This window comes from Lucilia sericata, unplaced genomic scaffold, assembly GCF_015586225.1.
Source record: "Lucilia sericata isolate MDLA Ls3-8-SP2 unplaced genomic scaffold, ASM1558622v1 Contig000384F_arrow, whole genome shotgun sequence".
Classification (NCBI taxonomy): domain Eukaryota; kingdom Metazoa; phylum Arthropoda; class Insecta; order Diptera; family Calliphoridae; genus Lucilia; species Lucilia sericata.
In genome coordinates this window covers 294959-363834 of record NW_023994403.1, presented here as the reverse complement: position 1 = coordinate 363834, position 68876 = coordinate 294959, and the positions used below count along the sequence as shown (strand labels likewise).

Below are 68876 nucleotides of genomic sequence, written 5' to 3'. Positions count from 1 at the left end.
TCTTTTATGGTACCGTAGATGAAGCCTGTTGAAAATGGTTTACATCGGTCCATTATTTCACCTAGCCCCCATACAACTGAACCCCTCGAATAGGGCTTTTAAAACTTGTAATCAAACTACAGGTCGCAATTTTGGAGATAATTCAATGAAATTTGGCACATGATCTATCATAGACGAAGCCTATTGAAAATGGTTAACATTGGTCCATTATTTCACCTAGCCCCCATACAACTGAACCCCCGAATAGGGCTTTTAAAACTTGTAATCAAACTAAAGCTTGCAATTTTGGAGATAATTCAATGAAATTTGGCACATTCTTTTATGGTACCGTAGACGAATTGAAAATGGTTACCATCGGTCCATTATTTCACCTAGCCCCCATACAACTGAACTCCCGAATAGGGCTTTTAAAACTTGTAATCAAACTACAGGTCGTAATTTTGGAGATAATTCAATGAAATTTGGCACATGATATTTTATGGTACCGTAGATGAAGCCTGTTGAAAATGGTTAACATCGGTCCATTATTTCACCTAGCCCCCATACAACTGAACCCCCGAATAGGGCTTTTAAAACTTGTAATCAAACTACAGGTCGCAATTTTGGAGATAATTCAATGAATTTTGGCACATGATCTTTTATGGTACCGTAGATGAAGCCCGTTGAAAATGGTTTACATCGGTCCATTATTTCACCTAGCCCCCACACAACTGAACCCCCGAATAGGGCTTTTGAAACTTGTAATCAAACTACAGGTCGCAATTTTGGAGATAATTCAATGAAATTTGGCACATAATCTTTTATGGTACCGTAGATGAAGCCTGTTGAAAATGGTTAACATCGGTCCATTATTTCACCTAGCCCCCATACAACTGAACCCCCGAATAGGGCTTTTAAAACTTGTAATCAAACTACAGGTCGCAATTTTGGAGATAATTCAATGAATTTTGGCACATGATCTTTTATGGTACCGTAGATGAAGCCCGTTGAAAATGGTTTACATCGGTCCATTATTTCACCTAGCCCCCATACAACTGAACCCCCGAATAGGGCTTTTGAAACTTGTAATCAAACTACAGGTCGCAATTTTGGAGATAATTCAATGAAATTTGGCACATAATCTTTTATGGTATCGTAGACGAAGCCTATTGAAAATGGTTAACATTGGTCCATTATTTCACCTAGCCCCCATACAACTGAACCCCCGAATAGGGCTTTTAAAAATTGTAATCAAACTAAAGGTCGCAATTTTTGAGATAATTCAATGAAATTTTGCACATGATCTTTTATGGTACCGTAGATGAAGCCTGTTGAAAATGGTTTACATCGGTCCATTATTTCACCTAGCCCCCATACAACTGAACCCGCCGAATAGGGTTTTTAAGTTCATAATTATGTTTAATATACTCATATCTCGACAAAAAGCTGCAATAACCAAGTTGTATACAAGACGAATTCCATAATAATAGGTTCTCATATGACCCTAGCCCCTATGAAAAGCCCCATCAAAATTTCACTTAAATGTCCCCAATTTTATTCAACAATAAACGGCTTAAGTATGTATATCTAAGGCAAGGTACAATTCAACTTAAATGCTTTACTATGGCAACTAAATCACATTATATTTTTGTCAAAGGTGTAGGGTATTATATGGTCGGCCTCGCCCGACTATAATTTCTTACTTGTTTATTATTGAAATTGAATCACATTTAATATTCCTAATTGGTGTAGGGTATCATATGGTCAACCACGCCCGACTATAGTTTCTTACTTGTTTTATTTCCATTTAAATTTTTCATCGTGAAATTGCACTGCTTTCATTAACGACACCTGTACGTATACGTGTGATTGATTTATTGATATTAAAAATATTAAGTATACGCCTAATTTAGGTTGAAATAATTTGAAATATTTATAAAAAAAGTAAACTTTTTTAAGTTTTTTGCGATTTTGATCTTGAGGATTACATTTTTTATACCCTCCACCACCATCAGTGGTGATAGAGGGTATATATAACTTTGTCATTCCGTGTGTAACACCAAGAAATATTCATCTGAGACCCAACAAAGTATATATATTCTGGGTCCTTATCAAATTCTGAGTCGATTTAGCTATGTCCGTCTGTCCGTCTGTCTGTGTAAAACACGCTCACGATAAAACGAAGCAATAGAGCTTAACCAAATTCTCTCAAAATGTTCTTCATTTTCCTAAGTTGTTTGGTATTGCAAATGGGCAAAATCGGTTTACACCGGGAAAAGTTATGAATCAAAATTTAAAACAACCTCGGAAAAAAATAAGCATTTTTTACACATTCTGATGTAATTTTCTCGAAAACTATGCAAGATAATTCCATGGAAATCACCATACATTCGTTTCTGCACAAGATCTTGATCCCTGCTGAAAATTGTCGGAATCGGTCCACAATTTCATATACCTCCCATACAAAAGTACATATTCCCGGAAAATGGGTTTTTTGTTAATAACTTCTGCCACAATGTCGATATCTTCACAAAATTTTACAAATTAAAATCCAATGTCAATAGAATTCTTTCAGAGGAAATATGAAAGAATTCTATTGACATATATTATATATATTATGGATCGGTCCATAATTGGACATAGCTCCCATACAAGGTCCCCTCCCGAAAATCACTTAAACGCGCATAACTCATTACTAAATTAAGATATCCACATAAAATTTTATATAAGTATTGCCCATATGCATAGAAATATTACTGTGAAATTTTTTTCCGATCGGTCCATAATTGGTCATAGCTCCCATACAAGGTCCCCTCCCGAAAATCACTTAAACGCGCATAATTCATTACTAAATTAATATATGCATATACAATTTGGTACGAGTATTGCCCATATGCATAGAAATATTACTGTGATATTTTTTTCCGATCGGTCCATAATTGGTCATAGCTCCCATACAAGGTCCCCTCTCGAAAATCACTTAAACTCGCATAACACATTACTAAATTAAGATATCCATATAAGGTTTGGTACAAGTATTACTCATATGCACAGAAATATTACTGTGAAGTTTTTTTCCGATCGGTCCATAATTGGTCCCCTCCCGAAAATCACTTAAACGCGCATAACTCATTACTAAATTAAGATATCCAAATAAAATTTGGTGTAGGTATTGCCCATATGCATAGAAATATTACTGTGAAATTTTTTTCCGATCGGTCCATAATTGGTCATAGCTCCCATACAAGGTCCCTTCCCGAAAATCACTTAAACTCGCATAACTCATTACTAAATTAAGATATCCATATAAAATTTGGTATAAGCATTGCCCATATGCATTGAAATATTACTGAAAATTTTTTTCCGATCGGTCCATAATTGGTCATAGCTCCCATACAAGGTCCCCTCCCGAAAATCACTTAAACGCGCATAACTCATTACGTAATTAAGATACCCATATAAAATTTGGCACAAGTATTACTCATATGCACAGAAATATTACTGTGAAATTTTTTCGATCGGTCCATAATTGGTCATAGCTCCCATACAAGGTCCCCTCCCGAAAATCACTTAAACGCACATAACTCATTACTAAACAAGTAAGAAATTATAGTCGGGCGAGGCCGACCATATAATACCCTACACCTTTGACAAAAATATAATGTGATTTAGTTGCCATAATAAAGCATTTAAGTTGAATTGTACCTTGCCTTAGATATACATACTTAAGCCGTTTATTGTTGAATAAAATTGTGGACATTTAAGTGAAATTTTGATGGGGGCTTTTCATAGGGGCTAGGGTCATATGAGAACCTATTATTATAGAATTCGTGGGGGTCATCAAGTCTTGTATACAACTTGGTTATTGCAGCTTTTTGTCGAGATATGAGTATATTAAACATAATTATGAACTTAAAAGCGCTATTCGGCTAGTTCAGTTGTAAGGGGGCTAGGTGAAATAATGGACCGATGTGAACCATTTTCAACATGCTTCATCTACGGTACCATAAAAGATCATGTGCCAAATTTCATTGAATTATCTAAAAAATTGCGACCTGTAGTTTGATTACAAGTTTTAAAAGCCCTATTCGGGGGTTCAGTTGTATGGGGGCTAGGTGAAATAATGAACCGATGTAAACCATTTTCAACAGACTTCATCTACGGTACCATAAAAGATCATGTGCCAAATTTCATTGAATTATCTTCAAAATTGCGACCTGTAGTTTGATTACAAGTGTTAAAAGCCCTATTCGGGGGTTCAGTTGTATGGGGGCTAGGTGAAATAATGTACCGATGTTAACCATTTTCTATAGGCTTCGTCTACGGTACCATAAAAGATCATGTGCTAAATTTCATTGAATTATCTCCGAAATTGCGACCTGTAGTTTGATTACAAGTTTTAAAAGCCCTATTCGGGGGTTCAGTTGTATGGTGGCTAGGTGAAATAATGGACCGATGTTAACCATTTTCTATAGGCTTCGTCTACGGTACCATAAAAGATCATGTGCCAAATTTCATTGAATTATCTTTAAAATTGCGACCTGTAGTTTGATTACAAGTGTTGAAAGCCCTATTCGGGGGTTCAGTTGTATGGGGGCTAGGTGAAATAATGGACCGATGTTAACCATATTCAATAGGCTTCGTCCCTGGGACAATAGAAGATCATGTACCAAATTTCATTGAATTATCTTCAAAATTGCGACCTGTAGTTTGATTACAAATTTTAAAAGCCCTATTCGAGGGGTTCAGTTGTATGGGGGCTAGGTGAAATAATGGACCGATGTAAACCATTTTCAACAGGCTTCATCTACGGTACCATAAAAGATCATGTGCCAAATTTCATTGAATTATCTTCAAAATTGCGACCTGTAGTTTGATTACAAGTTTTAAAAGCCCTATTCGAGGGGTTCAGTTGTATGGGGGCTAGGTGAAATAATGGACCGATGTAAACCATTTTCAACAGGCATCATCTACGGTACCATAAAAGATCATGTGACAAATTTCATTGAATTATCTTCAAAATTGCGACCTGTAGTTTGATTACAAGTGTTAAAAGCCCTATTCGGGGGTTCAGTTGTATGGGGGCTAGGTGAAATAATGGACCGATGTTAACCATTTTCTATAGGCTTCGTCTACGGTACCATAAAAGATCATGTGCTAAATTTCATTGAATTATCTCCGAAATTGCGACCTGTAGTTTGATTACAAGTTTTAAAAGCCCTATTCGAGGGGTTCAGTTGTATGGGGGCTAGGTGAAATAATGGACCGATCTTAACCATTTTCAATAGGCTTCGTCCTTGGGACAATAGAAGATCATGTACCAAATTTCATTGAATTATCTTCAAAATTGCGACCTGTAGTTTGATTACAAAGTTTACATGGACGGACGGACGGACAGACGGACGGACAGACGGACGGACAGACGGACGGACAGACGGACGGACATAGCTAAATCGACTCAGAAAATGATTCTGAGCCGATTGGTATACTTTAAGGTGGGTGTAGGACCAATATTATTGTGCGTTACAAACATCAGCACAAACCCAATATACCCTCCCCACTAAAGTGGTGTAGGGTATAATTAAGATATCCATATAAAGTTTGGCAGAAATATTGCTCATATACAGAGAAATATTACTGTGAAATTGTTTTCCTATCGATCCATAATTGATCATAGCTCCCATACAAGGTCCCTTTCAGAAAAACACTTAAAGGCACATAACTCATTACCAAATAATGATATAAATAAATACTATTTTTGTTCATAAATACTATTTTGTAATGCAAAAAGCACTTAATGTTATTTCAAAAATTTTTCACGATCGGTCTATATTTAGTCATATCTCTCATACTAGGTCCTGGCCTAAAAGCGCTTTAACCTTATTTAACTATTTGTATTATCAATTTGTGTAGAACAAAATTATATATATGTATGTATTTTTAAAATCCTTAAATCTTTCACACACATGCATACATGCAAATACGAGATATCGCTAAAGCATATCTTAGGGCGCTATAAAAATTTATATGAAAGTGGCGTTTCTAATGTTCAATAAATCTTGGAATTGTAGTAGATTTAAGCTGTTTAAATCTTGGGATTTTTCTATTTAAGACATGAGAAAACTTATTTCTACAAATATTTTATTAATTAGAAATGTATTAATACAAAAGTTGCTGGTGGAGGGTATTTAAGATTCGGCTCAGCCGAATATAGCACTCTAACTTGTTTGATTTTATATTTTCACAATTTTTGTTCTTTAAGGCAAAAGCTACAACTTTGCATCAGAGAGTATATAATATGAGCCTGAGAAAATGATCACATTTTTTGCAAAAATAACAACTGGACCCCAAAATTTTAGGGTTACATATAAAAAATCCATGACTTTGTTTAAAACTGGGAGACACGGGTCTTTTTGCGGTGTTTTATTATGTAGTGGTGTCAGAGTATAGTAATATTTTTATACTCTACATCACTTTTTTTAGCGAGGCCCTATGTTTCTAATAGGAATAACAGGAATTTATATATATACATCACTTTAGAGAGGAGGGTATATCGGGTTTGTGTTGATGTTTGTAACGAGCAATTGGTCCTATGCTAACCTTAAAGTATACCAATCGGCTTATAATTTCTGAAATCATTTAGCTATGCCCGTCTGTTCGTCCGTCCAGGGTAAGATTTGCTTGGGTATTAGTGAGAATAACACTGAATTGACCAACACTCTGGAAACATTGCAAGATATGGGCCATTCGAATCTTATATATGTTATGAGATGACACTCACAATCGAGCTACTCTATGAAAGTTAACCAAATTGGTGTTTAGGTTATGATATCAGTATACACAAACATTATACGTATTACGTAACCTATCGAATGCCAGAGACTGAAGTTTTCGGAAATTGTGAGAAAAGGCATTAGATGTTAATCTCTAAAATCTAAACCGTTTGAGTCAACGAGAATGGTTTTAAAAGCTTTATTAAGCTTTTCAGGTTACAAAAGAAAACGTGTGCTCTGTTGTCTTTGTACATAACTCATATTCCCATATCCTGTTGCTAACAAACCCATCCCTATCTATCAAAAATAAAAAAAAATAAGAGCCATACCTCGATGATTGACAATTACTGTTTTAAATTTTTCACTTAAAAATATAAATAATCTATAAGAGTTCCATATAAATATTACATATAACAGATAAAAGGTTTTAAATGGTTCTTTCTTACTTTAACAATAGCAAAATTAATGAGCGGTTTTTTTAAACACCCACCTCAATTTTCACAAAATAAAGTAAAGTTGAGCCTTAGTAATGCATTAATCAAATATTCTAAAAAAAACAACATCGCACACAATCAAAGGTATTCATTGGAAAATGAAATATTTAAACAAAAAAATACCAACAACATTCATTAAAAGTCCTTTTTTGGAGTCATACAAAAAAAGTATATATTAAATTCGTTTCAGTTGTCCAGTTTTTTTTCTCTATACACATTAAAGTGATTTTTGTTTTTGTTGTATTAAACATATGCCAATTTTTTTGGATAACTTTTTTTTAAATAAATATAAATGTGAATGTAGATATACATTGACAAATGGATTTACATTTTATATGGACAAAAGCAAATATAACAACAACAAGTAATGTACAGCAGTCCCTCTATTTACAGGATTTATAGTGATTTGAAAACATGGACTTAGAATGAACGGCATAAATTTACACATTAAAAGATTTTCTATATTCACAGATTTACACCATTTTTTACACACACAACTATCGTGTTAATCGAGGTATAGGTATACAAAAAATACAACTGCCACTTTGACAGATGAAATAATACAAACAAACACTATCACACACAAAAAAAAAAGAATAAATGTAAGACTTCTGACATATAAATGCTGTTGATAATTGACAGCTGGCAATTTTTAATCAAACACAAATGAAATGTAAAGAGAGCAGCAGAAAAAACTCTACAAATATACCAAGTGTGCAAAAAAAAAAAAAACACAGAACGCTAAAAGTGGCAAAAGGGAATAAAAAAATAAAATACATTAATTAATGCTCTTAAACTGTCTTAGCTAATTTTTTTTTGTGTTTGGTGGACTAAACAAATTAAAAGTGAAACAAAAACTGAACTAAACTTAATGGTTATTTTATGCTAACAACAATTTGATTTCATTCCCATACTTAATTTCCTTTTCGTTTTCTCTAAATCTTTGCAGTTGCCTCAAGAGATTCTTCAGCGAGTAGTAGTGGCAGTTCAAGTTCTTCATCGAGTGGCAGCAGCAGTAGTAGTAGCAGTTCATCTTCCTCATCATCATCACAAGCAAAATTGCCAGTTATGGTTTTTGTTCATGGTGAATCATACGAATGGAATAGTGGCAATCCCTATGATGGTTCAGTATTAGCCAGTTTTGGTCAAATGTTAGTTGTTACTATTAACTATCGTTTGGGTTTATTAGGTAAGTTTTTGTTTCTAGTTAATAAATACATATGTATATGTATATGTATTTAAGAAAAAATCTCAACAATTTGTTTAAACTCATTTCCTATTGGCAAATAAATTTAATATAACTAATTTCTTTGATTACAAAACATATTGTTGTAAATTTGATATACATGAAAAATGTATACAAAACATAACATATAAAATAAACAAAAATAAATGTAAATTATTAGATACAAATAATTTGAAACAATACGTAAAGTAACATTATAACTACATGTTATTTATTTACTCAATAATATTGTAGTTTTTTTACATACTAGTACAATAGGGTGCAGGTGAATCGCATAGAGAAGATTTTAGAATCATAAAAAGTAGGAAAGTATAGTCGGGCATGGCCTACCATATTTAAGAAATTATTTATTTTTCATAAAGATACTTTTATGTTGAATGTTATCTTAATTCCGATGTATTTAAGTAACTTATAGATAAACAACTAATTTTCTAAAAGAGGTTTATATGGGAGCTGGGGACAAATATGGGCCGATTCTCAAGAAATTGGGAGGAGGGATGTATATTTATACAAATGGTTATAAGTCAATTTTGGAAATTTAAGATATTTTGTTTGGGGCATATAAGGGGCGATCATTATAAAAATTTTCATTTATGCCTAAATAAAACTTAGTTGTGTCATTTTTTCGGAGAGATAGTAGTATATTTGACGTAGTTATGGACAAAAATGCCCAAATTGGAAGGTCCTTTTGTATCGGGGAAATAATGGACCGATTTCAACAATTTTCAATAATTTCGTTCAAATATAGATGGACATGTCTAAATCGAGTCACCAAGTGATTCTGACTCAGAAAGTCATTCTGACTCCGAAAATGATTCTGACTCAGGATGTGGTTCTGACTCAGATTTCCTGTGATTCTAAGTCAATCGGTATACCTTATGGTAGATTACGACTAATATTTTTGCGCCATTATAGTGGTGTATGTATAATACATTGTTAGTTAGTTAGTTAGTATAGTTAGTTTAATCGTTAGTTAGTCGTTAGTTAGTAAGTTAGTTAGTAGTTAGTTATTTAGTAGTAGTTTTATTTAGTTGTTTTAGTTATGTTATTAGTTTAGTTAGTTAGTTAGTTAGTTCGTTAGTTAGTTTTGTTAGTTAGTTTACATTAGTTAGTGTTAGTTGTAGTTAGTAGTATTTAGTTAGAGTAGTTAGTATTAGTTATTGTTAGTTTTATTTAGTTAGTTAGTTAGTTAGTTAGTTAGTTAGTTAGTTAGTTAGTTAGTTAGTTAGTTAGTTAGTTAGTTAGTTAGTTAGTTAGTTAGTTAGTTAGTTAGTTAGTTAGTTAGTTAGTTAGTTAGTTAGTTAGTTAGTTAGTTAGTTAGTTAGTTAGTTAGTTAGTAGTTAGTTAGTTAGTTAGTTAGTTAGTTAGTTAGTAGTTAGTTAGTTAGTTAGTTAGTTAGTTAGTTAGTTAGTTAGTTAGTTAGTTAGTTAGTTAGTTAGTTAGTTAGTTAGTTAGTTAGTTAGTTAGTTAGTTAGTAGTTAGTTAGTTAGTTAGTTAGTTAGTTAGTTAGTTAGTTAGTAGTTAGTTAGTTAGTTAGTTAGTTAGTTAGTTAGTTAGTTAGTTAGTTAGTTAGTTAGTAGTTAGTTAGTTAGTTAGTTAGTTAGTTAGTTAGTTAGTTAGTTAGTTAGTTAGTTAGTTAGTTAGTTAGTTAGTTAGTAGTTAGTTAGTAGTTAGTTAGTTAGTTAGTTAGTTAGTTAGTTAGTTAGTTAGTTAGTTAGTTAGTAGTTAGTTAGTTAGTTAGTTAGTTAGTAGTTAGTTAGTTAGTAGTTAGTTAGTAGTGTTAGTTAGTTAGTTAGTTAGTTAGTTAGTTAGTTAGTTAGTCTAGTTAGTTAGTTCGTTAGCCCTTAGTTAGTATTAGTAGTAGTTAGTTAGTTAGTTAGTTAGTTAGTTAGTTAGTTAGTTAGTTAGTTAGTTAGTTAGTTAGTAGTTAGTTAGTTAGTAGTGTTAGTTATTAGTTAGTAGTTAGTTAGTTAGTTAGTAGTTAGTTAGTTAGTTAGTAGTTAGTTAGTTAGTTAGTTAGTTAGTTAGTTAGTTAGTTAGTTAGTTAGTTAGTTAGTAGTAGTTAGTTAGTTAGTAGTTAGTTAGTTAGTTAGTTAGTTAGTTAGTTAGTTAGTTAGTTAGTTAGTTAGTTAGTTAGTTAGTTAGTTAGTTAGTTAGTTAGTTAGTTAGTTAGTTAGTTAGTTAGTTAGTAGTTAGTTAGTTAGTTAGTTAGTTAGTTAGTTAGTTAGTTAGTTAGTTAGTTAGTTAGTTAGTTAGTTAGTAGTTAGTTAGTTAGTTAGTTAGTTAGTTAGTTAGTTAGTTAGTTAGTAGTTAGTTAGTTAGTTAGTTAGTTAGTTAGTTAGTTAGTTAGTTAGTTAGTTAGTTAGTTAGTTAGTTAGTAGTTAGTTAGTTAGTTAGTTAGTTAGTTAGTTAGTTAGTAGTTAGTTAGTTAGTTAGTTAGTTAGTTAGTTAGTTAGTTAGTTAGTTAGTTAGTTAGTTAGTTAGTTAGTTAGTTATAATCACTTTTCCTTGACACTATATCGTCCTATCTACTGGCTGGTAGACGGACGGACATGTCTATATCTTCTTAGAAAATATTAAGGAATTAATTGACCGTATTAACACGATATTCACAGTTACACTCCTTGAAATTCCTAAGATTACGAGTTAATGTAAATTACCTTGAAGCATTTGCAGCAGTCTATTGCACACACAGCCTTCAATATTATCATATTGGAAGTTTATTTTTACTGCAAACACAATTTAGTTTATCAAAAGGAAGTCATGTGGAAATTCATTGATAAAGAAAGAAACAATTTTCTAATAATACTAGTAGTAGTAGATTTCCCTCGTTTTTAGGTTTTTATTATATTGAAATAAATTCAATATTAAATTACTAAGAAAATGTATTGCATAAAATAGTTTTTGTTAGAAAGTGATTGAGACAAATTTTGAATAATAGATATTTGGGAATTTTTTATACATAGTGTAATTTTGTTTCTTAATAATATAAAAAAAATACTAAATAACTTTTTAATTGAATCAGTATTGTCTAATAATGCAGATTTAAACCTACCAATACTTTGCCTTTTGTTATAATCTTTCATACTTAACTTTTATTCCATTTCATACACATACTTAAAAAGATTAAATCGAAATTGCCACACAATTACAACACAAAAGACTATTATTTCTTTTTTTCCTATTTTCACTCATACACATAATAATATGTTACGAAACATTTAATTTTATTAAAGGTTTCTTAAATGCCAACACCGATCGTTATTCAAAGCTGCCAGCCAACTATGGTTTAATGGACATCATAGCAGCATTACATTGGTTAAAGGAAAATATAGCTGCTTTTGGCGGTGACCCGCAAAGTATAACATTAGCTGGCCATGGCACCGGAGCAGCATGTGTTCATTTTCTAATATCATCAATGGCAGTGCCAGAAGGTAAATTGTAGAAAATGTTACCACAGCCACTAAAAATGGCCACAAAAACCACAATATAAATAAAATTCTATGCAATACATTTAAATTTTAATTTCTTTTTTTCCCCACTTCTTCATCCTTTTAACATTTTATTTGCCGTAAAAAAAAAATGAACTGAAATAAAGGTTTACTATTCAATCGTGCGATTTTAATGTCTGGCTCAGGTTTGACACCTTGGTCTTTGGTTAGTAATCCAGCCAAATATGCTGCCATTGTAGCACATCATGTTAACTGTGCACCCGACCTGCCGCATGCACATTTTATGAAGTGTTTAAGAGAAAAACCTTTAGAACAATTGTTAAGTGTACCGATTAGACAACCTGAATTTGGTTTTGCCTTTGGCCCCAGCATTGATGGTGTTGTTATAGATGGTGGTGACTATGTTCCACCACCAGCTGGCTCTTTAAATGCACAGGCTTCAACGTTGGCCGGTGGTGGTTTGGGCGGTGAGGCAGGCAATGCAGCGCATGGTGGTTGGGGTACACCGGGACAATTGGAGAATATAGGTAGGTTATGGTTATATTCTAACATATTAATTGAATTTTTTTTTTTATAAATTGTCACTTTTTTAATTATATTTATTAATACGATATGATTTTATTTCCTTAAACTTGCTGCTATCTTGTTTATCTTTTGCCACTAATTATAATTAACTTAGTGTTAATGAGGAAAACAGCTATTAATAAATTATCCAGGTATGTATTTAAATTATAAGATTATAAGTATTTTGGGTAATAATTTCAAAATCATTAAGAACGTTATTATTGTATTGGAAAATAAAAATTTAAGGACCTTATTTATATTGAAAAAATTTTCTAATCTCAGAAACTGAGAAAATTTTCTCAAGAAGTGAGACAATTTTATACAGAAAAGAACTTTAAGAACTGAGAAAATTCTCAGAAACTTAGACAATTTTCTATAAAAAAAACTAGTGCAGAAACTGGGACAATTTTCTATAGAAATGTAGCTCAGGAACTCAGAAAAGAAGTCCGGAAACTGAGAAATTTTTCCATATGAAGGTAGTTCAGGAACTTGGAGTTTTTCATAAAGAAGATGCTCACGAATTAAGACAATTTTCAATAGAAAAGAATTTCAAGAACTAAAACAAATTTCTATAGAAAAGTAGCTCAGGATATGAGACAATTTTCCGTAGAAGAATAGCTCAGAAGAGAGAGAGTTTTCTTTCAAAATTAAGCTCATGAACTAAGATAAATTTCTTTAGAAAAGTAGATCTGGAAATGCGACAATGTTCTATAGAAAAATAGTTTAGAAATTGAGAGATAAGCACAGAAACTAAGACAATTTTCTATAGAAAAGTAACTCAGGAATTAAGATAATTTTCTATAGAAGAGCATATTAGAAACTGAGACAATTTTCTATAAAAAAATCTCAAAAACTGAGACAACTTTCTATAGATAATTATTGTGATCCGAAGTAATCCAAATCTGGTAATTGCTTTTAGGAAAATTGCTCTGAGTAATCGTCGAATAACTCAGAAACTAAAATAGTTTTCTATTCAAAAGTAGATGAAGAAATGAGACTATTTTCTTCTGAAAGGAAGCTTAGAAACTGAGACAATTTTCTGTATAGAAGTACTATTAACCAGTAATCCAATTTTGGTAATTGTTTTTAGAAAAATTTGATATTATATCGTAGAATAAGTGTTGAGAATCGGAAAAAATTTTCTAAATTTAAATTGGTTCTGAATCTAAGACATTTTTCTAAAAATGGTTTAGAATCAGGCATGGGGGGTAATGATTACACAAAGTAATTCATTACATGGTTAATTACAATTACTTGTAATGTGTAATTGAGCAAAAACCAATTACAATTAGTTGTAATTGTAATTGAAGTTTTTCCAATTACAATTACTTGTAATGTGTAATTGACCAATAACCAATTACAATTACTTGTAATGTGTAATTGAAGTTTTGCCAATTACAATTACTTGTAATTATCATTAAGGTATTACTAATTATAAATTACATGTAATTATAAGGAACAAAATACACAATTACAAGTAATTGTAATTGGAAATTCTTCAATTACAATTACAAGTAACTGTAATTGTCAAAAAATTGGAAAAACTTCAATTAAATTACAAATAATTGGAAAAACTTCAATTACAATTACAAGTAATTGTAATTGGTAAATCTTCAATTACCATTACTTCAAATGTAATTTTTTACTTTTTTAGAAACTAATTGATTTTTGTGTAGAATAATTGCCGAAAACCTGATAGAATTTTCTATGGAAAATTTGATTAGAATCTGAGACTATTTTCTATAGAAAAGTAGCTAAAAACGGCGCAGAATCGGATTAATTCTGGTAAAATTTTCGATGGCAAATTTGTTTATAATCTTAAACTATTTTCTATAAAAAAGTTGCTCATAATCTGAAACATCAATAGGAAATTTGCATAGGAGTAAGGATTTTTTTCTATAGAAAATTTGCTTGAAATCTGAGATAAATTTCTAAAGAAAATTTTCTCTAATTTGAGATTATTTCCTTTCAAAAAATCCTGGCGGTCTATAAAAATTAAAATTAAGAATAATTACTTTTGGAAGAATTGATTAAAATTAGAAACATTTACGTATTGAACAAAAATTGCTTTGAATCTGCCAAAATTTCGGATAGAGAAAACATTGGCATGGTGCAGAAACTGAGACTTAAGTCAAATATTTTATATACTTTTTATAATTCAAAAAGAGTTTAGATTTAAATGAAAAAAAAAATCACAAAATAATTTAATAAATTAATTTGAGTACTCTCATTTATTTCAATATCAATGTTAATTTATACAACAGCAATTTATCCTTATATTCGCACAGACACACACACACACAAGAAGAGTGCATGAGTACTTTTATAGATTGAAAAAAAATTACATACAAGATTTAAATACAAACGCCTACATACACATAAACAATTAGATATCAGTATATAAATACATTAAAATTGTACATTATTTATACGCATCATTTACAATTTTCAGTTTTCAATTTTATTATAATATTACATTCATTTCGTTTCAATTCAATTTCATCAAATACATTTGAATTCAATTATGTATATAATTCTATACAATTACAAACGCACACATATTATACATAAATGTAATCATAAAGGAACATATTTGTTTCATTTTCTTTTTTTTTACAAGATACAATCACATGTAATTTATTTGAATATGCTACATTTATTTACAACCCTGTGGAGTTTTTCTTAAAGATTTCTAGCGTGTCTAATAAATGAGGTGTCATGTTTTTGTTTCATTTCATTTCTCACTGTTTAATGAAAATATTACTTTGACATACCTTAACTTTTCAGTGATTAAGTTGAGTGACTGTATGTGTCCTTTCGCCTAGAAAATTTACTCCAACTTTGTCTTTAGGCCTTAATTTTCTGCTGGGCAATACTTTTATCATGTCACATCATATGCCTCTATAGATTTCATCATTTTATTGAATTATTTAACACATACAACTGATTTTAAATAATGCACAGAAAAAAAATATTTGCATGAATTATTTTCAATCACGTCTTCTTTTGTTGTAAATTATCATAAAAAAATATTTTTCTCTTGTTCCGCATAGAAAAACTCGCTGAATTTTTCAATGAATGAATGTTAAACGTACGAATGAATGATTTTTTTAGTTAAATGGTTGAACAAATGAATGAATGAATGAATAAGTGATGATTACATGTATGTACATATGTATATATGTTGTAGGCTTATTAGGTTTTAGTTGAATTTAATTTGTTGTCATAATAAATTTATTAGAGATTTTGTTAATTAGCTGCTTGAAATTGCTTAACATGACATAATTATATTTAATAAATTACATTTTGAGTAGCTCAGCATGCTATATACGTATATGAAGACAAGACAAGCATTGAAGAGTCATGTCAGCAGAATTAAGTTGCTCTGCTTATTTGCCATTGAAGGGAAAGGTCTGTGTGTAATTTAGTTCTACATAAAGTAAAACGAGTTAAAGAATGAATTTACTTAAGTATGTGCTATATATAAAACTTATTAAACAATTAAAATATATAACTTTCTGAAAATTGTTAGGCATACTTCACCAGCTAATAAGCAATTAAGCTTTTTACCTATGTACCTATGTTTCTATATACATATATATAAATATATGATAATTATCATGTATATATTGTCTGATATCTACATACTTTATTTACATACCAAATCAAAATGTTGATTTAAATACTAAATTTAAGCTAAAGTTTGAAGCCAATTAAGATTTAACTTTTTGTCCAAAAGCCAAAGAAAACCCTTCAATTTTTATACCCAAACCCAATATACACTTACAAGGGTAAATTGGGTTTGTGGTGATGTTTGTAACACACAATAATATTGTTCCTTGAAAAACCTTAAAGTATACCAAGCGGCAAAGAATAATTTTCTGAATCAATTTAGCTATATCCGCCCGTTCATGTAAACCTTGTAGTCAAACTACAGGTCGCAATTTCAAAAATAATTCAATAAAATTTGGTACATGATCTTCTATTGTCCCAGGGACAAATGGTTAACATCGGTCCATTATTTAAGTTAGCACAAAATTCCTAAGAATTTTCCAATCCGTGTTAGTCAGGAATGTTATTTCCTTAATAACATCACTTCCCAGATACATGGATCTATCTTCGACGAATGCCTGACAGTGGTAAAGAAAATGCGTTGTCCTCTCATCTGAATCCTCACGTTCAATTTTGTATAGATGTGCTTGTAATCCTGTGTGTCCACTCACAATACGTACTATCATACTAACCTCAGACTTGCTCATTTTGAGGAGATTTCTTATCATGCTCTCATCAGGATCACCGCATAATATCTTTGTGGTTCTACCCAACGTTTCGTTATTCCAAGAGAATTTATGGGATTCTCTTACCAATATTTTTAATTCATCATTAGTTGTGTCCAATGGTTTTGCGTTTGTCAGGTTAACTACCTCGAGCTTCCTTCCCTTTAAAGCCCTTTCGTTGCCGACTACTCCCGAGTGGCCTGGTATCCATATGATGTAAACCTTATCTCTAGGAGAGTCTTCACTTAAAGCTTTCATACAATTCAATACGGTTTTAGATTTAACTTTATCACCTGATATTGCCCTAATTGTCTTATACTTACTTATTCCAGACTTCTTTTACCTTTCAGTGTAGAGGTCTTATTGCCTTATGGCTGTCGGTCAATATGTTAAGACCTGTGAGCGCCATATATGTATATTGGAATCCAATTTACACATTACGTTATTGCTCGTACTTCTGCCTGGTAGATTGTGTTGTAATTAGGTTAACGGTGGTATATTTCTGTTTCTGGGTTTTCAATATAGAATCCCAGGCCCACTTTGTCTCCCAATTTAGAGCCATCCATGTAGCAACGGATTCCTACGGGTATTTGCTGTAATGGTCCGCTTGACCAAGATATTCTATCTAGCATCAGTGTTTTAAAGTTTCCGACATATTCTGTATCTGTATCGGACACGTCCGATAATTGTGTATAGACTTCCAATGTGTCCAGTATACTTTGGTGGCTTGTCCTATAACAACGTTTGGACAGCTATGAGCCATTCGGCTGTAAGTGCCGCCACATATTTTATATATGTTTCAATGGGTAGAAAATCTTGCAACGTTTCTAGATCTTTGGTTAAACGTAGTACTCATGACACCCCTTATACCCAAGCAGCATTTACGCTGAACTCCCTGTAGCATTATGCTAGTACACGATAATTGTATATAGCCTTCCAATGTGTCCAATATACATTGGTGGTTTATCCTATAACAACTTTTGGACAGTTATGAGCCATTGTCCAGTATACTTTGGTGTACTTATGGCACCATTTACACCCAAGCTGCATGTACGCTGATTATTGAAGCATAGGCTAAATTGGTCTAATTACACTTTTATAAAGCCAATATGTCATACATTTACCTATCGTCCAGCACCGATATCTTCTTGCCCAGGAAACAGAGTTCAGTATACTTAGAAATGTTTGTATTTCTTGCAAAATTTGTCTTAGTTTCTGAAAAAAAATTTCTTTAAAAATTATTATCAACAAATGTTGAACAATTTGTTATAGAAAATTGTCACTAATTCTTAGTAAGTTTTCTAAAAAAATTGTCTTAGATTCTTTATAACATTTTTTTAGAAAATTGCATCAGATTTTGAGCAATTTTTCTTTAGAAAATTGTCTCCGAGTCGGGACAACTTTTGTGTGTAAATTGCATCAGATTTTGCACAAATTTTCTATAGAGTATTGTGTCAGGATCTAAGTAACTTCTCTAAAGAAAACTTTTCAGATTCTAAGCATTTTTTTATATAGAAAATTTTTCATATTCTGAACAACATTCTATACAAAATTGTCTCAGATTCAAGGCAATTTTCTATAGAAAATTATCTCAGGTTCAAGGCAGCTTTCCTAATGCATATTTGGTGTGGTAAATTATATCAGATATACAATGTATTCAAAGTGATTCGTACTAATTTAAAATTATTTTATAGACAGTAATACAAAATTAAAATTTTCCACACTTTCATCCATATGTCTACTACATTTGTTTACCAAATTACAAATTTCTAATTTACATTTTCTCTTACGTGCCTTAACCATGTTTTTAGATGTGTGTTTTTTTTTTTTTTCGTTCAAATTCTACTATTTCAGTTCCAATGTCGTGAATTGTTTTTATATCAGTATATGTGTCAGTATGTAAGCAAAATTTGCAAACATTACCTAAAAAAAAAAAAAATAATATACTATTGAGGAAAAAACAGTACTAGTTATCAAAATCCTTAAATCAAGTGTTTATAGCAGCCATGTAAATGTATTAGTATTTTAGGTTAAATTCCCAGTTACCACGCAAATTTATTGAATCAATTATAATTGTCGCGCTACAGTTATATTAATTATAGCAGCACTAATTATATACAAGTAGATGTACAATCAAATCAACACACGCACATACAGTAAAATAAACCACAACATTTACATACTTACATCTACATAGTTGAATATCTACATACTTAGGGCGGGTTTTTCAGATAAAGATAATCTACATTCTTTGTTTAAACCTAGTTTAATATATGTTTTGTGTTTTTCAGTAAACAGTAACGTTACTTATTATCTTAGTTTAACTGAGTGTTATTGGCCAATTAAACTTAAGTTATAAGTGAGAAGACACAATTAACAAAAACAATAAAACAATGATTTCGGAAGAACAAAAACTTAATATTTTAAGTAAATTGCAATATTCTAATTTGTTTTGTTTTATTTATTATTGTTTTAAATGTTTATTTAACAATTTTCCAAAATTTTTCATTTTACAAAAGTATTATTTACAAAAAACAGCTGTTCATTGTTTATGTTTTTGAGTGAAAAGTTGGCAATACTAACAAAGTTAACTGAACATAAATCCATAACTGAAAAACACAATCATCGATTAAAGTCCGCCTAAATTTGTTCCGAGTTTAATCTAACAGCAAGTTAAGCCTAGTTTAACTGAGTAGTAAGAAACCCGCCCTTAGTTACATATGTATGTATGTATATAGAAAATTATGTGCTTGTGTTTTAGAGGAAATGCATGTAGACAAATACACACATACATTGCAAATATTTACGAGAACTACATACTAAATACAAACCAGCAAAAGTTACAAATTCTATAATGTAATATTAGTTAAAGGCATTACATAGTTAAAGTTACACTGTGAGAAAACTAGATAATGAAATAAGAATTCTTTCAATTTTAAAAACCAAATATAGCATAACTCTTACAATGGGAATTACTATTGTAATAATAAAATCTCATATTTGAACAATACTCTTTTCGTTTGAGTTATAAGTTCTAGTTTAGGGTTTTATATTCTTGTCTCTATTCCAATAGCAATGTAGTGTTACTGTTTAAGCAAGTTTGTATTTCTGCTTACAACAACGACCAGGTAAACTTGTTATGTCTACATGCATCGGAGTATTTGGTAATGGGCGTAGTTTATGTTTATATGCATGTTAAACATACATGTTGATTTAGATTAATAATGATAAAACATGTAGCTAAAATATAAGTAGAGTAAATTTAACTTGACACAATTAGAAACAAGTGTCTACAGTACCTGATAGAAGAAAATTTCAAGCACTTTTTGGTAGAGGTAAAATTAAGTACTATAATGGTAAATAGAGAGCAATTTTTATAAAAATGACAAAAAAATGTATTCAGAATTTGACCAGATTTTTTAGGAAAAAGTTTTTGAACCTGAACAAAATTTCTTTATGAAATTTGAGTTAAATTTGTTTTGAATCTGAGTAAAATTTCAAATTTCTCAGAATCTGAATAAAATTTTTTTCGAAAATTTTATCAGAATCTTAATAAAATTTCTTTAGAAAATTTATCAGAATCTAAGAAAAATTTCTTTAGAAAGTTGCTCAAAATCTGAGTAAAATTTCTTCAGAAAAGTTGCTAAAAATCTGAGTAAAATTTCTTTAGAAAAGTTGCTCAAAATCTGAGTAAAATTTCTTTAGAAAAGTTGCTAAAAATTTGAGTAAAATTTTTGGAAATTTGCTTAGAATCTGAGTAAAAATTCTTCAGAAAATTTGCTCAGAATATGAGTAAAATTTCTTTAGAAAATTTGCCCAGAATCTGAGCAAAATTTCTCTAGAAAGTTGCTCAGAATCTGTGTAAAATTTCTTTAGAAAGTTTCTCAGAATCTAGGCCAAATTTTTTTTATAAAATTTGTTCAGAATCTGAGTTAAATTTTTTAGAATATTTGCTCAGAATCTGAGTCCAATTTCTAAAGAAAATTTGCTAAGAATCTAAGTCAAAATCCTTTATAAAGTTTTAGTAAAATTTCTTTAGAAATTTGCTCAGAATCCTACTAAAATTTCAACAGATAATTTGCTTAGATTCAGAGTACAATTTCTTTAGAAAGTTGCTCAGAATCTGAGTAAAATTTCTTGAGAAAATTGCTCAGAATCTGAGTAAAATTTCTTTAGAAAATTTGCTCAGAATCTGAGTAAAATTTCTTTAGAAAATTTGCTCAGAATCTGACTAAAAATTCATCAGATAATTTGCTTAGAATCTGAGTAAAATTTCTTCAGAAAATTGCTCAGAATCCAAGTAAAATAAATTTTCAAAAGAAATTTCATCAGATAATTTGCTCAGAATATGAGCAAAATTTCTTTAGAATCTGAGTATTTTTTTTTAGAAAATTGGCTCAGAATCTGAGCAAAATTTCTTTAGAAAGTTGCTCAGAATCTGAGTAAAATTTCTTTAGAAAGTTGCTTAGAATCTAAGCAAAATATCCTTAGGAAATTGATCAGAATCTGACTAGAATTTCTTCAGAAAATTGGTCAGAATCTGAGAAAAATTTCTTTAGAAAGTTGCTCAGAATCTGAGTAAAATTTCTTTAGAAAGTTGCTCAAAAAATTTCTTCAGAATCTAAGAAAATTTTCTTTAGAAAATCTTTAGAAAACTGAATAAAATTTCTTTAGAAAATTTTCTCAGAATCCGTGTAAAATTTCTTTAGAAAACTTGCTCAGAATTTGATAAAATTTCTTTAGAAATTTGTCTTAGAATCTGAGCAAAATTCGCTCAGAATCAGAGTAAAATTTCATTAGACGATTTGCTCAGAATATGAGACAAAAAAACGGAATTTGAGTAAAATTTCTTGAAGTTTCCTTTAGAGAAGTTGTTCGGAATTTGAATGAAGTTTCTTTTTAAAAGTGAGGTAAATTTGAGTCAGAATCTGACTATATTTACCGAAGAATATATAGTACGAATCTTTTATAACTATTTTTTATTCCTAATTGTCTATAGAATTTTTGTTATATTATACTCCCCATTGGCTAACTCCTCATGGAAATATTTCTGCTAAATAAAAACTTTTGACTGTATACATCAACTACCTAAAAAATGTTATGTAATCCAGGAAATTCCCATTATCTAAAAAAGAAAAATTCTGAATATGAATATTCATAGTACAACTATAGTAGAGAAGATAAATCTAGTATTTGATGTTGAGCGAAGGATTTGAATGAATGAATGAATAAACATACCCACACACATACATAATATACTCAACAACAATAAAACTAAACAAAAACTCCTCAATAGTAGTAGTAGTAGTAAAAATAAATTGCCGTTACAAAAACTATTATTTGTGACAAAGGAAAACTAACTATGCATACAATTCAGTAGAATATTTTTCTGTTAAACATTTCTGACTGGCCACAAAAAAGAAAAATTAAATAAATATTGTATGTACTCTGAAAAAGAGCAAATATAAAATTATGACTTATTTTTGGACAATAATATACCAAAAAAGAATAACCCGAACCGAAATAGCTAACCAAAATATACTCAAGTTGACAAGCTATTGTTAAAAACAGAAAAAGAGAGAGTTCACAAAAAAGGCCAACAACCCAATTGTTAATAACACTTCCGTTTTAAAAGGATGGCAGGCCATTTATAGACTCACATACCCATATAATATATATATTTTTTTTAGGACTTCAAGTTTTGGGGTAAACATCATAAATAAGTTTCTAGTAATAAATGATATAAAAGTAATCAAAGATATTTTTTTTCATACAAAAAATTTCTTTATTAGAGATTTTTTTCGCAACCATTTCTACCACTTTTTTTCTCTTGTTGTATTGAACTGCTTTTGTGCGGGAGGAAAAAAATTTAACATGTTACACGAACCGGAAAAAATTTTGATTTCAGCAAAAGAAATGACCTTTTAAAATTTGCTTAAGCAATTTTATTGAAATATTAAACAATAAAGTCTCCTGGGATCCAATTATGATGAAAAGTATTTTTAAACCTCATTATAATATGTGTGCGGGTGTATTAGGACTTTGATTAAATGTGTAATGATTTTTTGAATTTATTTAAAATTTTCATTTGCTAGAGGTTTAAAGAAAAAGGAATCAATGTTTTTAGAAGATTTAGTGAAAGTGGGAATATGTTTCGTACTGAAAGGCTTTTTTAAAAACTATTTTTAAAAAATTTTCCAAGTTCTCTAAAAAGATTCTGAGCAAATTTCTAAAGAAACTATACTCAGATTCTTTAAATAATTTTTTGAGTCGATTGTCTGTCTGTATATCTGTCTGTCTGTCCGTCTGTCTGTCTGTCTGTCTGTCTGTCTGTCTGTCTGTCTGTCTGTCCTTCTGTCCGTATGTCTGTCTGTCTGTCTGTCTCGTATCTCGACAGACACTCGTATCTCGACAAAAAGCTGCAAAACCAAGTTCTGTATTAGCCCTAATGGCCCTGATGAGTTTTACAATAATAGGGCCTCATTTAACCCCATCCCCTATACAAAGCCCGCTTCTAAATATGACTTAAATATCCAAAATTTTATTCAACAATAAATGGCTTAAGTACACTTGAGCCAAGAGGTACAATTCAACTTAAATGCTTTATTATGAAAATTAAACCACATTTTATTATTATAACTGCTGTAGGGTATTATATGGTCGGCCTCGTCCGACTATAATTTCTTACTTGTTTTAATTTGTGCAATTGATCTTCCAAACTAAGATATTAAAGAAATCTCAAAAATCCCTAGAGCAGTATTTGAATAATATTTAAAATTACTAGACCAATTCAGTTGCTTTCAATCATTTATTATTGACTTTGTAAGATTACAGAGAATATTATACACATTTCCCCGAAATTATCCACAATTTTCAAAAGAATTAATTTTTTCTTTTAAAATATTCTTCAGCCAATGTTATTGACTTTATCATTAATTTCTTGTAATTTCTTTCATTTTATTCACAATATACATACAACCATTTATACACCAGAAATATAAGAAAAAGTAATACAAATTAACATATATTTATTATTTCTTCAGCAATTTTCTTTCAATTATTTTGAGTCAGAACGACGACGAGTACTTACGAATTCTTATTACAAGCTCTTCCTTGGCTCTTAGACTATTCGTCTTAACTCATCATTATTTACCAATATCATCAGCACTTTCATTAAACTTTGTATGATGATTGTATTTACTTATTTTATTACATTTCACATTTTTTTGGGGGGAGGAGGGAAGAAATGACAACAAAAACTCCATCATTTTCAGTTATATTTTTTCCCCAATTTTTATACGCAATTCTTTGGCACGAAAATAATGTACATGTTCGTTGTGAATTTATTTACAGATATGATTTAATGGCTGGCGTAACACGTGCTGAGGCGTTTTTCTCCTTCAATTCGGGTGATGTTCAATATGGTATTGAAGCTGATAGACGTTCAAAAATCTTAAAGGCCTACGTGCGCAATACATACACGTATCATTTGAATGAAATATTTGCAACGATTGTTAATGAGTATACGGATTGGGAGAGACCAGTACAGCATCCAATCAATATCAGGTAAATCGACAAATTATTTTTTATTAATAATAAAATTTCAAGAGGGAAAATAATTATGATTTTTTGTGTAAGTCTTATTAACAAGGTTGGTTAGGAGAATTTTGTTAAAAAAAAACTATCAATAAATTGAAATCTCATTACTAGAAAAGAAATTATCATAGCCTGTTCAGATTGCCTTCTTATAAATTTTTCCTTATTTTGGTGGTGATGATGATGTTGTTTAATAGCAGCATCCCCCGCTTTGGTTATTTATGGAAATTATACAATTGTATGTATTAATGCGTGTAACAGGTTATAATTGTTATTTTCAAATATCTTACGATGGAATTTAATTAAGATTTCGCTTTGATGTAGTATGAGTAATATGGATTTGTGTTTTCATTATTGCTCATACGTAACGAAGGGTCAATTAAGATTTCTTTTCTCATTAAAATTTCATTACTATACTGAAATTCTTCAAATACTTAGATGTCAATATAAGATAAGAATTGATAAAGAAATTATTACTGTTATTCAATTATGTAACACATTTTTTTTAAAGATGTTTTTTAACCTACATATAGAGTGGTCTAGAGTCTAGTCTATAATCTAGTATATAGTATAGTCTAGTCTATAGTCTAGTCTATAGTCTAGTCTATAGTCTAGTCTATAGTCTAGTCTATAGTCTAGTCTAGTCTATAGTCTAGTCTATAGTCTAGTCTATAGTCTAGTCTATAGTATAGTCTATAGTCTAGTCTATAGTCTAGTCTATAGTCTAGTCTATAGTCTAGTCTATAGTCTAGTCTATAGTCTAGTCTATAGTCTAGTCTATAGTCTAGTCTATAGTCTAGTCTATAGTCTAGTCTATAGTCTAGTCTATAGTCTAGTCTATAGTCTAGTCTATAGTCTAGTCTATAGTCTAGTCTATAGTCTAGTCTATAGTCTAGTCTATAGTCTAGTCTATAGTCTAGTCTATAGTCTAGTCTATAGTCTAGTCTATAGTCTAGTCTATAGTCTAGTCTATAGTCTAGTCTATAGTCTAGTCTATAGTCTAGTCTATAGTCTAGTCTATAGTCTAGTCTATAGTCTAGTCTATAGTCTAGTCTATAGTCTAGTCTATAGTCTAGTCTATAGTCTAGTCTATAGTCTAGTCTATAGTCTAGTCTATAGTCTAGTCTATAGTCTAGTCTATAGTCTAGTCTATAGTCTAGTCTATAGTCTAGTCTATAGTCTAGTCTATAGTCTAGTCTATACTCTAGTCTATGATCTAGTCTATAGTATAGTCTATAGTCTAGTCTATAGTCTAGTCTATAGTCTAGTCTATAGTCTAGTCTATAGTCTAGTCTATAGTCTAGTCTATAGTCTAGTCTAGTCTATAGTCTAGTCTAGTCTATAGTCTAGTCTAGTCTATAGTCTAGTCTAGTCTATAGTCTAGTCTATAGTCTAGTCTATAGTCTAGTCTATGGTCTAGTCTATGGTCTAGTCTATAGTCTAGTCTATAATCTAGTCTATAGTCTAGTCAATAGTCTAGTTTATAGTCTACTCTATAGTCTAGTCTATAGTCTAGTCTATAGTCTAGTCTATAGTTTAGTCTATAGTCTAGTCTATAGTTTAGTCTATAGTCTAGTCTATAGTCTAGTCTATAGTCTAGTCTAGTTTAGTCTATATTCTAGTCTATATTCTAGTCTATATTCTAGTCTATAGTCTAGTCTATAGTCTAGTCTATAGTCTAGTCTATAGTCTAGTCTATAGTCTAGTCTATAGTCTAGTCTATAGTCTAGTCTATAGTCTAGTCTAGTCTAGTCTATAGTCTAGTCTATAGTCTAGTCTAGTCTAGTCTAGTCTATAGTCTAGTCTATAGTCTAGTCTATAGTCTAGTCTATAGTCTAGTCTATAGTCTAGTCTATAGTCTAGTCTATAGTCTAGTCTATAGTCTAGTCTATAGTCTAGTCTATAGTCTAGTATATAGTCTAGTCTATAGTCTAGTCTATAGTCTAGTCTATAGTCTAGTCTATAGTCTAGTCTAGTCTAGTCTATAGTATAGTCTATAGTCTAGTCTATAGACTAGTCTATAGACTAGTCTATAGTCTAGTCTATAGTCTAGTCTATGGACTAGTTTCTAGTCTAGTCTATAATCTAGTCTCTAGTCTAGTCTATAGTCTAATCTGATATTAGAGGAGAAGTCTAGTCGTTACTATACCTCTTCTATGTATTGCGGGCTGTATGTATTAGTCACTGAAAAGTAAGTTCTTGAGTAAGTAAGTCATTACATTATTTTCCTAAATATCGCGCCATATTCGGAAATTCAGTTTAAAACTCAATAATCTCCACCAAAGAACATACTCGTTAGTATTCTCAAATATAAAAAAGTTCTTATATTGATTGATTTACAAGTTACTGAATTTGTAATACCAACACTTTTTCCAATAAATATACATATACATTGCTTAATACTGCAATATAAAATCGTAGGAAAAAAATAACGTTCATGTAATTTCCTCTTAAAGTACCAACGACAATTTTCAAATAAAAGTGATAAAATCATAAAATCACAAAAAAAGAAAAACGAAACGAAACATGAAAAAAGTGCGAAAGCCAAAAAATTCTATAAAACCAATCAACTTTATATTTTGTACATGCCACATTTACACAAAACATACATAAACCTTAACACCAGCATAAATATATACATACATATGTATGTATGTATTGTATGTACTTACAGCAGCAGCACAAACAGCAGGCGAACAAAAAAACTTTTAACAATTTCCCACAAATTACAAATTTTACACACACTTTTCAAATGCCGCAACAATATATTTTGAACAACAAAAAAAAAGAACATTTATTTTTTCTCCCGTTTTTACCAATATAACCAAAATCAGCATCCTAGCAAACAAAAAATGAAAAACGTAATAAGAGTGACTTTCAACACCTTTTAATGGCAAAAATTTTATAGGGTGTTTACCAAATAACACACCCTAAAATAGACAACTAGTTTTGGTATTATTTAGTGTTTGTAGGAATTTATGTGTGTACTCTGTTAGTTTAGTTTTTTGTTGTTCCGTTATTGTTGTTAATATTTTGTCCTTCCTGCTTTCATCATTTAGGGTCCAAACACCTGTATTCGAACCCTTAGTGCTTTTATTTTATTTTTATTTCTCTAGCGTTTGTTTATTTTTAACCTCCTGTTTTCATTCATATTCGATATATGTATGTCTGATTTATTTATATTTAAACGGAAGTTAGATAAAAAAAATAAATTTTATATATTGGTATTTTTTACTATCTTCCAATAGTCTATAACTGATAATATTTCTGTGGGGGAAGAGAGAGAGAGAACAAAAGTAACTACAACGTTAGGATGTGACAAAATGTGTATTGAAAATATTAAAAATTTTGTACAGAGTGAAGGGTCATGAATGAAACAATAATGTAAATTTTTAAAGAAGTTATTAAAAGTGACAGATGTGAATTAGTTTTTGTTTCAATCCAGTTTATACTCTATCTGCAGGTTCTTCAATAGTTAAATATACACTGTCACAAAGCAGTGCTGTAACTTCTGGCTACGATTGGTTACTGGGAGGATTTCAGCTTTTTTGGTCAAAATGAGATAAAACCAGCTAGAAAGAGAAAACAACAACAACATATAGCTTGTTGTATTTAGTTCGATTGTTTATAAATAGAAACAACAAGAATAAGATGTTATGCAGTTGTTATTGTTTTCTAATTGTCATAATTAACGGTAGTCAGGGATGAATGATTGCGTATGATAAAAAAGCAAAAAATTTCAAAGAGGTTCAGAAACTCCATATTATCGAATACCGATATCTTGGCCTGTTTTTATCTATTTTGTATACTTGTATAATAGTCAGCCTGTTCAAGGCAAGTTTTTGTACCTACTAAAAAATCACTAAATATGTATATTCAATACTTTTTCAACCAAACTTTAATAAAATGCAAAATATAAACGTAAATTTAAACTTATCAATTGGTAAGTGGTTAACAATCGGTGGCAGGTTAAAAAATATATAAAAACCACAATTTATTTTTAAGGTTTGAAAAGGTACAGTGATAACGTCATTGTAATAATGAGGTTTTCGTACTGAAATAGTAAATTTTAGAAATTTGTTAATAACTTTAAAGATTTACTAACTTACTCAAAACGATTTATCAAAGGGTTATAGAAGAAATTTTGTATGAAAATCTGTCTAATAAACCTCTGACAAGTTGTTATGAATAAGGACCTTAAAATCTAGAGAAAATTTTAAAAGTTTCTTCATTATACTACATCACTTTAGTGGCCACCTTAAAGTAAACCAATCGGCTTAGAATCATTTTCTGAGTCGATTTAGCTATGTTCGTCCGTCTGTCCATACATCCGTCTGTCCTTCCGTCCATCCATCTGTCCGTCTGCAATTTTGAAGATAATTCTATGAAATTTGGCACTTGATCTTTTCTTATCCTAGAGAAAATGGATAAGATCGGTCCATTATTTCACCTAGACACCATACTACTAAACCCCCAAATAGGGCTTGTCAACCTTGTTATCAAACTACAGGTCGCTATTTTGATGATAATGCAATGAAATTTGGCACATGATTTTCTATTATATTACAGGCGAAGCCTATTGAAAATGGGTTTCGGTCTATTATTTTACCCAGCCCCCATACATCTGACATGTTTAATAATACTAGCCTTGATGACCCGGATGAATTTTGTATTGATAGAGCCTCCTTTGACCTTATCCCTTATACAAAACCCCGTTCAAAATATGACTTAAATGTCCAAAATTTTATTCAACAATACATGGCTTAAGTATATCTGAGGCAAAGTACAATTCTACTTAAATGTTTTATTATAAAAACTAAATCACATTTTAGTTTTATAACTCGTGTAGGGTATTAGACAAGTGTATATAAATAACTGTTTAAGCTGTACTCCAGAGCTTAAGTAATCATATAAAAAAAGTACATAATTGGTCCTAATATATGTGTATGTAAACCGAAACCAACATATATGGGCAATATCATGTCAAGTGAGCCAACTCAAAAATCGATTTTGATGAAATTTGCACCAAATTTAGTACTATTGGAGAGTAGGCCAGAGACGAATTTTCAGCTCTAAAGTTAGACACTTTGCTTATACAGGGTTTTATTCAAATGAGTGTAACTATTCTCCTATTGTTGTTAGCAAACACTGTCCAAAGGAGTTCAGATAGCAATTTCTTCATAGTTTTCCAAAAAAAAAATTTCATTCCAAATCGTTAGCAATATGATAACATTTATACCTGGTCCAATCAGTTTATATAGTGCCACTTTCCGAAATTTATTTTATCTTTGCAACATATGATTTGATAATGGGTAAAGAGTGGACATAGAGTGAGCCGAATTTAACACTTTTAATTGTTATCTTTTTATTCATTGTTAAGGATTAAAAGTATATTCATGCTTAAAACTATTAAAACCTAAAAAAAAACGAATATAACATTTATCGCGTTAAAGTGTTTAAATGCTTGAAATGTTGGCATTTAAATAACAGTTTAATACTATACGTTATCGTTAGTTTAAATTTCGTCATGTTTGTTAATTTTTTTTTTCTAGATTTTTCTTTCATTTATTTAAAATTTTTATTGAATATACATTTTTGTGGTTATTTATTATTATGTCATTTCTGGCCATGCTCTACATTGTTGAAAACTTTCCAATTTTTATTTCTTTATTTTTATTTTTTCACCATGTTGTTTTATATATATTTTTGCGAATATAAGGTTTTTGTTGTTTTAATTTCTGTTGCACTGTTGTTAATGTACGCCATGAATACTTAAAATTATTGTTTAATTTTTAGAAATAATTCAATAGAAACTCAATTTAAATATTGTGTTATGTATGTGGTAAAAATTAAATTGAAAAAAATTAACACTGCAAAAAAACTATGACATGAAAATTTAATTGATTTAATAACTTGAGTTTTTTTACAATTTAAATGGTATAAAATAATAATTTTGTTTGTATAAAATGTGAGCTAAAAAAAATATAATTTAATTTAATACTAAAAACAAGTGGAAAACAAGTAAGAAATTATTGTCGGGTGAGGCCGACCATATAATACCCTATACCACTTACACATACAAAATGTGATTTAGTTTTCATAACAAAGCATTTTAGTTGAATTGTACCTTGCCTTAGATATACTTTAGACATTTATTATACCCTCCACCACCATCAGTGGTGATAGAGGGTATATATAAGTTTGTCGTTCCGTGTGTAACACCAAGAAATATTCATCTAAGACCCAACAAAGTATATATATTCAGGGTCCTTATGAAATTCAGAGTCGATTTAGCTATGTCCGTCTGTCCGTCTGTCTGTCTGTCTGTCTGTCTGTGTAAAACACGCTCACGTTAAAACTAAGCAAAGGAAATCAACCAAATTCATCCAAAGTATTTATTATTATCCTAAGCAGTTTGGTATTGAAAATCAGCAAAATCGGTTCACAACGTAAAAAGTTATGAGTAAAAATTTCAGACTACCTCGAAAAAAATTCCGTTTTTTTCATAATTCTTTTGAAGTTTTCTCAGAAACTACCAAAGATATTTCGATGAATTTTGTCACACATTATTTTTCATGGCAATGATCAATTATGTTGAAAATCTTTAGAATCGATCCAATATTTCCCATAGCCCCCATACAAAGGTATATATTCCCGGAAATTAGTTTATCGTTAATAACTCCTTCAAATATATCGGTATCAATACAAAGTCTTGTACATGCAAATATAATATGAACAGAAATCATACTATCAACGCAGATCTCAGTCGGTCCACAATTGGCCATAGCTCCCATACAAGGTCCACTTCCGAAAATCACCTAAATGCACATATTTTAATAATGTATAATGCTATTGTGATAAAATTCGAGTTAAATATGTTTTGTGTACATACAAATCATTCTACCAAATTTTTTACGGATCGGTCCATTATTGGTCATAGCTCCCATATAAGGCCCACTTCCAAAAATCATTTAAAAGCTCATATTTCATTGTCATATTAAGCTATCTTGATGAAATTCGACACAAATATGTTTAGTCTAAATATAAAACACTCTACGAAATTTTTTCCGGATAGGTCCATAATTGGTCATAGCTCCCATATATAGTCCCCTTCCGAAAATCACTTAAACGCATATATTTCATTGAATTATAAAGCTATCGGGATAAAATTCGACACAAATCTGTTTTGTATGCATACAAATCTTTCTAGATAATTTTTTACGGATCGGTCCATTATTGGTCAAATTCGACAAAAATGCGTTTTGTGTACATTCAAATCATTTCACCAAATTTTTTACGGATCGGTCCATTATTGGTCATAGTTACCATATAAGGCCCACTTCCGAAAATCACTTAAATGCTCATATTTCATTGTCAAATAAAGCTATCGTGATAAAATTCGACACAAATATGTTTTGTCTTTATATGAGTCACTCTACGAAATTGTTTTTTCCGGATAGGCTCCCATAGAGGTTCCACTTACGAAAACCACTTAAACGCACATATTTCTTTGAATAATAAAGCTGTCTGATAAAGTACGGCTTAAATATGTTTTGTGAGCATATAAATCATTCTACCAATTTTTTTCCGGATTGTTCCATATATGGTAATAGCTCCTTCAAAAAAATCACTTAAACTTAAATATTTCATTATCAAATAAAGATATCTTGATAAAATTCGACACAAATATATTTTGTGTAAGGTCATAGCTTCTATACATATAAAGTCCACTTCCGAAAATCACCTAAACGCACATATTTCATTAATTAATAAATGTATTGTAGTAAAATTCGACTTGAATTTTTTGGCTTTAAATCATTATACAAAATTTTTTCCTTATCGGTTGATAATTGGTCACAACTCCCATATAAGGACCATTTCCGAAAATTACTCAAATGCACATTAACAATCAAAGTTATCGGGATAAAATTCAACATAAATGTGTATTTTGTATATAAAAATCATTCTACGGAATTTTTTTCCAGATCGGTCCATAGGTTGTCTTAGCTCCCATATAAGGTATACTTCTAAAAATCACTTAATACCACTTAATTCGTAATTGAATGATTATATCCGGATAAAATTCAAAATGAGTATGTTCTGTGTACAGATAAACCATTATATTAAAATGTTTTCAAACTGGCCTATTAATATACATTTCTCTCGTCCTAATTAAAATTAGTTTGACATATGCATATATATTAGTACCCTTAATAAGGAAACAAAAATTTTGCCAAGTTTTCTAAAAATTAGATAGTTAAATGGGTTTCAATAAAAAGTAGCTTGCTGGTGGAGGGTATTTAAGATTCGGCATAGCCGAATATAGCATTCTAACTTGTTTTTGAATAAAATTGTTGATATTTAAGTGAAATTGTTGATATTTAGGGTCACATAATTATAAAATTCATGAGGGTCATCAAGGCTAGTATAGAACCTGGGTTTACAGATTTTTGTCGAGATACGAGTATACTAAACATAATTATTAACTTAAAAGCCCTATTCGGCAGTTTCAGTTGTATGGGGGCTAGGTGAAATAATAGACCGATGTTACCCATTTTCAATAGGCTTCGTTTCCACGGACATAGCTAAATCGTCTCAGAAAATAATTCTAAGCCGATTGGTATACTTTAAGGTGGATATAGGGCCAATATTATTGTGAGTTACAAACATCAGCACAAACTCAATATACCCTCCCCATTAAAGTGGTGTAGGGTATAATTATCAAGTCGGTTAAAAATCATGCCATAGAATTTTATAAATGATTTATTTCGATATCTGGTGCACACTTGGAGTAGGTGCCACGAAATTTCCTATTGTCTGTGCTGGTGAGTTTTCGAGTTGATTTACAGTTTTTTGGCTTTGTAGGTGAAATGGAGGCCAGTGTAAGTGGCTTTTCAAAAATGATAAACTTGCAAAACATTTAAAACAATGATAGATGGACTTGGTTAAGTCAATCTATCAACTTTCCCATTTCTTCTAATGTAGGCATTTGAATATGACTAAAAAATAGATAGATAAAAAGATAAAAGTTGCAAATATCCAATGATATATATTATACCATCCCCTCTATAGTTTACTTTACAATTTAAAAGGGTAGTTAATTAGAGTTCATTAAAAAACCTTATTCTAAAAATATACATTGCGCTTCGAAGATAATAATTTTTTTTTTAACAACTTTTATAACTTACAGAGACGAAACTTTAGAGGCCTTAAGTGATGCTCAAGTAGTTGCACCAGCTGCTCAAACTGTGGACCTGCACTCTGCAGATCATCGAAATTCGTATTTATATGTATTTGATTATCAAACTAGATACGGGGATTATCCACAGGTAAGTTAAAAAAAACAGAAACAAAAAGAATGTTAAATTGAGAAAATTTCTAAAAATCTAAATTTAAAAATATAACATAAACATCCACTATACTTAATTCGTTTAATTAATAGTTATTAGCGAAAAATTAATTCAATTTAATTTAAAAATAAATAATCAAACAAATAACATATTATAATGTATAATGCATACAATAAACCCCCCTAGCGTATGAGTGTTATAGAATTTAAAATTACATTAAGTATCAATCATACGTCAAGTATAAGTACAAAACTAAAACCATGAAATATCAATTATTAAGTGGTAGAAAAATGGTGAAAAACAAAACATCATGACATTATGCATACATTGTACAATGTACAGCAAAAATATCAATCAAACAATTTATCTAAAAAAAATATTTTATTAAAATTAAAAATTTTCATGCAAATTCTATATTTTATATTTTTATCTGTTTTAGCGTCAAGGTTGTATACATGGTGAGGATTTGCCATATATATTTGGTGCTCCACTAGTGGGTGGTTTCAATCATTTTACTCGTAATTATACTAAAACAGAGATAAGCCTATCGGAGATAGTCATGCTGTACTGGTCGAATTTTGTGAGAACGGGGTAGGTGTTGGAAAAATTGCTAACAATTTTTATTTAATTAAAAATAAGGCAAATTATTTGAGCAGTTTATTTTATTTAAATTTTGTTTTATTCTATTCATTTTAGTAATCCCAATGAGCAAATGGAAAGTGATCATGGTAGTCGACAGGAGAGAAGTCGCTATAAAATCATCGAATGGACTGCCTATGAAAGTGTTCATAAGAAATATTTAAATTTTGGTAAGTTTTCTAAATTGGAATGACTAAATTTTCCATAAATAATTTTTATAAAATTTTTAAGATATTTAAAAAAAAAATTTTGATTTTTTTTAGAAAAATTATTAAATTTGTTTTATATATTTTTTTTTTTCTATTTTATTTACACTTTACACCTTTAGACACTAAACCCAAACTTAAAAATCACTATCGCGCCCATCGCTTATCCTTTTGGCTGAATCTAATACCGGATCTACACAAGCCAGGTGGTGACAACGTGCCCGCCTCACATCATCAACTCAGCGATGATGATGAAATGGACAACAATATTGCCAGTGATGCTTCCATTAAACCCCTTAATCCACCCTATTCACCGGGTATAGGAAATCCTGCCTTAGGGAATTTCAGCATATTCACCAATCAGGTATTCTCCTTGCTAAATCTTAGTTCACCATCATCATCGCTGCAGCGTAATGGTACACGCTATACTGGAAGTAAAATGTATCCGGATGATATGATGGACGGTGATGGTCATGGTGGCTCACAGGCTTCGCAAGATAGTGATAGTTTCGCAGCCTATTCGACAGCTTTAAGTGTAACCATAGCCATAGGTTGTAGTTTGCTAATACTAAATGTGCTGATATTTGCTGGTGTTTATTATCAACGTGACAAGACTAGACTAAATGAACCGAGATCACAGACAAAACTGAAAAGACAGGAGAGTGGTCAAATGCCCAATAATATTTGTGGCGATCTCGAGACTCTAACCATACACAGTAAAAGTGATCCTGCGACCATATTATCACATCATCATGCTTTACAGCATCATCAACTGCCACCGCCAGAATTTGCCGATATACCTCATCGAGCACCACCACCACCGAAACACATGAAATCCCTGCAGGATCCTGGAGGTGGAGGAGTGGGTGTGGGTGGTAATGGCTCAGCATCTACAGCCACAATTATGGGTTTAATGCCACCACCTCATGCGCTGCAGGTAATGGGCAATCAGTGTGGTACTTTAACGAAAAAAAGTTGCATGAAACAATCCTCTCTACAGCAGCAACAGCAACAACTTAGCCATCAACAGCAGCAGCAGCAGCAACAACAACAACAGCAGCAACAACAAATGATTGTAACACATCAGCATCAAATGCAAAATTCTCATAATCAAACAATGACAACCTCATTGACTGGGGCGGGTCCACCGCCGCCTCCACCCACCGTACAAGTTAGTACAGCTCAATCAATGCAACAGCATCATTTGCAACAACAGCAGCAGCAACAACAACAGCAACAATCCCAACAACATCCATTAATGGACGAACTAAGAGTGTGACATTAATTAACCGTACGTTTTAAATGTGATCTCTAATATAAAACAACAACAACAAACAAAAACAAAAATACTCAAATTAAATCAAACTTTCCTCTTCCACAACAATTTACAACTTGTCTTGTGTTAATTTTGAACTTTTTGTCCATCTACCTAGAGATTACATTAGCGTGCGTTTCACTTTTTGTTTTTTAATTTTATAGATTTTTATTTTCTAGCTAAAATAGTCAAATAAAATACGGAAAACATAAAACAAAATGTTATAGTAAACATTTCAAATACTACTTAAATATACCAAAGAGGAAAACCAAAATATCCTTTAACGAGAAATTATTGTAAATGTTAAGTTACTAACTGAAAGAAAATATATATTTTTCTTGATGTTAAAACTGTTGTTTCTAACCCTTTTTCCCCTATTTAGAAATTCTGTGTATATATGTTTAGTATAAATAATTAAATAAATAAATTAAGAGTAAGTAAATGTTAGTTAATTATTTAATAAAAATAAAAGACAAAAGAAATCCTTTTTACCATTAGGACCAAAAAAAAAAAAAAACAGAAATATTTCTTTAATTATTTCAATATTTTATACGAGTATATTAGTAGTTTTAAACTTAGTTTTTTACAATCGACTATTTTAACTCTTTTAAATTACTTTACCTCCTTAACATAAATTCTAAAAACTATACTTTGTTAATTCTTTTTTTAATTTTATTTACTCTATTTGGTTTTAAAACTTACTTAACAGCTGCTTATAAGATGTTTCACATTTCGAAATATTTCCTTCTTGACTCTTTTGAACCCTTATGATATTACCGCTAAGATGCCCTTGAGAAATTTATTTAATCCAGTATATACACTCTGAGTAACTTTTATAAAGAAATTTGCAGATATCATTTTCTATGGAAACCTATTTTATACATAGAAAAGATTATTTCAAAGACTGTTGATATTTTCTTCAGCTTAAATATTAGCGACCAACTTTTATCAGAAGGACTGTTGATAACACAATTATAAATATAGTGCACAAAAGTTTGCTTTTCGGACTATCTGTGTAACAGTGTGTGTCATCCCGCAGAAACCAAAGGTGATGACGGCTTATATTTTTTATTTAAGTTCATTTAATGCCGGCAATCGCGGCTTTGTAAAGGTGCCATTGAAAGGATTGGCATTTCAGTATTTGCAATCTTTCTGCCACTGCAGCAAGTATCCTGACAGTTCAGTTAGCACAACAATTTCTTTGGAAATAATATTGTAATATTTTCCAACGTTGTTCAACTGAAAAGTGATTCATTTTTCGTTCACAAATCTAAGTATGCTTTATAAAGGTACAAGTTGGGTCAACCTACATAAACACTCGAAAAAATAACTCCAAACAATCTATTAGAAGGTCCAGCGTTGAATGTGAGAAATTTAGCTGTATATTAAGCACAGACAGCTTACTTTCAAAAATCTTTAAAATTCTCAGATCGATTCAACTAATTTTAAAAATATTTTGAAAAAAAACTTATGGACTATATATTCGATTTTCCGTAGGAGGTGCTAATATAAAAGTTATATCAAAATGTAAGTATTTGAACCCAGATAAAAACTTTCATTAGTCTTAAAAAATAAGTCAAAAACAGCAAAGAATTCCTTCAGCAAATATATGTTATTTGAGCCACTTGAGGAAACTATTTGGGCTAGAATCCTCAAAGTTTGTATAGACACATTGTAATCCATAAGAAGATTTGGAAAAAATAACAGGTAGCAGTGCTCAAATCATGTTCATGTAGCTTTAGTTTATGGATATTTGATTGATAAATAAGTGGACTAACATAGTGGGCGTGGCACTTTCTATATACATTAAATAAAAAATTCATTCAGGATCCTCAAATTTAGCATGAACATTTTTGGTGAAAAATTGACCGAACTATTAATAGTGGTTGTAGCGCTTTTTACACAAAGTAAGCAAGCAAGACCATCTGATACCCTACATCACTTATTTCACTTATTTGTAATAAACAATTTATATTAAAGCTTGAATTGATTTAGATATAATTAAAGAACTTATTGATTTTTGAAAGAGGATATATTTAGGGGCAAGAATATCAATGTCTTTAACGTGAAAATCTGCGTTGGCCGCTTATTTCACGTAGTCTTTTTCATCTACAGGATGGACTTAGAAGGTTCCACCACTCGCCTCTGAGTGCCTTCAATGAAAACGTTCAAGTGGTACTTCTTCGTACATTGTCCTACCGGTCGATTCACTAGCATCCTACTCAAGTACTTGAGCTATCTAATGTCTTACCATAGTGGTCCCGTTGCGCAATGACAGGCAACATGACATCAATCCCAATACATACCCCGACAAAGAAAAAGCAATCACTAGTCTAAAGTCAATAAAAGGTGCGACTCGAATATCAAGTGAAATCAATCTTCTGGTTTCTCACGCCAGAAGGTGACCACCCATTTGATGCCATGAAAGATTGCATTATTTAAAGTGTAATAATAGGTGAAATAATGAACTTATATCAAACAATATCAATAGAATTCGTCCTTGAGTCAAAATTAAGACGAGTATAAAATTTCATAGAATTATCTTAAATTACGATATGAACTTAAGTTACGTGGACATACAGACGGACAATGATTTAACGACTAAAAAAGATTCTAAACCATAGTCGACCCTAAATGCCATATAAGGTTCGCTTCAGAAGTGAATACTACAAACATAGTTGTTTCCCATTTAATATTTTTTTATACCCTCCACCACCATCAGTGGTGATAGAGGGTATATATAACTTTGTCATTCCGTGTGTAACACCAAGAAATATTCATCTGAGACCCAACAAAGTATATATATTCTGGGTCCTTATCAAATTCTGAGTCGATTTAGCTATGTCCGTCTGTCCGTCTGTCTGTGTAAAACACGCTCACGATAAAACGAAGCAATAGAGCTTAACCAAATTCACCCAAAATGTTCTTCATTTTCCTAAGTTGTTTGGTATTGCAAATGGGCAAAATCGGTTCACACCGGGTAAAGTTATGAATCAAAATTTAAAACAACCTCGGAAAAAAATAAGCATTTTTTACACATTCTGATATAGTTTTCTCAAAAACTATGCAAGATCATTCCATGGAAATCACCATAAATTCGTTTCTGCACAAGATCTTGATCCCTGCTGAAAATTGCCAGAATCGGTCCACAATTTCATATACCTCCCATACAAAAGTACATATTCCCGGAAAATGGGTTTTTTGTTAATAACTTCCGCCACAATGTCGATATCTTCACAAAATTTTACAAATTAAAATCTTATGTCAATAGAATTCTTCCAGAGGAAAAATTTTATGGATCGGTCCATAATTGGACATAGCTCCCATACAAGGTCCCCTCCCGAAAATCACTTAAACGCGCATAACTCATTACTAAATTAAGATATCCAAATAAAATTTGGTATAAGTATTGCCCATATGCATAGAAATATTACTGTGACATTTTTTTCCGATCGGTCCATAATTGGTCATAGCTCCCATACAAGGTCCCCTCCCGAAAATCACTTAAACGCGCTTAACTCATATTTAAATTAAGATATCCGTATCAAACTTGGTACAAATATTACTCATATCCACAGAAATATTGTTGTGAAATTTTTTTCCGATCGGTCCATAGTTGATCATAGCTCCCATACAAGGTCCCCTCCCGCAAAACCACTTAAACGCGCATAACTCATTACTAAATTAAGATATCCAAACAAAATTTGGTGTAAGTATTGCCCATATGCATAGAAATATTACTGTGAAATTTGTTTCCGATCGGTCCATAATTGGTCATAGCTCCCATACAAGGTCCCCTCCCGAAAATCACTTAAACGCGCATAACTCATTACTAAATTAAGATATCCATATAAAATTTGGTATAAATATTGCCCATATGCATAGAAATATTACTGTGAAATTTTTTTTCGATCGGTCCATCATTGGTCATAGCTCCCATACAAGGTCCCCTCCCGAAAATCACTTAAACGCGCATAACTCAGTACTAAATTAAGATATCCATATAAAATTTGGTACAAATATTACTCATATCCACAGAAATATTGTTGTGAAATTTTTTTCCGATCGGTCCATAGTTGATCATAGCTCCCATACAAGGTCCCCTCCCGAAAATCACTTAAACGCGCATAACTCATTACTAAATTAAGATATCCAAATAAAATTTGGTGTAAGTATTGCCCATATGCATAGAAATATTACTGTGAAAGTTTTTTCCGATCGGTCCATAATTGGTCATAGCTCCCATACAAGGTCCCCTCCCGAAAATCACTTAAACGCGCATAACTCAGTACTAAATTAAGATATCCATATAAAATTTGGTATAAGTATTGCCCATATGGATAGAAATATTACTGTGAAATTTGTTTCCGATCGGTTCATAATTGGTCATAGCTCCCATACAAGGTCCCCTCCCGAAAATCACTTAAACGCGCATAACTCAGTACTTAATTAAGATATCCATATAAAATTTGGTATAAATATTGCCCATATGCATAGAAATATTACTGTGAAATTTTCTTTCGATCGGTCCATAATTGGTCATAGCTCCCATACAAGGTCCCCTCCCGAAAATCACTTAAACGCGCATAACTCAGTACTTAATTAAGATATCCATATAAAATTTGGTATAAATATTGCCCATATGCATAGAAATATTACTGTGAAATTTTTTTCCGATCGGTCCATAATTGGTCATAGCTCCCATACAAGGTCCCCTCCCGAAAATCACTTAAACGCGCATAACTCAGTACTAAATTAAGATATCCATATAAAATTTGGTATAAGTATTGCCCATATGCATAGAAATATTACTGTGAAATTTGTTTCCGATCGGTCCATAATTGGTCATAGCTCCCATACAAGGTCCCCTCCCGAAAATCACTTAAACGCGCATAACTCAGTACTAAATTAAGATATCCATATAAAATTTGGTATAAATATTGCCCATATGCATAGAAATATTACTGTGAAATTTTCTTCCGATCGGTCCATAATTGGTCATAGCTCCCATACAAGGTCCCCTCCCGAAAATCACTTAAACGCGCATAACTCATTACGTAATTAAGATACCCATATGGTACAAATATTACTCATATGCATAGAAATATTACTGTGAAATTTTTTTTCCGATCGGTCCATAATTGGTCATAGCTCCCATACAAGGTCCCCTCCCGAAAATCACTTAAACGCGCATAACTCAGTACTAAATTAAGATATCCATATAAAATTTGGTATAAATATTGCCCATATGCATAGAAATATTACTGTGAAATTTGTTTCCGATCGGTCCATAATTGGTCATAGCTCCCATACAAGGTCCCCTCCCGAAAATCACTTAAACGCGCATAACTCAGTACTAAATTAAGATATCCATATAAAATTTGGTATAAATATTGCCCATATGCATAGAAATATTACTGTGAAATTTTCTTCCGATCGGTCCATAATTGGTCATAGCTCCCATACAAGGTCCCCTCCCGAAAATCACTTAAACGCGCATAACTCATTACGTAATTAAGATACCCATATGGTACAAATATTACTCATATGCACAGAAATATTACAGATAATTTTTTTTCCGATCGGTCCATAATTGGTCATAGCTCCCATACAAGGTCCCCTCCCGAAAATCACTTAAACGCGCATAACTCAGTACTAAATTAAGATATCCATATAAAATTTGGTATAAATATTGCCCATATGCATAGAAATATTACTGTGAAATTTGTTTCCGATCGGTCCATAATTGGTCATAGCTCCCATACAAGGTCCCCTCCCGAGAATCACTTAAACGCGTATAACTCATTACTAAATTAAGATATCAATATAAAATTTGGCACAAGTATTACTCATATGCACAGAAATATTACTGTGAAAATTTTTTTTCGATCGGTCCATAATTGGTCATAGCTCCCATACAAGGTCCCCTCCCGAAAATCACTTAAACGCGCATAACTCATTACGTAATTAAGATACCCATATGGTACAAATATTACTCATATGCACAGAAATATTACAGATAATTTTTTTTCCGATCGGTCCATAATTGGTCATAGCTCCCATACAAGGTCCCCTCCCGAAAATCACTTAAACGCGCATAACTCAGTACTAAATTAAGATATCCATATAAAATTTGGTATAAATATTGCCCATATGCATAGAAATATTACTGTGAAATTTGTTTCCGATCGGTCCATAATTGGTCATAGCTCCCATACAAGGTCCCCTCCCGAAAATCACTTAAACGCGCATAACTCATTACTAAATTAAGATATCCATATAAAATTTGGTATAAATATTGCCCATATGCATAGAAATATTACTGTGAAATTTTTTTCCGATCGGTCCATAATTGGTCATAGCTCCCATACAAGGTCCCCTCCCGAAAATCACTTAAACGCGCATAACTCAGTACTAAATTAAGATATCCATATAAAATTTGGTACAAATATTACTCATATCCACAGAAATATTGTTGTGAAATTTTTTTCCGATCGGTCCATAGTTGATCATAGCTCCCATACAAGGTCCCCTCCCGATAATCACTTAAACGCGCATAACTCATTACTAAATTAAGATATCCAAATAAAATTTGGTGTAAGTATTGCCAATATGCATAGAAATATTACTGTGAAAGTTTTTTCCGATCGGTCCATAATTGGTCATAGCTCCCATACAAGGTCCCCTCCCGAAAATCACTTAAACGCGCATAACTCAGTACTAAATTAAGATATCCATATAAAATTTGGTATAAGTATTGCCCATATGCATAGAAATATTACTGTGAAATTTGTTTCCGATCGGTCCATAATTGGTCATAGCTCCCATACAAGGTCCCCTCCCGAAAATCACTTAAACGCGCATAACTCAGTACTAAATTAAGATATCCATATAAAATTTGGTATAAATATTGCCCATATGCATAGAAATATTACTGTGAAATTTTCTTCCGATCGGTCCATAATTGGTCATAGCTCCCATACAAGGTCCCCTCCCGAAAATCACTTAAACGCGCATAACTCAGTACTTAATTAAGATATCCATATAAAATTTGGTATAAATATTGCCCATATGCATAGAAATATTACTGTGAAATTTTTTTCCGATCGGTCCATAATTGGTCATAGCTCCCATACAAGGTCCCCTCCCGAAAATCACTTAAACGCGCATAACTCATTACTAAATTAAGATATCAATATAAAATTTGGCACAAGTATTACTCATATGCACAGAAATATTACTGTGAAAATTTTTTTCGATCGGTCCATAATTGGTCATAGCTCCCATACAAGGTCCCCTCCCGAAAATCACTTAAACGCGCATAACTCATTACGTAATTAAGATACCCATATGGTACAAATATTACTCATATGCACAGAAATATTACAGATAATTTTTTTTTCCGATCGGTCCATAACTGGTCATAGCTCCCATACAAGGTCCCCTCCCGAAAATCACTTAAACGCACATAACTCATTACTAAATTAAGATATCCATATAAAGTTTGGTAAAAATATTGCTCATATACAGAGAAATATTACTGTGAAATTGTTTTCCTATCGATCCATAATTGATCATAGCTCCCATACAAGGTCCCTTTCAGAAAAACACTTAAAGGCACATAACTCATTACCAAATAGTGATATAAATAAATACTATTTTTGTTCATAAATAATATTTTGTAATGCAAAAAGCACTTAATGCTATTTCAAAAATTTTTCACGATCGGTCTATATTTGGTCATATCTCTCATACTAGGTCCTGCCCCTAAAAGCGCTTTAACCGTATTTAACTATTTGCATTATCAATTTGTGTGGAACAAAATTATATATATGTATGTATTTTTAAAATCCTTAAATCTTTCACACACATGCATACATGCAAATACGAGATATCGCTAAAGCATATCTTAGGGCGCTATAAAAATTTAAATGAAAGTGGCGTTTCTAATGTTCAATAAATCTTGGAATTGTAGTAGATTTAAGCTGTTTAAATCTTGGGATTTTTCTATTTACGACATGAGAAAACTTATTTCTATAAATATTTTATTAATTAGAAATGTATTAATACAAAAGTTGCTGGTGGAGGGTATTTAAGATTCGGCTCAGCCGAATATAGCACTCTAACTTGTTTTTTTTTGTTTTTCCAAAACTTTCCCTTAAAGTTAATTTTAAAACCATTTTTGTTTTTAAATTTCATTAAATATTTATTAAATGTTGTTCTTCCAAAGACTGAATTATTATGTATGTAAATTAAAAATTTAACTAGATAATAAGATTAGTAATAAAAATAATATATTATAAATAATAAAATTTTTTTAGTTAAATAATTTAAAACGTTTACAGAAAAACGCACACATACACAAAGAAATAAAAATGTAATAAAAACGAAATTGTAAAAATAATAAACATAACTGACATAAACAAAACATACGGTGTATTTTTAAACTTATGAGAAAATTATAACAAAAATAAAAAAATAAACAAAAAAAAAATTTTTTAATTTAAAATAAACTAAATAATTGAAAAACTAAAATAAAAAGAGAAATCTTAAAAAATTGTTAATTAAATTATAAATATTAAAAACAATTTACGAAACGTATAACGTAAAAAAAAAATTAAAAGAAAAATATTATTAATAATAAAAATGTTAATTTATACAGTTAGAAAATAGTAAAAATTGAAGGGAAAGATGTAGACAAATAAATTTTAGTAGCTAACACAGAAAAACTGTCAAGGCAACTAATACACTTGCTCTTTAAAGTTACAAAAACAAAAACAGCTTGTTTGTTAAAAACAACTATTTTCTAAATGCATAAATAAACATATAAATTATATTAGTTATTAATATTTAATTCTAATATAGTACAATATACATATTTAACAAAGTAATAGTAATTATAATTATATAATATTAAAATAAATGTTAATAAACTAAAATCGAAAAAAAAAAACAAACAAAAACTACATATAATTAGCTATTAAATAAATTAAAAAAGTAAACAATTAGTATAAGTTAATAAAACTAATTAATTTAGGAGAAAAAAAAACTAAAAAAAAAAATTAATTGAAAAAAGTCAAACATTAGAGTAAAGTTATTTAGTTTGTATTCGTACGATTAAACCTTTATATAAAAAAAATATTTAAAATTAGTTTAAATAACATTTAGAAATTTTATTTAAAATTCAAGCATAACAAAAATGAAATCATTATTATTATTAACTACAGTTAAACTAGTCCTTGCTATACATAAATCCATATAAATTAAAATAATGGGGAAAACCCGAAACCAACTAAACTAGGATAAAAACAAATATTACAGTTAAATGTAATTAAAAGAGTAATTATTATTTATAATATTATTATTTTAAATATTATTTAAACTAAGTCAAATGTTGCAAAAAAAAATTATATAATAGTAAATGAAACCAAAAAATCATATGTAAATTAAATACTACAAATAAAAAAATAAATAAAAACACTTCAAATATAATAGAATTAATGAAAAATAAACATTAAAAAAATAATTATAATAAATTCAATTGTGGTATACAAAAGAAATAAATATAAAAAGAAAACCAAATGGAAAAAAACTATATACGAAAAATAAAAAAAAAGTATTTAAAAAATAAAAACAAGTTGTTGTAAATATAGAAATATGTGAAGTTAAGGTAAGTTATTCTATATGAAGACATTTCAGCGCAATAACTTGGGAAAATTCGGAGAGAAATGGTTCTAATACTACTGAATCTGTAACAAAGTGTCACCACATATGACCAGATAAAGTATTATTTAATCGTATATAACGGGCATCCATTCAGATCACTAGATCTGTTCGCCTGCTGAAAGCGCTGTAGAGTCCGAACTGAAAGAAGTGGAGTTAGTTAGTTAGTTAATTAGTAGTTAGTTAGTTAGTTAGTTAGTTAGTTAGTTAGTTGTTAGTTAGTTAGTTAGTTAGTTAGTTAGTTAGTTAGTTAGTTAGTTAGTTAGTTAGTTAGTTAGTAGTTAGTTAGTTAGTTAGTTAGTTAGTTAGTTAGTTAGTTAGTTAGTAGTTAGTTAGTTAGTTAGTTAGTAGTTAGTTAGTTAGTTAGTTAGTTAGTTAGTTAGTTAGTTAGTAGTTAGTTAGTTAGTTAGTTAGTTAGTTAGTTAGTTAGTTAGTTAGTAGTTAGTTAGTTAGTTAGTTAGTTAGTTAGTTAGTTAGTTAGTTAGTTAGTTAGTTAGTTAGTTAGTTAGTTAGTTAGTTAGTAGTTAGTTAGTAGTAGTTAGTTAGTTAGTTAGTTAGTTAGTTAGTTAGTTAGTTAGTTAGTTAGTTAGTTAGTTAGTTCGTAGTTAGTTAGTTAGTTAGTAGTTAGTTAGTTAGTTAGTTAGTTAGTTAGTTAGTTAGTTAGTTAGTTAGTTAGTTAGTTAGTTAGTTAGTTAGTTAGTTAGTTAGTTAGTTAGTTAGTTAGTTAGTTAGTTAGTTAGTTAGTTAGTTAGTTAGTTAGTTAGTTAGTTAGTTAGTTAGTTAGTTAGTTAGTTAGTTAGTAGTTAGTTAGTTAGTTAGTTAGTTAGTTAGTTAGTTAGTTAGTTAGTTAGTTAGTAGTTAGTTAGTTAGTTAGTTAGTTAGTTAGTTAGTTAGTTAGTTAGTTAGTTAGTTAGTTAGTTAGTTAGTTAGTTAGTTAGTTAGTTAGTTAGTTAGTTAGTTAGTTAGTTAGTTAGTTAGTTAGTTAGTTAGTTAGTTAGTTAGTTAGTTAGTTAGTTAGTTAGTTAGTTAGTTAGTTAGTTAGTTAGTTAGTTAGTTAGTAGTTAGTTAGTTAGTTAGTTAGTTAGTTAGTTAGTAGTTAGTTAGTTAGTTAGTTAGTTAGTTAGTTAGTTAGTAGTTAGTTAGTTAGTTAGTTAGTTAGTTAGTTAGTTAGTTAGTTAGTTAGTTAGTTAGTAGTTAGTTAGTAGTTAGTTAGTTAGTTAGTTAGTTAGTTAGTTAGTTAGTAGTTAGTTAGTTAGTTAGTTAGTTAGTTAGTTAGTTAGTTAGTTAGTTAGTTAGTTAGTTAGTTAGTTAGTAGTTAGTTAGTTAGTTAGTTAGTTAGTTAGTAGTTAGTTAGTTAGTTAGTTAGTTAGTTAGTTAGTTAGTTAGTAGTTAGTTAGTAGTTAGTTAGTTAGTTAGTTAGTTAGTTAGTTAGTTAGTTAGTTAGTAGTTAGTTAGTTAGTTAGTAGTTAGTTAGTTAGTAGTTAGTTAGTTAGTAGTAGTTAGTTAGTTAGCAGAATCCATTCCACAAATTGTTACCTATGACTTAGTACACCTTTTAATAATATTACTAAATATTTCTTCATTTACTTACAGTTCTTTAAATACTTACCCAATACAAATTTATATATTTGAACATCTATTTACTAAGTACATTTTACCCATATTAATATTTCATTATTTACATATAAATTATTGTAGACCCATTGAAATTCGTATAAGGATCAGCTTAAAATATTCCTATGTATTCATGTGTATGTCTCTCACTGTCTGTCATTCTCAGTACAAATTAACAGTTGTCATTACAGTCTTCATGTTTTAATCACAACAATTATTTATACATATGTATGCATGTATGTAAACATATATATTTTATTTAGATATTACATTGTAGTATCATCATCACGAGTATAATCATCAGCAGTTTCATCATCATTATTATAATAATTGTAAGATTTTTGCTTTATGTAAATTTACCACTAACAGGGTATGATGTTAAAATTAATATCTATTTATTTATGTATATATAATGGTATATAAATTCATACATACGAAAGTTATGTTGTCTTCTACCTAACTAAACATTATCTAAGTAATGTAAGAATTTTCAATGTTTCTGCTAGATTTACTTAATAAATCCTTGACCATTTCAAATATTTGCAACTACCATTATAAATATGAACTCTATATATCGAAAATAACTCTTAAGTAAGTAATCTAATAGGAAGGTAACCTAGCATGTATTTTAATTGAATTTATTGCTAAATAAGTTAAAATAACTAGCTAGTGTATATTATGGGGAGGTAGACTATAGTCTATACCAGCGGTTCCCACCGATTTTTACTTCGCGGACCCCTTGAAGAACATATTTAATTTCGCGGACCCCCATACATATTTTGATATGTTATTGTTCTAAATAATTGTCCATCCGAAAATTGACCTAGTTCATTAATCCCTAGGTCTAATAAATGTAGAGATGTCATATCTATAAAATATTCCCGTACATTGAGAATATATAATATTTCAGATAGGTTTTCAATTGCATGTTTTGAAGATAGAATGACTTCATTGTTGATATGTTAATATGATGTTTAATTTTATGATCGTGAGATCTTTCATATTCATTTTTCTTCAAGGTAGCGAAAAGCTTTCTTTATCAAATATTGTCACGTTTCAAAAATTTGTTGCGATTGCAAAGGGTGAACTGAGTAAGTGAGCTAAGTTTTCGGGAAAATAACATAAGAAAGTTGGACTTCTTCTATGTTGTTGCGGAATGCGTTATCCGCATAATATATGATTTGAACTCTTTGTTAAAGTACTGTGAATTTGGAACTTAAATTTGAATTTTAAAATACCAACGAATTATTTTACTTCATGGTTTTTGGCTACATATTTACGCGAAACGCTATGGATTTTCTGATGTTAATTTAATAATATGTATTGGTCGACAAAATCAAGTTAAAATCTGTGTATCACGTCGGATCGGAATATTTATAAAAAGATGCATAAAGAGTCACCTCTGTTTTGAAAATATATAATTTTAGTCCTTTCAAACAAGAACACCTTTGCTTACAATTTGATAAACTTAAATCTGTAATAAGCTTGTCTTTGAATTGAACTTCATACTCCGGAATACCAGTATCCCTAATTTAATTGTAAGGCAGAGTATTATTTGTCTGAAATAAAAACCATTATTTCAGTACATATACAGGAAATAAAAATTACAAATCACGCAATACTTTACTTTATAAAAGTTATACAATAAATTTGTAGGCCCTAGCTTCTTCCTGATAAACAACCGAAAAAATAAAATTCAAAAAGTCACCAAAAAATTTGGGATTATTGCACAAAAATTGGAGATATTTGTACATACATATAAAAGAATATTGTTTATTCATGTTTTTTTCGTTCGTCTTCGCGGACCCCCCTAGGATTTTACTACGGACCACTAGGGGTCCGCGGACCCCCATTTGGGAAACGTTGGTCTATACAATGTTGGAAATATACCACTACGTGATAAAAGACCAAGACTGTATCAACCTGTTTTCTCCAAAGTTATGCACTTTTTTATGGGCCCAAAGATTATAGGCCTCGGTGTAATTTTTGCATAAAAGGTAATTTTCCCATATCTGGCTTCACATTGTAAAATTGCACTGTTTTTTGGCGACACCTGTACGTATACGTGTTAATGATTTCTCGATATTACAAATATTAAGTATACGCCTAATTTAAAAAATATTTCTAAATACGTAAAAAATTTATTTTTTTTTTTTTGTTTCTTTTTGCGATTTTCATCTTGAAGAGAAATCGCAATTTTGAAGAAAGAAAGACTAAGTTTGGTACAAAATTAAATACTAATATAAATACATTCACACATTTTGTGAGAATTGGTAATTTTGGATCTAGTGTCATTCTATATCTTTCGATTGTCATTGGTTAAGGGTACCATATGGTCGGAAAGCCTAACTATAATTTTTCACTTTCTTAGTACAGATTTTAAAAATCAAAAGTTAGCCTTATTTTTCAAACATTTTAGTATTTTCTAGCCTTTTTTAAAGTCCGATTTTGGACTTCTTTCCTGAAGCTCCTGTCAACAGTGTATAAAATAGACTACTATATCATAATATACAGTAGACGAGACTATATACTATATTAGTCGTATATAAAAGAGACTATATACTTGACAATAAAAGAGACTATTGGCTAGGATAGACTATGGAATAAAGTCTAGACTGTAAACTAAACTATAGACTAGACTATAGTATAGACAATATAGTGGCATACAGACTATAGACCAGACTATAGACTAGACCATAGACTAGACTATAGACTAGACTATAGACTAGACTATAGACTAGACTATAGACTAGACTATAGACTAGACTATAGACTAGACTATAGACTAGACTATAGACTAGAGCATAGACGAGACTATAGACTAGACTATAGACTAGACTATAGACTAGACTATAGACTAGACTATAGACTAGACTAGACTAGACTATAGACTAGACTATAGACTAGACTATAGACTAGACTATAGACTAGACTATAGACTAGACTATAGACTAGACTATAGACTAGACTATAGACTAGACTATAGACTAGACTATAGACTAGACTATAGACTAGACTATAGACTAGACTATAGACTAGACTATAGACTAGACTATAGACTAGACTATAGACTAGACTATAGACTAGACTATAGACTAGACTATAGACTAGACTATAGACTAGACTATAGACTAGACTATAGACTAGACTAGACTATAGACTAGACTATAGACTAGACTATAGACTAGACTATAGACTAGACTATAGACTAGACTATAGACTAGACTATAGACTAGACTATAGACTTTTTTTTGTTTCTTTTTGCGATTTTCATCTTGAAGAGAAATCGCAATTTTGAAGAAAGAAAGAATAAGTTTGGTACAAAATTAAATACTAATATAAATACATTCACACATTTTGTGAGAATTGGTAATTTTGGATCTAGTGTCATTCTATATCTTTCGATTGTCATTGGTTAAGGGTACCATATAGTCGGAAAGCCTAACTATAATTTTTCACTTTCTTAGTACAGATTTTAAAAATCAAAAGTTAGCCTTATTTTTCAAACATTTTAGTATTTTCTAGCCTTTTTTAAAGTCCGATTTTGGACTTCTTTCCTGAAGCTCCTGTCAACAGTGTATAAAATAGACTACTATATCATAATATACAGTAGACGAGACTATATACTATATTAGTCGTATATAAAAGAGACTATATACTTGACAATAAAAGAGACTATTGGCTAGGATAGACTATGGAATAAAGTCTAGACTGTAAACTAAACTATAGACTAGACTATAGTATAGACAATATAGTGGCATACAGACTATAGACTAGACTATAGACTAGACTATAGACTAGACTATAGACTAGACTATAGACTAGACTATAGACTAGACTAAAGACTAGACTATAGACTAGACTATAGACTAGACCATAGACGAGACTATAGACTAGACTATAGACTAGACTATAGACTAGACTATAGACTAGGACTATAGACTTGACTAGACTAGACTATAGACTAGACTATAGACTAGACTAGACTAGACTATAGACTAGACTATAGACTAGACTATAGACTAGACTATAGACTAGACTATAGACTAGACTATAGACTGACTATAGACTAGACTATAGACTAGACTATAGACTAGACTATAGACTAGACTATAGACTAGACTATAGACTAGACTATAGACTAGACTATAGACTAGACTATAGACTAGACTATAGACTAGACTATAGACCAGACTATAGACTAGACTATAGACTAGTCTATAGTCTAGACTATAGACTAGATTACAGACTCGCCTATGGACTACACTTTATACTAGACTATACGCCCTAAACTATCCAACTTACTATTTAACTAATTATGTAGAGTTGGTTAAACATTTACAGTTTTTGAATATTTTGGGAACATTTTTTATATTTTTCTCTTAAGAAATATTGTTTGACATTTGTTGAAATCAAATTTAATCTCTTTAGTGGCATATTAAAAAGAAAACATTTTTACACAAAATATTTATTTCCAATTTTTACAAAATGCGTTAAAATTCAATATATTCAAATGGGATAACCTTCTCATTAAGTATTCATTAGTCAACATTGTTTGTTGTTGCTGCTGCTGGTGATGTTTGTGATGATGTTATTTTTCTTCTTCTCTATGTTGTTGTACCCAAACAACTGGTGTTTTGTTTGAATCAAAGGTTTTAGTCAAGTACTTGACTACCTTTCATAGTGTCCTTTACAAAATATATTTAGTAAAGTGTAGTAGCAATAGCATTGGTAGTACAAGTAGTTTTGTTTGTGATGATGAATTTTAATAATTTATCAAATTTTCTCTATTTAGGTGTGTTTGTTTATATGTTTCTATATATAATATAATGGTCCTGTTCACACAAAAAGTTTGGTTGTGTGTGTGGGTGGTATATCTGAAGTGCGAGTTTGTTAAAGGTATTAATATTTTAGTACTGGTTGTGAACTCTTACCTCTTGTTAATACTAACTGAGGGTTTTTTAATGTTTGTGTCCTTACTGTTATATTTATTTTGTTTCTAAGTTTATATGCATGTAGCAGTTGACCCATTTTGCTGGTAGCTGCTTATACTCTGCTCTCTTCAGTAGAACATGTTGTTGAATAGCTTTTGTATTCTGGGGGGAAATATATGATTTTTCCAAGTATGTTTTTGCTGGTTGGTTTTTGCTGTGAGTGTATGTTAGGGATATTAAAGGAAACTTGTACTTTGTTACAGGTAGAAGAAGATTTTTTTGATTTGTTGTTGTATTTTCTTTTATATTTTATATCTCTATTAAAGTAGTGGCCATTGTTGAGGCTTGTCGAGTTGGTGTGAAATCTCAGTTTACTTGTCGTAATCTTTTATTGGTTTTAATTAATTTTCTTTCCTTTTCGTTGTGCTGTCTTTCTTTTTTTTTCCTACCAAGGCATAGAGACATAATCATCTGACTTATTTATCTTACGACTATACATACATTCATTCGTACACACCAAGAGAGATTGCAGAGTCATCAATGTTAATAATAATTGGTATTTGTGTATACGAGTTTGTTTCTTATGAATCGTCATCATCTTATTCGAGTGTATAGGTATTAGTTGATTTTAACAATACAAACTTTCAATTGTACATAGTTATAAATCGTTTGTCTATACATTTTTATGGTATTGAATTTCCTAGGTAACTTGAGTAACATGTTGTCACGTACCAGTCAACTACAAAGGTCATCAAATACGTGTATTTTCCACTTTAGTAAATGTATTTATATTGAAAAAAGAATGTATTTGTGCTTCATTAACTGTTCCAGGAATTTCGAGAGATATTTTGAGTGTGAACAAAAATGAGCTAAAAATGAAAGCGAGAAAAATTAATCATGCTTTAATGATTTCCATGAAATTCAATACGTTTATGTTGACTTTTTGAGAAATTAAATTTTTTTGTCATTGTGAGTTAATGACAATTTGAATAATTACATTTGCATCATCATAAGGAGGAGAGTATAATAAGTTACTCCAACTACTACAACAAAGAATCATTTTATTACAGAATGTAATTCTGCACATAAGTTAATTACATGTACTTAAGGTATAGTTCCGAGAATCATTTGGATTGGAAGAAATCATTTATAATTTCATTTGTTTTCATATTTAGAATCAAATCGTACAACAAAGCTTAATTTGCTAAAATTTTTGCTGCATATGTAGGTGCTTCCCTATGTTAGTTGGTAGTGTTTTACACCGGCCGAACGGATGCTGTACGATTGATTCCCACTAGAGATTCTGGAGCGCACATAAGGCCTGATAGTGGCCTAGTTGTATTTCTTCGTATCTGACGTACATCCTTTTCTTTCGAAGAAGGTCAACAAACTAAATAACCAACTATATGTATGTCTGCGAAAATGGCATAATTATTTAGACACTCTACCAAAGTACAGAAGAGTGGGATGTCATTGAACTTTTATAATAACTTTACTAACAGTAGATTCCATTCCCAACATTTATATAATTTTATATATCCTAATAAACTTGACCTAATATTTATAAACTATAAACTGTGTATACGATTTCCTTTTAAAAAGAATCTAATTAAAACATATCTCTAACAATACAAGGATAATACATACATAAGTATATTTCTCCCATTTCTTCCAACAAAAGACATGATTACTTTCTAAACAGCTTGAAACTATAACCAAAACGTTTATTTATACAAAACAAAGTCTAATGTAAAGAAGATAGTTTTTAACAACCTATTTATGTATGTAAGTATAACTCAAAAAACATCAGTTGAATAATAATTTTTGAATATGCAAATAAATAAATTTGTTGTTATTGTCGCTGTTGTTTACAAAATTTCAAGAAACCCATACAAAAATTGTTGAAAAGTTCGGAAAAAAATGTAATCCAAACAACAGCCACCCACTAACGACACTGAAATGTCAGTTACACAAAAATATACAACAGTCAGTCACAAATTGTGCTGATCATAATGACATTTTTTTTGTTTTTAGTGGGATGATGTGTTCTGGTTATTAGTGTTGTTGTTGTTGTATATACATACATAGTTTGTTTGTTAATTTTCTATTCGCATTTGAAAACCCCTTTTTGACTTGTACCACAGATTATTTTTTGTTTTATTTTGCAAAAAAAAAAAAAAAAAATATCTCTGTAATACGAAAATAGAAAATAAATTTAAATAAAAAACACAACAAACTGGGCGTTAGTACGATTGTGTAAATAATAGAAAAGTGTTCATAAAATAAACAACAACAGCATCATCATGAATTGCTGTAGAGGAGAATAATTTTGTGTAAATAGAAAGGGTGTGGAAAAAATATGGTAAACTATTTTATTAAAATTCGACTAAACTCAAGTCAAGACAATAGTCAAAACTAAAGACCAGAATTCAGTCTATAATTTCGCCCTTAGACCGGTCTGTAGTATATATCTATAGTCTAGACTATAGTCTAGTCTATAGTCTAGACTATAGTCTAGTCTATAGTCTAGACTATAGTCTAGTCTATAGTCTAGTCTATAGTCTAGTCTATAGTCTAGTCTATAGTCTAGTCTATAGTCTAGTCTATAGTCTATACTATAGTCTAGACTATAGTCTAGACTATAGTCTAGTCTATAGTCTAGTCTATAGTCTAGTCTATAGTCTAGTATAGTCTAGTCTTAGTCTAGTCTATAGTCTAGTCTATAGTCTAGTCTATAGTCTAGTCTATAGTCTAGTCTAGTATAGTCTAGTCTATAGTCTAGTCTATAGTCTAGTCTATAGTCTAGTCTATAGTCTAGTCTATAGTCTAGTCTATAGTCTAGTCTATAGTCTAGTCTATAGTCTAGTCTATAGTCTAGTCTATAGTCTAGTCTATAGTCTAGTCTATAGTCTAGTCTATAGTCTAGTCTAGTCTAGTCTATAGTCTAGTCTATAGTCTAGTCTATAGTCTAGTCTATAGTCTAGTCTATAGTCTAGTCTATAGTCTAGTCTATAGTAGTCTATAGTCTAGTCTATAGTCTAGTCTATAGTCTAGTCTATAGTCTAGTCTATAGTCTAGTCTATAGTCTAGTCTATAGTCTAGTCTATAGTCTAGTCTATAGTCTAGTCTATAGTCTAGTCTATAGTCTAGTCTATAGTCTAGTCTATAGTCTAGTCTATAGTCTAGTCTATAGTCTAGTCTATAGTCTAGTCTATAGTCTAGTCTATAGTCTAGTCTATAGTCTAGTCTATAGTCTAGTCTATAGTCTAGTCTATAGTCTAGTCTAAGTCTAGTCTATAGTCTAGTCTATAGTCTAGTCTATAGTCTAGTCTATAGTCTAGTCTATAGTCTAGTCTATAGTCTAGTCTATAGTCTAGTCTATAGTCTAGTCTATAGTCTAGTCTATAGTCTAGTCTATAGTCTAGTCTATAGTCTAGTCTATAGTCTAGTCTATAGTCTAGTCTATAGTCTAGTCTATAGTCTAGTCTATAGTCTAGTCTATAGTCTAGTCTATAGTCTAGTCTATAGTCTAGTCTATAGTCTAGTCTATAGTAGTCTATAGTCTAGTCTATAGTCTAGTCTATAGTATAGTCTATAGTCTAGTCTATAGTCTAGCTCTAGTCTAGTATTAGTCTAGGTCTATAGTCTAGTCTATAGTCTAGTCTATAGTCGAGTCTATAGTCTAGGTCTATAGTCCTAGTCTATAGTCAGTATAGTCAGTCTATAGTCTAGTCCTATAGAGTCTGGTCTATAGTCTAGTATAGTCTAGTATAGTCTAGGTCCTATAGTCCTAGTCTATGTCCTAGTCTATAGTCTAGTCATCTAGTCTAGTCTAAGTCTAGTCTATAGTCAGTCCTATAGTTCTAGTCCTATAGTCTAGTCTATAGTCTAGTCTATAGTCTAGTCTATAGTCTAGTCATAGTCTAGTCCTATAGTCTATGTCTATAGTCTGCTATAGTCTAGTCTATAGTCTAGTCTATAGTCTAGTCTATAGTCTATCTATAGTCTAGTCTATAGTCTAGTCTATAGTCTAGTCTCTAGTCAGTCTATAGGTCTAGTCTATAGTCTAGTCTATAGTCTAGATCTATAGTCTAGTCATAGTCTAGTCTATAGTCTAGTCTATAGTCTAGTCTATAGTCTAGTCTATAGTCTAGTCTATAGTCTAGTCCTATAGTCTAGTCTATAGTCTAGTACTATAGTCTAGTCTATAGTCTAGTCTATAGTCTATACTATAGTCTAGACTATAGTCTAGTCTATAGTCTAGTCTATAGTCTAGTATATAGTCTAGTATAGTCTAGTCTATAGTCTAGTCTATAGTCTAGTCTATAGTCTAGTCTATAGTCTAGTCTATAGTCTAGTCTATAGTCTAGTCTATAGTCTAGTCTATAGTCTAGTCTATAGTCTAGTCTATAGTCTAGTCTATAGTCTAGTCTATAGTCTAGTCTATAGTCTAGTCTATAGTCTAGTCTATAGTCTAGTCTATAGTCTAGTCTATAGTCTAGTCTATAGTCTAGTCTTAGTCTAGTCTATAGTCTAGTCTATAGTCTAGTCTATAGTCTAGTCTATAGTCTAGTCTATAGTCTAGTCTATAGTCTAGTCTATAGTCTAGTCTATAGTCTAGTCTATAGTCTAGTCTATAGTCTAGTCTATAGTCTAGTCTATAGTCTAGTCTATAGTCTAGTCTATAGTCTAGTCTATAGTCTAGTCTATAGTCTAGTCTATAGTCTAGTCTATAGTCTAGTCTATAGTCTAGTCTATAGTCTAGTCTATAGTCTAGTCTATAGTCTAGTCTATAGTCTAGTCTATAGTCTAGTCTATAGTCTAGTCTATAGTCTAGTCTATAGTCTAGTCTATAGTCTAGTCTATAGTCTAGTCTATAGTCTAGTCTATAGTCTAGTCTATAGTCTAGTCTATAGTCTAGTCTATAGTCTAGTCTCTAGTCTAGTCTATAGTCTAGTCTATAGTCTAGTCTATAGTCTAGTCTATAGTCTAGTCTATAGTCTAGTCTATAGTCTAGTCTATAGTCTAGTCTATAGTCTAGTCTATAGTCTAGTCTATAGTCTAGTCTATAGTCTAGTCTATAGTCCAGTCTATAGACTAGTCTATAGTCCAGTCTATAGTCTAGTCTATAGTCTAGTCTATAGTCTAGTCTATAGTCTATAGTCTAGTCTATAGTCTAGTCTATAGTCTAGTCTATAGTCTAGTCTATAGTCTAGTCTATAGTCTAGTCTAGTCTAGTCTATAGTCTAGTCTATAGTCTAGTCTATAGTCTAGTCTATAGTCTAGTCTATAGTCTAGTCTATAGTCTAGTCTATAGTCTAGTCTATAGTCTAGTCTATAGTCTAGTCTAGTCTATAGTGTAGTCTATAGTCTAGTCTATAGTCTATAGTCTAGTCTATAGTCTAGTCTATAGTCTAGTCTATAGTCTAGTCTATATCTAGTCTATAGTCTAGTCTATAGTCTAGTCTGTAGTCTAGTCTATAGTCTAGTCTATAGTCTAGTCTATAGTCTAGTCTATAGTCTAGTCTATAGTTTAGTCTATAGTCTAGTCTATAGTCTAGTCTATATTCTAGTCTATAGTCTAGTCTATAGTCTAGTCTATAGTCTAGTCTATAGTCTAGTCTATAGTCTAGTCTATAGTCTAGTCTATAGTCTAGTCTATAGTCTAGTCTATAGTCTAGTCTATAGTCTAGTATAGTCTAGTCTATAGTCTAGTCTATAGTCTAGTCTATAGTCTAGTCTAGTCTAGTCTATAGTCTAGTCTATAGTCTAGTCTATAGTCTAGTCTATAGTCTAGTCTATAGTCTAGTCTAGTCTAGTCTAGTCTAGTCTAGTCTAGTCTAGTCTAGTCTAGTCTAGTCTATAGTCTAGTCTAGTCTAGTCTAGTCTAGTCTAGTCTAGTCTAGTCTAGTCTAGTCTAGTCTAGTCTATAGTCTAGTCTAGTCTAGTCTAGTCTAGTCTAGTCTAGTCTATAGTCTAGTCTAGTCTAGTCTAGTCTAGTCTAGTCTAGTCTATAGTCTAGTCTAGTCTATAGTCTAGTCTATAGTCTATAGTCTAAAGTCTATAGTCTAGTCTATAGTCTAGTCTATAGTCTAGTCTATAGTCTAGTCTATAGTCTAGTCTATAGTCTAGTCTATAGTCTAGTCTATAGTCTAGTCTATAGTCTAGTCTATAGTCTATAGTCTAGTCTATAGTCTATAGTCTAGTCTATAGTCTAGTCTATAGTCTATTCTATAGTCTAGTCTATAGTCTTAGTCTATAGTCTAGACTTTAGTCTAGTCTATAGTCTGTCACTTAACACAATTTTATTGAGAACTCTGTAATTTCGGTTTGGCATAATAAAACATGTACATTGGTCATGGTAGCAATGGCCTTTGTGTAAGCATCTCTCTTACCATAATATCCGTTTCCGTTAACTTGCTCTGATTGTTTTATATCCTGTCGCGCTGTCACTCTGCTATTAAATGAAAAATAAAAAAAAATATTAAGGCGAACCAGCACACAAAAAATATAATCTAAATAAATAGAAAACAGCTATAAAACATACACTCTCAATGAAATGGAGAAAGAAATCTTTTTTCTTAGTATTTTTTGTACTAAGTATTATTTAGATTTTATATGGAGTAATTTAGTTTCTCATTTTTTCACAATTTAGTTGAGAAAATATAAAAATATATATGTAGTATATAAGAAAAAGAAAGAGATAATTTAGTTTTAGTTTAATATACAACTTTGTGAAAATACCAACAACACAACTCTCGAATTAAAAGAATAAAAGAATAACAAGGAAAAAATTGTATTATATACTTAGTTGATTTAAATGGCCTTGAGATTATAGTTAAAGTTTTGAGCTGCTTTTGATGGTTTTGATTTTTTTTCTATATAGTTAGTTTCACATTATTATGTGCATTTTTATGTATACAAACATATAGTTTTTTATTTGTTTCATAATAAATTTATGTTTTTAATATTTGCACAACAACTGGCAAATAATTTCTATGCCATGGTATTCTAAAAATGCTTTTAAAAAATATTTTTTTTAAAGTATTCTATAGAATCATTTGGCAAAACAACTGGAGTTTATATGCGTGTATTTTGGAATTCTGTTTTAAAATTGTTGATTAAAGCACTTGAAATTTAATAAAAGTATGTACTATACTTTTTAGCTGTAGCGCAATAATAGTCGTAAGCTAATTTTTGTAGAGAGACTAGAACATTTAATATAACTATGAACTCAAAAGCTCTATTCGAGGGGTACAGTTGTATGGAGGCTAGGCAAAATAATGGACCGATTTAAAACATTTTCAATAGACTATGTCCTTGGGTAAAAAAGAGAATTAAATTATCTTGAAAATTGAGACATGTAGCGTGAGCGGAAGGTTTACAGGGACACATAGACTGACAGATGGACGGTCGGTTTGACGGATGGACAGGCGGTCATAGCTAAATCGATTCTGAACATTCTTGGAGGTTACAAACATCAGCACAAACGCCCTCCTCACTAAAGTGGTGTAGGTATAAAAAGTGGCGGTGGTGTGGTTGAAAAAGATCCCCCACAAGATCGAAAAGACTGTCCCTCACGTAAAGCACTGTGAGAAAGATGGACGGCAGCTAAAATTAAAATGTTCACTAAAAAATCAAAACTTTAAAAAAATTTAATTTTCACAAAAATTAATAAGCTTTCGCTTAAAATTTATATTTTTACTAAATATTAAAATTTTTAATAAAAACTAACTTTATCACAAAAAATTCATATTTTTACTAAAAATTTACTTTTTCAATAAAAATCATATTTTCAGTCCTTAATTCTGAATTTGTGAAATATCGAATTGTTTACAAATTTGCAAATGATATTCTGAATAAATGTCTATACAACAACTGTATTTAAATAACAGCCATAAAAATGTTGCATACTTTTTTGGTTCCACCATGGCGTATGAGTGCTTTAAAAAAAAAGTTTTAATTTTTACAAAAAATTAATAAATTTTCACTTAAAATTTTAATTTTCACTAAATATTAGAATTTTTCATAAAAATTCACTTTTTTACTAAAAATTCACTTTTTCACTAAAAATTCACTTTTTCACTAAAAATTTACTTTTTCACAAAAAATTCAATTTTTCACCAAAAATTCACTTTCTCACTAAAAATTCACTTTCTCAATAAAAATTCACTTTCTCACTAAAAATTCACTTTTTCACTAAAAAAAATCATATTATCAGTCCTCAATTCTGAATTTGTAGAATATCATTAAGATATCTCTAAATCATTAAATAACTACCATAAAACTATTGCATACTTATTTGGTTGCATCATGGCGTATGAGTGTTATTATATAACAAGAGTTGTAAAGGCAAACTTTATTAAGTAATATTGAGGCGTATGAGTAATATTTAATACATATTTGTAAAATTAATGACTCGTCCACATTCCACATTTCACTTTTATTTAATAAATCAAAGAAACACTAACATTCTTCTGACTTGCAAAATTTCCATAAAAACAATATATTTATTACATCATTAAATAATCCTTAGCTTTAAGCACCCCCCTACCCCCCAAAACATAACTTTTAATTCGTGTTATGAATTCATAATACATTTCCCTTATTCGCTTAAAAAGTGGACTTAAAATTTCCTACACATTTGTGTATTTATATTTGCATGCACACAATCAAGAGTCTATAAAGAATGGTCAATTAAATTTTATTTGAAAATTCGTTACAATTTCATTTCAAAGTAATGAGGTATGAAGAAAAAAAAAGCCTAAAATAAAAACATTCATATCAAAGAGCATAAATTGTTATAGGGAATTAAAATAATATTATTGTTTATTTAAATATTTCAATATATTTAGGCGAAAGCGTAAAACGTATTTAAAATGTTGAAGATTTTTGATTTAAAATTCTTTGCCATAGAAGCGACACTCAAAGGATTAATGACGAATGAAGAAGAATGGCGGTTATTTAAGGAATTAATGTTGACATTGAGCTTTAAATTTGTTGAACATTGTATTTTTTTTTTTTTTTTTTTTTTTTTTTGCTTTAATATCCTTTTTCGTTTTTGTCATTTCCATTTTAATACATTTTACACTCATTGTGTTTGTAATGCTTATACCAACTAACCAGCTTGTACACTACATGACGCTATTTATGGGAATATATAATGGTTTTGTGCTGGTGTTTGTAAAGATCAGAAATATAAATTATTTCTATGGAAATATACTTTTAACTCAGTATGACATCCTTCGGCCTATAAGTTCGAAGGACCATTACTACAGATTAAATTTAATTTTATCTAAAATGTTTTTTCCTAAAAATTAAAATTTTTACTAATTGTTCTTAGCTGCCATAAACTCCTCACTTTATGTGAGGTATAGGGTTTTCTTTAGTCTAGCTAGACAGACTATATTTTATAATATGTTTTGTTTAAAGTTTTCTTCATTTCCACTTCGTACTTTTTTCCAGTTTTTCTTTGTGCTTTGTGGAAATTAATAAGCTCTCTAGAGAAAAGCAAAATAACATCCTTTTTTTTGCGAAGAGAAAGAAATATCTTCATGTCTTCATGTTTTAGTGAAAGTAAATACGAGTTGGTTTCTTATTTTATGGTTTTTAGGGCTTAAAATGAAAGTGTTGTAGCAAAAATCGAAACGTTCAGGGACATGGTGTGAAAGGGAAATTGAAATAACTTTGTTAATTTGTAGAAGGAATGAAAATAACTTCAGGCTTATCAATTTCAAAATTATCAAATTTCTTTATATTGAAGAGAAATTTTTGATTTTCTAAAACTTGTTTCTATCAAACTACATCAGTGTCAAATGTATCCTTCATACCTTACAGTATAATTTTTCAAAGTGTAGAATTAATTTCTGCTATATATAAGCTTTATAATCTCTCAAAAATAAGTATTCTTAGCTTACACGTCTCTGATATTAACCCTGAAAATCATACTTTTATAAACTTATTTGTGTCAAAGAAAATGAAATTTTCTTAACATTACAAGCACATCCAAATCGATTTATGCCTTTAAGGGAATACACATAAATTTTAAGGGTTAATTATAAATTCAATGTTTAAGTAACAATCTAAAAAAAAATCGTTGTAAACTACCCTGCTCAAATAATAATTCAGAGTCTATAACTGGTTGAAATTTTTAGTAATTAAATATTTAAGCCACATCTAAATCAACTTTAAACATTAAACAATAACTTGAAACTGTTAAACCGTTTAAAAACAAATTTCCACTTTTTCCCTCACCTCCAGCATAAACACTTTACATCATAGTCGCCAACATTATTATTCAATTTCGTTTGTTGTAGGAATATTTTACAAAACCATTTTATTTATTTTCTTAAGCGAAAGAAATCGTTTTAACACACGTGCTAGAACTTATAGTTTAAAAATTTATCCTGTTGGCTTTGTATAAATACGAAAAATATACGCATAATCAAATAATATTTAATTTGTATTCGAAATTTTAATTATAAGGATTTTAGCAAAGTATTGGATATAAATTTAATGCAGCAGTTGGTTGTAATTGTAAATTAGCTGCTGTAGTTATTGATTAACACTAGACTACAGAGGAAATGTTAATGTGCGAAATAACAAAATAGAATTTTGTTCCATAAGAACATGAACTAGTAATTTGAACTGTCGATAAAATAAGTCCCGTGTTAGCGATTTTTCCGTATGTTCCTAGTGAAAACTTGTACCATGCAAGTGACTAAAATGCTACTTACACAATAGAATTTTAAGTCATTAATTTAACACGGCGATGTCATTGGAGGAAAATACTTACCACAAACGATTACAAGTAATTAGAAAATGTAGTCGTGGTAAATAGCATGAAAAACATATACAGCTTCTATATTTTCACTGGCAAGGTTACTATTGACTTAGAAAATAGTTATATAAAACTCCATTAGCAAGACCTTGTTATAATCCCGACGATATGTGGAAGTAATTAAAAGGAATTTTGTTAAGTAAATAATTACAATTGAAAGCTCTAGCATATGAGCGGAGGTAGTGATCTAAAGTTGTTATTTTATTAAAGACAAAACAATGTATCTGGTTAGTTATTTAGTTAGTTAGTTAGCGAGTTAGATAGTTAGTTAGTTAGTTAGTTAGTTAGTTAGTTAGTTAGTTAGTTAGTTAGTTAGTTAGTTAGTTAGTTAGTTAGTTAGTTAGTTAGTTAGTTAGTTAGTTAGTTAGTTAGTTAGTTAGTTAGTTAGTTAGTTAGTTAGTTAGTTAGTTAGTTAGTTAGTTAGTTAGTTAGTTAGTTAGTTAGTTAGTTAGTTAGTTAGTTAGTTAGTTAGTTAGTTAGTTAGTTAGTTAGTTAGTTAGTTAGTTAGTTAGTTAGTTAGTTAGTTAGAAAATATATAGATATAGAAAAGTACTCGGTTGTAATCCTTGCCTAGAAGACAAGACTTCTGGTTCAGAGTACTCCCTTCACGAGCTTTATTCTAACAGACTTTTTTGGATGAAGCTTCAACTACCACTTTATGCACTTCAGCGTGGAGTTTGCTTGGTTATAAGTGGGGCTTAAGTCCATCAAAACTCTAGAAAACTTTCGGGATGCTCCCCTAATCGAAGAGCATGTGAGCTATGAGTATCAAACCAATTCTTATCTTTAAAGTACATTTGATTGCATGGGGATTAGAAGAATCTGTAGGTATGGCCATTGAAATCAGTTTTCTAAAGACCCCAATTGTCACCGGGGTCCAGTTTACGCAAAAAACAACATCATGTAGCATATATTTTTGTTGTTTTCTTTTCATTTTACACAATATTTGACACACATAAAATGTCTGTAAATTTTTAAAAAAATTTCAAACTATTTCTTTTAAATTTTTAAAATTTTCGCTATTAATTTCAAATAGTTTACCAATATGCACATACTTTATTTAACAAAAAAGTTAAGTACAAATATTCTGCACCTAAAGGTATTTAAAATACATATTATTTTTAAGTCTGCATATGCCATCAAAAACACATATTACTTTTACAAAAGAGTCATATAAATTTAAAAATATTTACAACAAATTAAGTCTGCGTTTTTGCAGTAAAACGACAGATAAAATAAAAGTTAGACAGACAATTTTTGTGTATAATTCTTCTACACAAATTGGACCAACTGACATACATGTCATTTGAACATTTCAAAAAACTTTCATTGAAAGCCTATTAAAAGTTTTACTTAGTTTGAAGTTTTTTTTATACCCACCATCAAAAAAGATGGGGGGTATATTGTTTTTGTCATTCCGTTTGTAACACATTGAAATATTCGTCTAAGACCCATAAAAGTATATATATTCTGGGTCCTTATTAGATTCTAAGACGATCTAGCCATGTCCGTCCGTCTGTCCGTCTGTCCGTCTGTCCGTCTGTCCGTCTGTCTGTCTGTCTGTTGAAAACACGATAGAGTCCAAACGGAAGTAGCTAGCGAGCTGAAATTTTGCACAGATACTTCTAGTTGATGCAGTTTGTTTGGTATTGAAAATGGGCAATATCGGTCCACGATTTCGCCTAGCCCCCATATAAGGCCCCCTTCAGAAAATGACTTTATTATTATGACAAACATGTTTTATGGGAACACAAATCTCTTCGTAGAATTTTATAAGGATCGGTCCATAATTGACCCTACCCCCCATATAAAGTCCCCTTCAGAAAATGACTTTATCGCCCATAACTGGCTAAGATAAGCATAAATAGCGGTGAAGTTCGGCACAAACATGTTTTATGGGAACATAAATCTCTTTGTAAAATTTTATAAAGATAGGCCCATAATTGACCCTAACCCCCATATAAAGTCCCCTTCAGAAAATGACTTTATCGCCCATAACTGACTAAGAAAAGCATCAATTGCGGTGAAATTTGGCACAAACATGTTTAATGAGAACTTAAATCTCTTTGTAAAATTTTATAAGGATAGGCCCATAATTGACCCTAACCCCATATAAAGTCCCCTTCAGAAAATGACTTTATCGCCCATAACTGGCTAAGAGAACCATCAATAGCGGTGAAGTTCGGCACAAACAAGTTTTATGGGAACCTAAATCTCTTTGTAAAATTTTATAAGTATAGGCCCATAATTGACCCGACCGCCCATAAAAAGTCCCCGTCAGAAAATGACTTTATCGCACATAACGGGCTAAGGAAAGCATCAATAGAGGTGAAATTCGGCACAAACATGTTTTATAAGAATTTAGATCTCTTCGTAAAATGTTATAAGGATCGGTTCATAATTGACCCTATCCCCCACATAAGGTCCCCTTCAGAAAATGACTTTAAGGCTTATTACTGATTCAAAAATGTGAGTACAGAAGTAAAATTTTACATAAACAAGTTTTGTCCAAGCCAAAAGTTCTTTATCAAATTTTATTAGGATCGGTCGTTAATTAACCCTATCCCACTTGTAAAGTCCCCTTCAGAAAATGACTTTAAAGCTCATTACTAGCTTAAAACTGCGAGTACATCGATGAATTTCGACATAAACAATTTTCGTATAAGCTAAAATCTCCCACTAAATTTTATGAGGATCAGTCTGTAATTGACCCTACCCCCCTATAAGGTCCCCTTCAGATAATGACTTTAACGCTCATTGCTGACTCGTAAACAAGTTTTGTACTAGCCAAAAACTAAAAATCGTTTTAAATTTTAGAAGTATCGATCCATAATTGACTTATACAGGGGTGGGCGTATAGGGGCGCCTTTAACGATTCACTCCAGAGTATCACTTTAACGCTCATGTATGGCTCAAAAGTTCTTCCAAATTACGGGAGTTTTATAGGACTGGAAGTTTTCAACTGAATTTGATGAGGATAACTAATCAAACACCCATTTTCGGTTCCCTTCAGATAAATATTTTAAACCTCATGACTGAATTAAAGATACAAGTACAGCTACATTAGATACAAATAATTATTGTATAAACCAACATGGATAGGTCCATAATTGACTCTACCCTCCATATAACCACTCTTACAAAAAAACAGTTTATGGTTATAAATATTGGATCAAACAAAATTAATTTTTTTAATTCGGAAGAGCACGGTCCATGCTTAAGCCCTTATTAAATTCCCTCTACCAAATATTTCCCTGATGTTCATAATAATATCGACATATGATTCAACATAGATCGATAATATCAAAGTTTATTTATAAGGATGATTTGATGGTGGGTATATAAGATTCGGCATGGCCGAATCTTACTTGTTTTTTTTTTTTTTTTTTTTGTTTCTGTCATTTTGTTGTTCCGTGTAATTAAAAGTTTTTCATTTGTTTGTAAATTTTTGTTGTGTTTTTTTTTTACATACAAGCAAACATATTTGGTTGGTTCGTTTGTTCGAACGCTTATTTGTTGGGCAAATAGTATTTGTTACAATTTCAATTCTGTTGAAACAAAATGTGCTTATATTGGCTTTTTATTTGTTTATTTGCTGAGTGTTTTTATGTTATTATTATTATTATTCATTTATATTTTCATAAACCTTTATAAAGTTGTATGTATAAAGTGTTTTTTGGGGGGTTATTTCACTCATTTCATTTCTTTTAATAGATTTTCTGTTTGCTTTGCATAAAATTTATCGTCAATTTTCATAGTTTATTGAATAATTAACAATAAACAAGAATTTAATATATTAAACAAATTTGCATATATAATAAGGTACAAAATTAAATTAAATGAAATTGACTCATAATGTTTTAAACGGCAAATGCTGCTCAAGCTAAATAAGTATAAAAAGTATAATTTGAATTTTATGAATATGAACAATATTTAATGTGTGTGTAATTAACATTTTAATATTGTGTAAAATAAACATTATAAAAAGCACTAGAAATATAAAGTGTGAAATGCCACACGCACAAAATTGAATAATTTTTTTAATGTAAAAAATTAACATTTTATTAGGAAAATATGGAAATAAAACGTTTACTAATACAAAGAAACATTTAATTAATGTAATTACTTCTAGATATAATAAAGTTAATCTACCTCTCAAAATTAAAAATGCTAATCTACTCATAATCCCTAGCAGAAAGCTAATAGATTTGGAAACTTTCAATTATGTTTCAGAAACTGTTTTCTCATTGTTATTTAGGTGATCGATTTCTCGAAACTATTTTCCCCTCTAATTTTGTGTTACAATAACTCAGATAGTACAAAAGATACCTTGTAAATCACTGTTCATAGTAAAAACTTTAAATATCTGTTTAACTGAAACCATACATATGTATGTATGTATTTTATACATAATGTAAAAGTTTTAGTTTTATTCCAAACATTTGCATTTATATATTTTCTTATATGGTTTTATTTTATTCTAAATATAAAACCACTAATTGGCTTCGGTTTTTATTTTATTTATTTTTTTTTTTACATGTGTGGTGTTCTCACCTGACATTCAAACCTGATGATAATTTTTGATAAAATAAATTAAATATAAATATATGTATGTGTATGTGTGTATGTTTATTTAAAATTTATATATTTGAAGGGCAAAAGTATTAAATTTAAAACAAATAGAAAAGTATAGTCGGGCTGTGTCGGACGTATGTGGGTATTTATACACTACACTACTTTAGTGGGTCGTATACCCACCTTAAAGTATACTAGTCGGCTTCGAATTATTTTATCTGACGATTTTGCTTCATCCGTCCTTCTGTATATCCGTCTGTCTGTCTGTCCGTCCATCCGTCCGTCCATCCGTCCTTCCGTCCATCCGTCTGTCTGTCTGTCTGTCTGACCGTCCGTCCATGTAAACCTTGTAATCAAACTACAGGTTTCAATTTTGAAGATAATTCAATGAAATCTGGTACATGATCTTCTATTGTATCAGAGACGAAAATGGTTAACATCGGTTCATAATTTTACCTAGCCCCCATACAACTGAAGCCCCGATTAGGGCTTGTAAACTTTATAATAATCATATTGGTTGCAATTTCGAAGAGATTTCAATGAAATTCGGCACATAATCTTCTATTGTATCTGAGATGAAACCTATTGAAAATGGTTAACATAGATCCATTATTTCACCTAGCCCCCATACAACTGAACCCCCCGAATCGAATAAGGCTCCTAATATACTCGTATCTCGACAAAAAGCTGCAAAACCAAGTTCTATACTAGCCTTGATGACCCAGATGAATTTTGTAATAATAGGGCCTCACTTGCCCCTATACAAAGCCTCCTTCAAAATATGACTTAAATGTCCACAATTTTATTCAATAATAAATGACTTAAGTATATCTGAGATAAGATACAATTCAACTTAAATACTTTATTATGAAAACTAAATTACATTTTATTTTTATAATTGGTGTAGGGTATTATATGGTCGAACTCGCCCGACTATAATTTCTTACTTGTTTAAAATAATATTTGTTTTCCCAAAAGGATCAAATATGGGCCGTTCCTCATAAAATTGGGAGGAGGGATTTGTGTCTATTTACAAAAGTTATTATACCCTACACCACATTAGTGGGAGGCCACGCCCGACTATATGTTTTTACTTGTTTATGATTGAAATCAATTAGAAACGTTCAATTTCCGAGAGGAACTTTGTAAACATTTACATCAGATCATACATCAGATTATGTACACATCAGCACAAATCCATAATACTATCCCAAGGCAAATCGTTTAGAAATACGTTTTGAATAATTTAGTTTTAATTAAAATTTTATTTAAAAAATAAACTTGAGCCACCCTAATATA

General features: G+C 30.5%; 1 protein-coding gene across 1 annotated transcript; it reads left to right on the top strand.

The window, feature by feature from the left end:
- Positions 1–8195: 8195 nt before the first annotated feature.
- On the top strand, positions 8196–38671 carry LOC119604347 (neuroligin-4, X-linked; the record flags this gene model as incomplete). Its single annotated transcript, XM_037956921.1, has 9 exons — positions 8196–8435; positions 11729–11926; positions 12091–12471; positions 12624–12660; positions 24139–24351; positions 33572–33710; positions 34171–34322; positions 34428–34540; positions 34699–38671. Coding segments are annotated over 9 exons (2630 nt in total), but the record flags the coding sequence as incomplete, so codon positions are not given.
- Positions 38672–68876: the final 30205 nt, after the last annotated feature.